The sequence below is a fragment of the Schistocerca piceifrons genome, chromosome X (assembly GCF_021461385.2).
Source record: "Schistocerca piceifrons isolate TAMUIC-IGC-003096 chromosome X, iqSchPice1.1, whole genome shotgun sequence".
Lineage (NCBI taxonomy): Eukaryota > Metazoa > Arthropoda > Insecta > Orthoptera > Acrididae > Schistocerca > Schistocerca piceifrons.
In genome coordinates this window covers 385989561-386061649 of record NC_060149.1, presented here as the reverse complement: position 1 = coordinate 386061649, position 72089 = coordinate 385989561, and the positions used below count along the sequence as shown (strand labels likewise).

Sequence of the window (72089 nt, the reverse complement as noted above, 5' to 3'; positions counted from 1 at the left end):
AATATTACAAGCAACGACATGTGTCAAAATGTGTTTCTCATATGGAGAACTATTCAGAAGTTGCATTAAGTAATTCAAAAAGTTATATGTTCCATAAATATTTCTTAAAATTCGTCTTTTATTGATCGCATGATGAGTGACGTCCTTTTCATTAAAACTTAAAATATCCTTTCAAGATGTTTCAGGGTGCAACACTCAATAGTATCACTAAACAAGTTCCAAATGGACAACTATATCCCTTCAAAAAAATAAAGATATAATAACATGTACGTGTAAAATAAAGGAAAGGCAGCCACTCGCCTATAGCAGATCAGTGCATGGAGCGCAATAACACATAACAGAAAACAGCATTCACACTAGTATTTGAGTACTAGCTTTTCCCAGCAATAGCACACACAACCACACAGACACACACACACACACTCCTATGGCCACAGAAAGACTAATTATTCATACTCAATTATTGATGCAGTTGCCTGAGCCGATGGAGGTGCAGAGGGTATACAGAAGGACGCAAGGAGGTAGTAGCAGTAAAGAGGCAGGTCTTCCAACACATGATTTCATGGGTACACAACAAGATGAAAAAAGTACAGAGGGTACAACAAGAGACGAAGGGGAAGAACTGCGGGGAAAAAAGGGGAGGAGGTATAAGGAGAGGACGATGCATAAGTAGAGAAAGATTAGGATGGTGAGGGTGAAAGGGGTAGGAGAGTGGGGGTTGAAAATGGGGGAGGGAAGGAGAGAGGCGGAGGGAGGGAGAGAGGGGGGGAGGGAGGGAGAGAGGGGGAGGGAGGGAGAGAGGGGGAAGGAGGGAGAGACAGGGAAGGAGGGAGAGGGAAGGAGGGAGAGTGGGGGGAGGATGTAGAGGGGAGGAGGGAGAGTGGGGGAGATATGGGAGGAGGGAGAGTGGGGGAGAGAGGGGAGGATGGAGGGGAGGAGGGAGAAAGGGGAGGAGGTAGAGAGGGCGAGGGAGAAAGGGGAGGAGGTAGAGAGGGCGAGGGAGAAAGGGGAGGAGGTAGAGAGGGCGAGGGAGAAAGGGGAGGAGGTAGAGAGGGCGAGGTAGAGGGGGGAGCAGGTAGAGAGGGGGGAGGAGGTAGAGAGGGGGAGGAAGGGAGAGAGGGGGAGGGAGGGAATGGGGAGATCGAGAGAGGGGGAGGGAGAGAGGGGGGAGAGAGAAATGGGGGAAGGGAGGTACAGAGAGAGAGAGAGAGAGAGAGAGAGAGAGAGAGAGAGAGAGAGAGAGAGAGAGAGAGAGAGGGGGGGGGGGGGGGGGGGAAATGCCGACATCACATGGGAAGGGGGGAAGAACAAGAGAAAAGGGAAAGGCAAGGTGAGGCAGTGGTAACAGGTTAAGGCCTTGTCCAAAGGAAGCTTCAGAAGTGACCAACAGCAAGCAACATCTGGATACGGGACACTTCAGCAACAGGCAGCAGCATTGGGAAATACGCTAGGGTGTACTGTGTGTGAGCAACAATCTCCTACTACAAGATGGCTACAAGAACTGACCAGCTGTTTTATAGAAACAGCCATCCTAAATTTGAGAATTTTGTAACTCAAGAGTAAGGCAACAAAATTAGCTTTACTTAGGAAAATAAGGTGATAAAGGAGTGCTGTGCATGAAACTTATGAATGGAGGAATCTTCATGGAGACTTTCATAATTTATATCAACTACATAGATCACCCGACAAATTCTTCAAATATATGTAGATGAGTAGAGAGACGTTCAATTATCTCATCAATAAGTAAAGATGAATGATTGTTACATGAACAAGAAAACTGAACATGTGATAAGTGCAGAAGAGTAACTAACTGATGTAAGTAAGAAAGAACGAGTTGCTTTCGGCAGGTCATGTCTGTAGCATAGCGGCGCTCGTGCATAAGAGACCAACAGCACGCTACAGCTTCAGATCACAAAATGTTTCTCTTTTTGATTTTATTTCTTTCAGACAAATCATTTCACAAAATATTTGACAGATTTATTTTATTTTCAAGTTTTATGCAGAAAGCATGATTATACCGACACCTAATTTGTCTCTCTAGCATCTTGGGTTCTCGAAATTCCTAAATTTGGTACTCAATTTGAAGGAAGCCTTATTGACAGTTAAATAGCACACCAATGTATCTTTTTAAGGGCAAGATAGCAAGGCTTTGAAGATATGAACTTTTTCTAACATTTCATTTACATAGCTAGCAACAACTATTTCTGGAATATTTCAATTGTTCTTCAAATCAGTAATTAAGTTTTCCTTCAGTACACTGGTAATTATCAAGCAATCAAACATTTTCTTGCAATTCTAGGCCTCACACCGGTCACTTTGGTATCACATTTGCCCACTTCTCACTCTTTGGCTACGAAAATTCGGACAGAAACTCATTGCGTAATTTATATGGAGTCTTGGTTTCACTCCACGCAAAACATTTGAATAAAACATTTCAAGTGTTAATCGTATGACAAAATACTTCCTTTCTGCATCCTGTCATTGCCAAAAAACCTCTTTTTTATATCTTGAACGGTTTATGAAACACAGCGATTTTTACGACCCATTGATTCCCGATGCACAGGAAATGATACAGGTGAGCCACAAGCAAACCGTCCATGGATACAACAATCAATATCGCAAGAATGACGAGAGATGATATTCTGCTCTCAACTATAAATACAATTTTCATATGTTGGCTTAAGTTCATATGGAATAATGTATGGCCTCAAATGAACTCTGCACAAAGGCTGTGCAGTGTGATTTTACCTCTGCAAACTCTTAAATATTTCATGCAGTCATTTACTTAGTTTCGTGCAGCACAATAAGTATAAGGAATAACAAAAATAAATTCAGTCCCTCATGAGCTAGATATCAAGCCCTAAGATGCGGAAGTATCAATTTTTTTCACAAAAGAGTCTTTTTTAAATCGAATGATTAGCATTTCAGACCAGTCGATGTGTACTCCAGAGCTTTGCAGAGAAGACTCATAGGTGTCACACTTGCTGCAGTGACAAGATTCAAACATGATTGAATTCAAATGTCGAAAGTCGGAGCAGAGGACAGGCAGCACCACAGACGTCACTCACTTACAACACTTCTGTAACTATACCTGTACATAACAGAGGTTTAGGCCAGGGGTTCTGCAAGAGCGCACGATGTGCTCCCTCTTCCTATGTCTCTTGTACCCTCTGTACTTTTTTTGCCTTGTTGTACAGCCGCGAAATCATCTGTCAAAAGACGACTCTTTTCCGCTATCCCACTCCCCTCATCCATCAGCTCAGGAAACCTTTTTCAGTAACTGAGTATCAGTTCTTGCTGTGGCCATGTCTGCATGGTTGGAAGTGAATGTCTATATCAGTAAAGAAGAGCAAGAGCTTGACAGCTAGTACGAATAGTGTTTCTTGTTATGTGCTTCTATGCCCACACATCAATCCGTTCTACGTGATCTTATGCCTTTCCAGTATTTTATAGATAGCTCCATTTAGAAATCGCATATGTATAAAATGCTGGGATGTAAAATGATCAATTAAAACACAATAATGAATAATAAATGAGAGACTATTTTATTTTAAAGCCTTTTGCGGTACAACACTGTACAATATAGGAAAAATATGGCAGTATTACAAAAAATCACAGAGTGCCCTAGTCAGGTATTCATGACAGTTGTAAAACAGGAAATAACAGGTGAAAACAGGCATGGACACACACTCACATCCAATAAAAATGCTACAAATACAATTTCAGATGACTGTGAACAAAAATTATTTGTGTGTGTGTACCAGCAACCCTGATATTGTGCTTATTCATTTATTCTGACTAGATATTTACAAAAATCGCACAAGATCATTTCTGTTTTACTTTGTTATCCTTTTTTGTGCATAAAAGATCTCACTTTGATTCAACAACACACTTTTGTGTCAATATACAGGAAATAACAGCATACTAATAATTCACAACACACATCCACCTCATATTTTCATGCACTTATGTTTTCAAAAGTGCATGATGGTACACTGAATGAGTGAACACTTCATGATATATTCACACTTACATAACCATATCCATTCCTCTCACACATCAACATCCAAATAGCATAAATTATAACAAAGTGATAAATATTAACCACTACCTTTGTAAGGAAAGAAAGGATAGCCTTCAATGACAATTACAAACAGCAACTGTTTTAAAAATAAATTTTAAATTTCATGATGAAAATAGTATCAGAAGCAGCAGCAGCAGCAGCAGCAGCAGCAGCAGTAGTAGTACTACTAATAGTAGTAGTAGTAGTAGTAGTAGTAGTTCAGTTTCGTCAATAGCTTCAACACACAAGACCCGCAACAGGTAATGTCTAAGATTTACACTACTTCACAATGGTAATGAGCACAACCAAAACAATATCCAATTAGTTCTGTTTGCTGTTTGAATTATTTTTCCATGTTTCCAGAGTATAATATACACTCATGTATAGCCATAAAATATTTAAATGACACTTGTGTACTATTAACAGCCAATGAACATTTCATTAATCATCACATAAAACACAGTTCTACAGTTTAAGTGATGTATATTATTTTCAGTTAATTTGGCAGTATACTTATCTCTGTCCATCAGATATTAGCATTAAAAATTATAGTAGCTTGTCATAGTACAAACTTTGGAGAAGTTTCTACATTACTTATTGCTCTCTCTCTGTACTAACAACTGACAGGTGCATTATCTGAGGTTTGTAACAGAAAACACTTGCTATCATACATTTTGCAAGTGGAAGTGCATACAGAATTTCAGATGTGCATGTGCACATGTAACCCCCCTCACAAGTGAGTGCCCCCCCCCCCCCCTCACACATACACAAGCACACCTCATAAAATAAACTACTGACTGCACGAATGCTCCACTGAATAATATGGTTAGTGAAAGCCACACTATACTTTCATACCTGAAGACGTGGGTTACTCCACACAATAAATTTCATTTGCCATCACTCTTACCAATGAAGTTAAACCAGAGAACTTAACATTACCAGATTCACACAGTCCCATTTATAAGTGAAAAAGGTGATAAACATGTCTAGGATAATACACAATTATTGTACCAAACCTTATATATTTGCAAGTCACTGAATTACTGTAAACATTATAAAGTTATGGCAGCAAACTGAATGACTAAATGAAAGACTAAAACCAGAGATATCAACATTTGCAAGGTAAATTAAAAAAAAAAAAAAACAACTTGTTTTTTATGGATTTGTTCCACTGTCGTAGCTTCTTATTAAAGATGAAGGGATTTGGAAATCAGAACAGTTCCAATGTTACCTGCTGAAAACACATTGTCAAAAAATGAAATATACATTTTAGAAACAAAGTATATAATGAAATAATTAGTCTGAGTCCCCACTGAACTGTGACTTTCACCTTTTATAACTAGTTATAAAAGTTGATGAAATTATATAAATTTTGAAAACTCCTGATATATTTTACACCATTTTTCTTAACAAGTCACTAACATCTTTGTCATCCACACATTTTCTCTAGACTGCCAACTTAAAAGACAGTTCACTTAATTTCACTGGCTAAAGAACTGGTATTGTTTTTTTGCTTTCATTCAGTTTGCAAACTTACATTTTTATATCTTATTGAAAGTAGTACCATTTTTGTTCCAAACTAGCACTCCCTTTGAATTTATTTTTAAACTACAATAAATGTTCTGATACCCTTCACAATGCACCTTTTCAATGAATATATTCAGCTTCAAAATTATAACAGTAAGTCTTTCTGTTAGTTAACAATTTGTTTGATGTCAACTGACAACCTAATAATAGTTTCCTTTTAAATACTACACAAGAAACCTAAAACTGATTGCTGCAGAACAAAAAACTGAATACAACCACAAAATCTCAAATGCAGATAATATAAGCCAATCATAATAACAACACAATGTGATCTTTTTGTATGTATAAATATTGACAACTGCTTCTATTCAATTCATTGCTTTCCACAGCCCAGCACAAAAGCACTGCATGAAAATACGCAAAGATTACTACATAGAAAAATCTTTTATTCAACATTGTATGTACTCACTCATTCCCAGGATGCATTATCCCTTGTCCTTTCATATTCCTCCTCTCAAAGACATGATTAAGAGGTAAGCTCACACACATGCATCCACACCCTCCCTCCCTCCCCTCCCCCCTCTCTCACACTCACTCACTCACTCTCTCTCTCTCTCTCTCTCTCTCTCTCTCTCTCTCACACACACACACACACACACACACACACACAGTACCACTGTACCTCCCTGAGGTTTTCAGATCCCTAAACTGGCATAAGGACTGAACATGCCTGTAGTACTTTTCTTCTGCTGATTATACCCTACTGTATGTCTCTAGTACAGATAAACTTCAAACAAAAACCTTAATAGAACAAGTTTGAAAGTACGCTCAAAATTCAATTACAATAAGTTTCAAGTAATGTTTCATCAACACATAAAAAAGAAAAGAAAACAAAGAAACAATGACATCAAAGAACAATCCAGTGAATTTTTGTGCTTTGGTCAGTTGAAGAGATGGAAATAGAAATAAATCAAATGGAAGACCATAACTGGCATAAGGGTGCTAAACTAGACAGATATCTCCCTGGAATGGAAAATCTACAATAGTTGTATAGCAGTAATTTTGACTTAATGCAATAAGACATGGCTTTCAATGCAAAAACCATTAAAAACTTACTGTTCCCCACTGAGCAACAGAAATGCAAGATGAGAAATGCTAGAAGAGACATGAAACATGGAGCAGGGAAAAAGAAACTGGGTGGGATAACATGACTTCACTCAAAATAAAATTGGAGTGGGCATGGCACACATCCATCTGATTCAAGGAAATAATTTGTAAGATGCCACAAAATATAAAAGACAGTGTTAACAACCTATTAGAAGGTGACTAGACATTACTATAAACCAAGTGAGAATAATATGGTTGTAGGCCAAAATGTATGGAGAAGTCTAGAGGAAGCCTTTATCCAACAGTGCATGACACATGGCTGCTGCTGCTGCCCAAGTTGTATTTTTTAATTTTATTTTTTTATTTCAGTATCACTGCTATTCTGTATTCAAGTAATGGCTTCTGACTATGATTTGATTTTCGTAATGCAATAGACCTCTCCTAGCATTTGCTCTGATGCACTAATATGAGGCTATTCACAAGAGCTACTTCTGTTTGTGAAAAACGCATTTTGGAGTGAGTACTGTCAACGACAAAAATTAAATCAGGGCTGGAAGCTACAGGAAGGAGGCAAATTATTTCTCCAGTAATTAAAATATATTTGTACCACCTGCAACATCAGCCAAAGTAAATGTTGCAGTTTTCCTCTGTTTATGTTAGCTCAATAGTAGCAATATCTAGATCAAATTGTATTGATTCATTGATTCAGACAAAACTCATGGTCAGAATAACTTGTATGGAATTCTGCGTCTTACTCCTTTCCCCTTTCATCATTTTAATTGACACTATTTGAAAAGAATGATGTGGAAAAGTTTCAAAAACATACAGCTAACCAATGAACTTACTTCTCTTACACAATTCCCACAACAGAAGACAAGGAACTGACCTTTGTGATGGTAAAAATTTAATTAACCAATAGCTCAACATTATTCTAATTACCAAAGTTGATAAAGATTTTAAGCTAAAAAACATTATATCCAATATCCATTTTGTCAACCCCTACTTCACATAATATCTTGTTTATAATTTGATTTTTCCTGGCTCTTTTCTCAATTACTTGTCAACAAGGGAATACCTGAGAAATACAACTAACTGTACACATTTACAAACTGTACATTTGAGGACTAAGCCTCTCATCTATAGTTACATTAGAATTTTTTGTTTGCATTATTGGCAACCAGACATTAGTTTGTTTTCTAGAATGAATCATATAGTGCATTCAAAGGGACATTAAGAAATTGCCTCTGCTATCATAAATCAACCTCAAGTAAACAAGTCAAAGTTGCTAAAAAAGTTGCTTACAACATCTTTGTTTGAACAATTCTTGAGTACTGTTTATTGGTTTTGGACACTTACTAAGTTGAACTGATGGATGAGATAGAGAGGATTCAAAGAGGAACAGTGCAAGTTTACTGAGGGCTCATTTCATAAGCCAAGAGCATCACAGGAATTTTTACGCAAAACCCAGTGGGAGGCACTATAATAACTTCATTGCACATTGCAGGAAGCCTTACTTTCAAAACTCCAATTGCAAATGGGAAACATACTTCCTTCAACATACATATCACACAATGATCAAAACAGGATAAACAGGGAAATGCCTAAACAAATGGTACAGGAAGGGTGCACTATGTGCACACAACCACAAACAATGCAGTAGCTTACTGAAAAATACTTATGAAGCTGTAAAACTTGTTTATTTTTATGCCTGTTTTACTACCTGATTTGACATTCTAAAATGTATGACAGAGTACTTCAAAATCCCCATTTGCTCCTCACCAATCATCTTAAAAAAACACTGTGGTCTATTTTGAGATGATGAAATGGGTACCAAAATAAATCATGGATAAGTACATGACTGTATGCATTAACTTTTATTTTTAATTCAATCTAAAACAACTGCAGGCTTTAAAGTCAGTCATATCAGCCAGGCCCTGCTTGCAATCTGCATCCATATTACTGTCATTTAGACAACCTCCTCTCTGCTACAACAAACAAGATAAACAAACCACTAACATTCCAACAGATAATATTTTCATGTTATAGGATACATCTCCTTTGTAAAAAGAGCTATCTTTTCTGCTGTAGTTATGAAAAACAAGGTAAAAAGACAACATCCAACAAAATTTTTTTAAAAATGTTGTTGCCATTTACAAGCCACTACCCATACTGCAACCTCAATAAAAAGATGCAGCTAGTTCAACTCAAAGTTACATTGTCGAGAGAGTTAATAAATCAATCATGGGTAAGGAAGTAAAAATTAATAAACTGAATTACAAAGTCCTTAGTACGTCATAGTGTATTTTATGGTGAGGGCACAGCCACATACATTTCTGAGCAAATGTGGTAAAGACTATAAAGCTTATACTGCAATGCTACATTTATCATTTATATATGATCTGACATTAACTCAAAATGTTGAACACTACACGTACACTAAAATTATCACCACCAGAGAGAGAGAGAGAGAGAGAGAGAGAGAGAGAGAGAGAGAGAGAGAGAGACTTTCAAATTTGCAAGATACAAAGCTATTTATATGTGGTATTCCTGAGTCCTGGTGTTCTCAGAATATAAATAATAAGACAATACCATTCTGTTACAGTCATATATTACACTGGCCATATGTAAATACAGGAAAATAAAAACACAGTTATCAGTAAACAAAATTACATGACTAGCAAATAAATTAAATAGCTACTTTTATGATAGGCAGTAGCATACAAATCATACTATCAATCTGTTATCTCTTTGAAATAAAAGATCTGCAGTTATTAACTATTCTTTCAGTCTTAATTGTAGTATCTCTGTCATTTTAAATGACATTTAATATTGGCAAGAGGAAGGAAAACAAATTACAGTGAATGAACACACTGTCTCCAAACTAATGAGCTTCTCATTTGGTGGTTAATTTTCATAAATCCGACAACCTGTAAAATACAGGTCAGCTTGTGCCTCATACATCACAAAATATATCACAGCAATACCCACTGACGTGTTCTGCTTATAAAGTACGAAACAGCTACTTATAAATGCTCCCTGAAAGTAACTACACATTTTCTGCTTCTCACTACATTCAGTTCACAGATTTTACATCGCACAAACTTATATACAAAGTACATTTATTCTTACTGCCATATGCTATAATATGCAGTATGGGCAACAACGTTGCAATGGCAGTTATTATAATTCCACAATTCTACTTAAAAGTCAAGTTATGAACCAATCCATACAAAACAAATGTTTTGTTGTGGCAATCACAATATTATCATTTGAGTCAGGTGTTAACCATTCAAAAGATCATTCCACAAATATGTGTGGCAAGACACAGTGAAATAATTAACATGCTTGTTAATACCTCTTCTTCAAAATTTCCAAGCCTAATGAAGTTACTGATTTCAAATCATTGCACTTATCAACAAACAGCCTTGCATCTGAATGGTTCATTTCCAGAATTCTAATAATCTGATGATTCCCTAAATATTTCAAACCATCAACCAATCACACTGAGAAAGTTTCAAAAGTATTCTTAAATGTGTATGTATTAAATAATCTGGCCTTGCTTTGGTAGTTGGTATGGATCAAACCTACTACTGCCAATGATAAAGGCAAGGATAATTTGCACAATGAGAATGGCTGTCTTGTTATATTTTAAAAAAGAAACAAGTTTCAATGGCACTGATAGCACTCTTGCAAGTGAGCTAGATGTTAACTAGCACAAAAAATTTGCAACAAGCTATGACATCATTCCATATACAAAATTATAAATTCCAAAACTATGTCAACAAATAACAACATTAATAAACAGATTTAAAGACCTGGTGATTCTACTGTTGCATGTGACTTCCTCCTATACTTAATCACTTAAAAATTTACTGACTGAGATCATCATTTTTGCTGGTGAAACTAGATAATGTCTAACAGAAGTCATTTAGTAGGCCATTGCTCTAAGAATGGACATTCCTTTACATAAGAAACATTTCTTTCAAGGTAGGTACAAATTTTGACATTGGTCCAGCATACAGTGGGTGCAGAACTGAGTCCTTCATAAATAGATTCTTATTTTAACAATATGAGTAATGGATATAAACAGTACAGGGACTATCTTACGATTACAACATTAACATTTATAATTTACTGATATTCACTCACAATGTCTCTATTTTTGAGTTGTTATAAAAAGATATAAATACAATTACTGAACTGTCATGAAAACACAGGAAGTGATACAAAAAATTTCAATGAAGACCATAAAATTTACCGAGGCAAAGTAATAACAAAGCAGACTTCACAAAAATAATCAGCATAAATTAATCCTACACATTTGAGGTGCCTGACTAATCAATATTATTATGCACATTTATACAGCATACTCTAACTTTTCAGATGGATACATGTACAACTATCATTTACACAGGTTTGTGTGCGTCATGCATGACTGACTCCACAAAGAACTGGGTAAAAATGACAACTACTACCACACGATTACTTCACTATTCATGAAGACTTTTTATTTTTGAAAAGATTATCTGTCCACCAAAATGTAGACTTACTTTTAGAGCCAATGCTTCATGTTTTCTCTGCTGCAAGTACAACAGATATGAAGTAACAACAAATGAAAGAACTGAAATGAAAGAAATTAAACTGTCAATGAAAACGGTGAGAAATGGAAATACAGTTTAAGGAGTAACTTCAAACATAACCATCATGGTGATGCAAAACCAGAACTATGAGTCCTCAATAAAATTTATTAGAAAATCACCTATAAAACAGAAAAAAAATTCATTGAATATTAATGTAAATGTACTTTTACATTTAGCTCAATGGAGATAATACGGACAAAATAATTTAACTATAAAAACTGTCATGCATGATGTGCAAAGGCTGCACATTTTCCGGGACAATATTCTGGAACACAGAGAAATACTGCAATTCAAGAAGGGTTACCCACAACAGCTCTATGAATGGAAGAATGTAGGTAGGTTACAGTTTAACATTCTATCAACACTGACATCATCAGAAACTGACTACTAGCTCGACTGCACAAGGATAATGAAGGAAATCAGTCATGTAGTTCATGAAAAAGCACTCTAGTGTTCAACTGCAGTAATTTAGGCAAACAACAGAAAATATACACCAGGATGGTCAGGAATCTGAATCCTGCTGCTTTAAAATATGAGTACATGAGTCCAACTGGTTTGTTATTACCCGACATCACAACAGAATGTGGACTGTTCACAACTACTACACACATCTATATCTAGAACACTGCAAATGGTACTGTTAAAGTGGAACTTCAACACAAAATTTATGTGCCACATGTCTGTAAGTTGGCAGGAAGAACCAGCTTTCATTTCCTGTCATGATGTGAGATTTCATTTCCTGTCATGATGTGAGATTTCATTTCCTGTCATGATGTGAGACTACGCTTTTGTCAAAAACTTGCTGATAAAACAGATGTGATAAATTCAGGTGGATGTAATGAGTTCCAAGGGGAGGTGATGAATTCAGGGGCACGGAATGATTATGTAAACATACATTTGCATTTCTCGTCCACTATTTCTCTTCCAATCTGTGGATTCCTTATTTCCAAAGTTAATGTTGCACATAATATTTCCAAAACAGATCAGAATACATTTTAAGCTGAGACAGTTAAGTGTAAGAAAACTGGACCTAACTACGAAGTGAAATGATTTGTGATGCCTGCAGGACTGTTAGTTCATAAATTTACTCAACAAGACACTAAATTATCCACAGGAGACGAGAAAATGTGCCTAGCACAGTCTTTTGAACAATAGGTGGGAAAGCTAAAATCAAAAGGAACAGATCTCTTGAACTTCTGAGACCTGGTAATAAACCAACAATGGTAATAAACTAACAAAGTGAACAAATACATCTAAGTTACCGTTAAGTCAAGAGGGAGCATCCTTCACTAATAATCAAAACGTCCCCAAGCTTTGAACTTAGCCAATGCTTCAGTTTTGAATAAAAATCAGTTGTAAGTGACCAAAGACTTTCAGCATAAGAAGTCACCCTCATTCTGCCAATGGCCTTGTCAAATTCAGCATGTAAAGTGAGATAATAATCTAATAGCCATGTGGGATTGGAATGTGATTGCAGGAGAAGTAGTAGAAGAAAAGAGTTACAGGAGAACATGGACTTGGTGGTAGCAAGGAGAGGGGAGAAAGATCAGTTGAGGTCTGCAATAAATTTCAGTTAGTAATAGTGAATACCCTGTTCAACAATTACAAGAGGAAGAGGTTTACTTGGAAGAGGCCTGGAGACATTGGAAGATTCCAGATGGATTACATCATGGTCAGAGAAAGATTCCGAAATCAGATATTGGATTGTAAGGCATATCCAAGAGCAGATATAAATTCACAACACAATTTAGTAAAGATGAAGAGTAAATTGAAGTTTACGAGAATCATCTGGAAGAATCAGAGTGGAAGAAATTGGGATACTAACTTACAGAGGAATAATGAAATGAGTCTGAAGTTCACTAAACACATGGATAATGCAATACCGAAAACCAAAGCAGGCATGAACTGAAGAGGAGTGGACAACTCCGAGTGATCACAAAGGTTGGACAAACATAGATACCCAGAAGGTAACTGTGAAGAAATCTTGAGTAACAGAAGAAATACTTCAACTGATCAATGAAAGAGGGAAATATAAAAATATTCGGGGAAAGACAGGAACACAGAAATACAAATCAATTAGGAATTAAATAAATAGGAAGTGCACAGAAGCCAAGGTGAAACGGCTGCAGCAAAAGTGTGAAGAAATCGAAAAAGAAATGGTCATTGGAAGAACTGATGCAGCATATAGAGAAGTCAAAACAGCCTTTGGTGAAATAAAAAGCAAGGGTGGCAATATTAAGAGTACAATGGGAGCACCACTGTTAAGTGCAGAGGAGAGTCAATAGATTGAAAGAATACACTAAAGGCCTATATGGCAGTGGCATTGTCTGACGATATCATAGAATATATGGAAGGAATAGGGGATTCAGTATTAGAGCCCGAATTTAAAAGAGCTGTGGAAGACTTAAGATCAAATACAGCAGGAGAGATAGCCAATATTACATTGCAATTTCCAAAATCACTGGGGAAGCAGCAACCAAACAACTATTCAAGTTAGTGTGAAGAGTTTATGAGACAGATGATATACCATCAGACAATTTCATCCACACAATTCCATTGATAGCAAGAGCAGGTGTGAGTGTGAATTATCGCTGTCAGCTCATGAATCCCAAGTTGCTGACAAGAATAATATGCAGAAGAATGGATAAGAGAAAATCGAGGATCTGTTAGACAATGATCAGTTTGGCTTTAGGAAAGGTAAAGACACAAGAGAAGCAGTCCTGCCATTGCAATTGATAACGAAAGCAAGACAGAAGAAAAATCAAGACAGGATCATAGGATCTGTTGAAATGGAAAAGTGTTTCACAATGTAAAATGGTGCAAGACGTTCAAAATTCTGAAAAAATACGGGTAAGGTATAGGGAACACTGGGTAATATACACTCTGTACAGGAACCAAGATAAGACAATAAGATTACAAAACTAAGAACAAAGTGCTCAGATTAAAGGTATGCAGTCTTTCATCCCTACTGTTTAGTCTATGTACAGAAAAAGCAGTGCTGGAAATAAAAAGAAAGTTTCAACAGTAAGATTAAAATTCAGGGTTAAAGGATATGGATGATAAGATTCACTGACTGATATCAGTGATAAAATTTACTGACATCATTGCTATCCTCAGTGAAGGTGAAGAAGATTTACAGAATCGTACACAATAAGGATTATGAGTAAATTGAAGAAAGTAACGAGATGTAGCAGAGAAATAAAAACAGTGAGAAGCTTAACATCAAAACTGGTCTCGCCAAGTAGACAAAGCTATATTGGAAGCGAAATAATCCATGATGGGCAAAGCAAAGTAGACATAGAATACAAACTAACACATGCAAAGAGGAGGTTGATGGCTAAAAAATGTCTGTTAGCATCAACATACACATTTATTTGAGGAAGGAATTTCTGAGAATGTACGTTTGGAGCAGGTAATGAATCATGGACTGTGAAAAACTGGAACACAAATGAATTGAAGCATATTGGGTATGGAGCTACAGAAGAATGTTGAACATTAGGTGACCTTATAGATAAGGAATAAGAATGTTCTCCATAGAAATGACAAAGAAAGGAATATATGGAAAATACTGAAAAGAAGACAGAACAGGATGATAGAACTTGTGTTAAAGACATCAGGGATAAACTTCCATTGTACTAGTGGGAGCTGTAGATGGTAAAAACTGTAGGGGAAGACAGGAACTGGAATAAATCCAATGAATTATTGAGGACATTGGATACAAGAGCTACTCTGAGATTAGGAGGTTGGCAAGGAGAGGAATTTGTGGCAGGCCGTAACGAACTAGTCAAAAGACAGATGACTTAAACACATACATTTCCCCTACAATGAAAAATGACACAAAGAGCAATATTTTGGAGAAGTTAAGTGCAAGATCCTCAAGAAAATAATGCAGCAAGAGCTAAAATATGCATTTTCAGGAAGATTAACATCCAGGCAGTCAACCAAATATAAAATTTTCAAGAATATCATTAGCAACATATTTTTTTCTTGGAGAAGCCACAGCCTCAGTAAGATTATCTGTACCATGTGGCATATCAGCTGGAAATAATTTTTTGGGAGGAAATCATTCACAGAAGTTCTTCCAAAACAAATTTTAAGAACCACTTACACCCAGCAGTGTACTGTAACCAGCAAGTAAATGAGGCCATTACCAAAACAGCACCAAAAATAACCATGTTGAGGCAACAAAAAACTGCAAAGAAGCAGATGTTTATAAAAACAAGCACCATTCTGCACATCACTGCAGTTATAACAGAAACTGGAGGGTGATATTAACTATAACTCACCCCAATGAGAACAAACATTACAATCTACCACCTAAATAAGTGGAAAAATTGAATGCATCTTTGTTGCTTAAATACTGAGCATCACACTCTGGAATTCTAAAACTAGAACCACTAAAATACAAGAACAACTATATTTTCTATATAGATACAGATCTTGCCCTCTGGAAGACCTATATATGCATCACTCAGCATTCTAGGATTTCTAGTCATGTTTAGTGCAATATGTTGTGTAGATAACTTAACTCTATGTCTTTGTTAATCCTTCAATGCCACAAATGAGCTTGTTTAACAGATTTACAGAGGGAATCCGTAACTATTATAGACATTGTCAATATGCTGCGCATTCTGCCACAAAACAAATACTATCATCTTGGCACTATTTGCTATAACAAGGCGACACTGAATATGGAAGACATACATAATATACTGCACTCTGGATAATCATTGGCAGCCAATAATACTCAGTCATATCTGCAGAACGCAACACTCATCATCCACTATCCTGCACTGAAGTTGTATTTGTGCATCTAGATGACAGTCTGCACACACGCACACAAACAAACAAAAACAATAAAAGGTTAATCAATACAGAAGACATTTTGATGCAAACATCTCATTACATAATATCCACTTCAGTTAACTTCAGATTAGAGTTAAGGAAAATCTTCCCAGAGATGAGTATTCATGTATCCTGAAATCACCTTCTCTATGAAGCTTCTGATACAGTTTAAAAGTAACACCCTGTGAACTCTGAGTGAAAATAAAGAAAAATGTGAAATAAAATGAGTGCATCAATACGTAACTACTTTTAATCAGACAGTAAACCTATTGTTTGTTCATCAGATTTTTTGATATGGCGTCCTGTTAAGAGAAAGCTGTTAAAATAACTTACACAAAGTGACACTACACTACAACACTACACAGTGACAAAACATGCTGCAGTTCAATCTATTCACTTACGAGACTTCCTGGCAGATTCATACTGTGTGTCAGATTGTAAGTTGAACACAGAGTCTCAGCTTTCAGAGGCAATGAGGTACCTAGGTACATGACCTATCTCCAATCTACCAGTACTTCTTAGCTGCTTCAAATGAAAACACTATCTTTACAAACATATAGTGGAAATAGCAGTGGTTTCCAAACAACATACTGGAGTATTACAAACACAATTAATTAAAGTTCAGATATGAATTTTACAATGCAGTTAGTCTTACATACACATTAAATCTGCTGATACTTGAAGACAAAAAAATGACAAACAACCAATCTAAAATGTTGTATTTTATGAATGCATTTCTTATTAATAACACTGAACAACTGGTTGTATCTTTGAAGGTGGACATTTGTCCCACCTACTTGTGGCATTGATACACTGGGAATTAAGGGCCTTCACTATGTCTCTTAATAGTACTCCAACTCTTTCTTTCAACCAAATTCTGTTCAACTGATAACTCAAATATAATTGGAGGTGCTATAGATGATCTGCAGTCTTCACATTAAAATCCTGAAGTCCACATCAAACTGCTACACAGACTGCATGTTCCATATACTAAAAACCTGCAATAAAAGAAGGGGGATTTTTTTTGTAATAAATGAAAAATGGTGAAACTAACTTAACATTAATTGTGACACAGTTTTGAAAACTACACTGCTTTTTAAAAGCAGTGCCTTAAAAACAGATTAAGACAGTGCGCTGAACAAGGATTTGGACAATGGCCATTGCTTACGAACTGAGCCATCTAAAGATACTTCACAACTGGCTCAAAGTTTGACCTGCCTGTATGTGTGCTGATTTCACCCCCCCCCCCCCCCCCAAATGCATGTGCATAAATATTTGAGTTTACTTACTTGTTAAAATCCGAAAAAATTAGCTATCTGAAAATGAGACTGGCATATTGTTTCACTGTTAATGATTTATAACACACAACAGGTGACCCAGCACAATGTAAAGATCCCGAACACTTTAAAACAGAAAGTAAATTTAATTTTTCAAAATACAGTTGGAAGGGAATAGCATAATGTTGCCTTAATTCAATTGTGTGGGAGGGGGAGAGGGAGGCAGCGGGGTAGGGGGGGAGGGGGAGGGATTCAACAACAGACCACACATCTGTCCAAATTAGGTCACAAACAAATTAACAAAAGCAATTTAAAATTCTCTCGGCTGCATATGGTTTTTCACACTTAACATGACTGATTACTGTTTATACAGCACTCTACCAAATTTTGTTAGTTGCTAGTACATAGATCATTGAGTAACTAATATATGAAACATATTAACTGTATGTAGATGAATTTTGTATCAATTTTCATATAGTGGCAGTTCCATTTGAAACAATGGAGGAGGAAATCTGCATTAGATTCTTTATGATAAAACTGACTGTAGATACTCCATAAAGTTCATGGTACTTATTTAGGCACAGCTTGGGTGGTGGTGAATCCTTTTGCACTTACACCACATTTTTGATAGAGTAAAAGCAACTCTGTAAAGTGTGTCACATTCAGTCAAATATTAGCACATACACTGATGAGCGAAAATATTATGAGCGCCTGCCTCAAAGTGTGTTGTTCCACCTTCAGAATGTAATACAGCAGCGATTCTGCATGGCAGTGGGTTTTCCCATTTTCAGTCCATAGCTATGCTACAATGATTCCTCCAGTTATGTCTGCTCCACTACTATAGTTTCCTGATGGTTGGTTGGTTGGTTTGTGGGATTGACGGGACCAGACTGCTATGGTCATCGGTCCTTTTTTTCCAAAACTTCAAACACCCACACAGAATAAAAATGAACAATGGAGATGACAACAGACGACACAGGACAAGAAAGACGCAGACAGAGACCAGACAAAAGGAATTAAAAGCACACAGAGTGTGACAGTGGTTGGCCGACCATAGATACAAAAAAGGAAAAGCCAACCACCTAGAAACACGCTAAAAAAATAACCCAGTCTAAAATCGTAGGCCAAAGGCCAGACTCAAAACAAAAAAATTACAATCACTCATATTAAGTGATAAAAGCTCCCTGCCCAAATAAAACGCAAAACTAAGCCTGCCATGGCAGTGACATCTGTTAAAAGGGCAGGGAACACATCAGGCAGTGCAAATATCTGCCTGTGCACAGCTAAAAGGGGACAGGCCAACAAAATGTGAACCACTGTCAAAGCGGATCCGCAGCGACATAGAGATGGGTCCTCACAGGGCAATAAGTGGCTGTGCGTCATCCGGGTGTGCCCAATGCGCAGCCGGCACAGCACAACAGACTCCTTGCGAGAGACCCACAAGGAGGAGCACCACGCACCGGTAGCCTCCCTGATGGCCCGAAGTTTGTTTGGCGAAGGCAGGGTGCGCCATTCTTCACCCCAGGTGAGAAGTACATTCTGCCGCAAAACTGCCCTGAGGTCACTCTCTGAAAGCCCAATCGATGAGGCTGGTGCACCGACAGCCTGTTTGGCCAGCATGTCAACACGTTCATTGCCTGGGATGCAGACATTACCACGGGTCCACACAAAGACCACAGAGCGGCCGCAACGGGCAAGAATATGGAGGGACTCCTGGATAGCCATCACCAAATGAGATCAAGGGAAACACTGGTCGATAGCTCGTAAACCGCTCAGGGAGTTGCTACAGAAAACGAAGGACTCAGCTGAGTAGGAGCTGATATACTCTAGGGCACGAGAGATGGCGACCAGCTCAGCAGTGAAAACGCTGCAGCCAGCCGGCAATGAGTGTTGTTCACAATGGTCCCCTAGAGTGAGAGCATAGCCGACACGACCAGCAACCACCAAACCATCAGTGTAGACAACACCTGAGCCCTGATACGTGGCAAGGATGGAAAGAAAGCGGCAGCGGAAGGCCTAAGGAGGGACCGTGTCCTTCGGGCCCTGTGCCAATCGAGCCGAAGGCATGGGCAGGGCACACACCACGGGGGTGTACGCAGAGGGGCCCGGAAAAGAGGTGGAAGAGGGAAAACCCCAAGCCCGGAGACAAGCTCTCTGACGCGAACTGCGATTCTTGATGGTGTCATGTCCACAATGCCACCAGCTGCCATTCAAATTTGCTGTGAGCAGTATTCGTAAGTGTTTGCTCATCATTTAATGCTGGATGCTTAGTAAACAATTATCTGAAAAGATAATAATATCACACATACAAAGAGAGAAATTCCTCATAAAAGATCATAACCTTTATAGATTCACATTATGTGACCCAAAATACAGAAAGACACTAGTCATGTAAGTTACAAGCCAACATACTGAACCATCATTGTGTTCTCGTAGTAATCTACACTGAAAAGCAACACATACTTAAATTTTTTGTCCAGTATGTTGAGCATGATGTTTCAGGATGCCCAACTGTAGTGTGCATATACTAATGTATATGTACCACAGCTTCCACTAATGCCATTGCCACACCAGGAATCAAAACTATTACACCCAACCTGTCTTTGAAGACACAAATGTAAATAGTAACAACTTAAGCTGAAAGATCATTGTTATAAAAACAGAGGTGAATAGTGTGGTCTTTTCAAAGTAGCTGCATTTATGTTTATGCATGTAATTCCAATACATATGAATGTGAGCCGATTATCACTAGCCCTAGCTGACTGTTTGTATACTTTATAGAAGTACCATGTTTCTACACATTTGTCAATAGCTTCACTCACTGCATATCCCTGGGGCTCTCCTGCATTATGGGTTTATGTAACAAAAATGTGAGTAAGCTGACGAGTATTGCCAAATGATGGCATAATATCTCTGTATGCCTGTGCCGGATACACTCTACACACGTTAAGTACCACCTGCAGTAAACTCATACTATATAACCATGTCACTGTGTCACACTGTTGCCTTGGCACCTTTTAGCATATACATTATCAACTTGCCTCATGTTGTTTAACAAATTTTGAAGATCCCTTAACTTACTGACAGGAGTGTATTTGTGGTGCTACACACATAATCCACATCACAAGGCACTAAGTTTGCAACCCTCTGAACTAATGTATGAAATCTCAAGATTTCACACAACATTCCAGCAGAATTGCAGAACTGCTTAATTCTCAAATTTCAAGCTGGCATTACTGCTCAGCAAACCAGACTAGCATCCCTGGGTAGGATATGGCACACAGAATAACCTGACTCAAGATTAATATTTTTAGTTTAGGGGTATATTACTCAACTATCTTGTTAATAACAGCACTCTGCTAGAAAAAATTCAAATGGCTCTGAGTACTATGGGACTTAACATCTGAGGTCATCAGTCCCTTAGAACTTAGAACTACTTAAACCTAACTAATCTAATGACCTCACACACATCAATGCCCGAGGCAGGATTCGGACCTGCGACCGTAGCGGTCGCATGATTCCAGACTGAAGCACCCAGAACCGCTCGGCATTCTGCTAGAAGCTTTAAATATTTATACATTGAAGTCAATCCACATGCATTTATCTGCATGGATATGCACATACCAAAACAGACTTCATCGACTGAAAGTTATCGTAAAATTTAAAGAATCATCAAACAACATATCCAAGTAGCCTAGACAGGTGAGTGGTAAATGCTGATGGTAGGTAATATGTTGAAAACCACATGAGGTCACGCATCACACTAGCCAGCACGGCACCATTCAGGCTGATAGGTGACGTAGTCTCTTCAAGGGGATGTTTGTGTAACCATGAATGAGGTTCCTGAAATGTCTGCCATTCCCTCTCACAGATAAATAAATACACATTTACTGTCAAATGTCGTGCATCAGTGACACTGCCTAGAGGTACCTCCAGGTCACCTGCATCTCCATGAATAAAATGCTCCAACCCTTCACTCCCCAACTCAGTTAGATGAAAACTCAAGGGGCACAAATGAGTCTCCCCCTCCCAAAGTCACCACACCTCAATCCAACTGGGCACACATGAATTACCATTGAGTGAGTGTACTCAACTTTCAACAATCTCCAAGAACTGAGAATGGCAGCAGTCACAGATCAAGATTGCTCCCTGGCACTTTCCAGTATCTCATGGAGTGCATGATATGATGTATCCAGGGTGTATATGTGGACAAGAACACACAAACAGGGAAAGTTAATAGTTTAAATTAATATACATTGTGTTGCTACAAGAAAAACAAAGCTTTCACATATAATATTGGTCACTAAGGTTAATAAGCTGCAAGAGAAGCTAAGCTTTCACATATAACATTGATCTTTTTTGCGCATGTTACACTTTAAGATATATCACACAAATGTGCCAGTAAAGTTTTTAAAAATAATGACATAAATGTCTGATCTTCAGGGTTCGAAATTCTTCTAAATGGCTCATCATCAAAGAATTTATTTTTAAATGAGAGTCAAACGTTCTGTGATTTACGAAATACATGGTACATTTTCGCACATAGTTCAACTTACGTAAAAGGATATTTACTTTGAAAGTAACATTTTTCAAATCACCATTCACAATATTTTCCTGCAACCTGTTAGAAATAGGTTCGTTTTAGCAGTTGCCAGAGAGCGCATATAACAGGCGACACCGCAATTGCGCAGCTACCATGATGCAGGAAGCCCATATGTACATATGTGTAAAACATGAAAAGATCATACATTATGTCATAAAAGAAACAAGACATCAGAGGATACTCAAAGAGCATCAGAATTTCGTGAGCCATACTAAAATGTGCACATTTAAAGTGCATACTTAAAGTGCACACGTGTATGCCCAGATTCCCAATAACATAGACCTCAACCTGATATTAAGCTTTTCAGTGTGGTTTTCAGGATGTAAATTGTCTTGGAGCACCAGTACTGTATTGCCTCATATTTGGTACTTTATTATGGCATAATGCCATACGTGCTAGAAAATGAAAATGTGCACTTGGAATGCAACGAACAGTTGAAACTAGGCAGTACTGTGGAATTAAATATTTTGTTTCAAATACATTTACTGCCTCTGAAGAAAAGGTTAATAAAAGTCAAATTTCTTTAGCAAACAGACAAAAATAACTTCATTGTTCTGCAAGGTGATTAATGATTGACTGTCAGAAAGGTGGAAATAAAATAAAATCTAAAATTAATAACATATTTTAGCCTTCCATAATCATGTGAATGTATTTTAATTCACTTGGTAGCTCCCGGCCACAGATATTCGTTTTGTTTTCATTTGATGTGAGAGTAAACGAAGGGGAAGACTGCTCTGCACATCAGCCCCGGATATACGATATTTGCGAAACAGGTCAATACTAAAAAACTAGAATTTTCAAAAATATGTTCATCTTGTAACGCACATCTTTCTGAAAAGTCAGAAACATAAAACATATGTGTTCGAGGAAATGTAGGATATGTTATTTGGTCTTAAGTGTGCCAAAGTGCAGTGCCACACCTCTTCATACAGCATTCTTCTATCGTACATCACTGTATTTCGCTCTGTGGAATTGAAACGCGATTATTTTATAATTGATGCCATCAAACTATATTCAGCACAGTGGAAATTGAAAAGTCCTGTGGTGCCTCTCCTGCTCCCAGTCGGCTGGTTTGAGAGCCTGACCCTCTTTTAAAAAAAATTTCACAATTAATAGCGGATGGGTTTATTTGTAACTGGGAGAACAAGAACTCTTCAGAAAATTTGCATTATTTATGGCCTATTAGTTAATAACTTGCTGTTTTGTGAGACATAAAATTAAATGTAGGATACCTAAAATAAATAAAGACAAGAGACAAACAAGAGAGTACACATTTCTTCAATCCATAGCTCCTAGCATTTTTTCCTCTCTAATCTTGCTACAGCTTTACATGGCATGCTTTCCTTTCTGCGAAAGAATCTATTATCTCATCAAAGTTCATAAAATGTTTTGCTACATGAAAAACTGAAACGTTGTTATCTAATACTGAAAAAGCAGTTAATACACATGATACCCATGACTGGAGTGGTTTCTCGATCTGATTACGTCTATTTTGTCACTGTCTGCTAGATAAAACGAAATAGGCCTTTCTAATATTGCAGCAATTTTGTAACACACACCAAATAAACGAGACAAATGGTCATTTTTATGACTTGACAGAATATAATTCACGAAGTACGATCAAATACCTATTAGGCCTACAGCAAGCGAAAAGCTTTATGTTAGGAAATAGTTTCACATTTCACTCATACGCACCAATTTGTCAAGCATGAGATCGAAAAGTAGTATTATGAAATTTTTATATAAATTTGGAATTGTCTTATTCTTCCATAATTTGTGTGATGTCCCCATTTCTTTTCCTTCCTCGTTCTAACAAACAATCTTTTCATCATCAATTCCTGCCATTGTCAAAATTTGTTTGCCAATTAACTTCACTAATCCTGCCAGGTTTAGTTATCCCACAATCATTCTCCGGTTAGGCGTTGTTACATGTTCTTACAACACATTTCCTATGTTGAACAGAACTTAAGTGGCTGCTAGCCGGGGACAGTAGAACTGCTCCTTACCAGTGTAGTGATCTGGCCAAAAATTTTCTGTCAAAATTTCATTATCTTAGATACACTGAGAAGATAATAAGTAATCTTTCTTACTTGTTATCCCTGTTAGTTGCTTATTTCCATTCTGGTAGTCTGAATCTATGGATTTTGCTAGTAATTATAACGTTGATCATTCACAAACCCAATCAACCACATAATCAGACAGCAATTGGCATTCATCCGTTCAGATTTACTCTGCTCAGCTTGTATAGCCCCATCCCCTTTTGTCTGCAGAAAGTTTGTTTTTAGAGACGACGAGGATTCTCCTGACAGAGACATCACGTACACTATGCACGCATTCAAAAATTAACTTATGATTCATTCAGAAATCAAATTACAATGTGTTCAAAAATGTTCAAAAACCAACAGTGATGCATTTCAAAATCATATGAACAATCGATAGACCAACATGCGCTGGATGCTAGGCGCTTTGTGAAACAAGTTTTTTTTCTCCTCAAGAATATGAATTTGGCGCCCCCTTTTCCCAGTAGCATCTAGCTGCTTGTTGCGATTGCTTGTACAGCCAACAGCCACGTTTCTGTATCCAACTGCATATGCGCATGAGCCCACTCGTAACTGCTAAAACGAATCTAATGTAAACAGTTGTGACTTCATGCTCATCGGAGGCAATTTGTTGTTACGAAGCATTGCGTAGTCTTCCTAAGCCTTTGACACATTTTGCTGTTGGCAGATGCTTGTATGAGCACTGTGTGTCATCATTGTATATGGCGCATTTCCTTTGCAATTTAAGTTATTTTCATTTTTTTCTCTCGTTTATGTTTTAAAGGATTTCTGCAGTAGTGGGATACAGTAATATCCTTTGTTAGAATATCGGTTCTTACCAGTCAAAATTACAAAAATGTAACTGAAAACTAAAACAATGGCAAATTCCCAGAATTCTAAAAAAATTCCCAGAATTCTAAAAAAATTCCCAGGTTTTTCCCGGATTTCTCCCGCATGGAAAAATTCACGGGTTTTTCCCGGATCTCCAGGTTGTCCTGGGTTGTACACCCTGTGTATCGGTACTATAAACAGGGCAAAAATGGGGTGTAGTAAAACTACTCATGAGCTAGCTTAGTTGCTCATGAGTGAATCCAGAAAATTTTACTGTGGGAGTGAAGGAGTGTCTGTAATCCACTAACATACAATTATTTCAAGAGAAGCAGTATTACTCACCAAAAGAAATGTTGGAGCAGCACACATGGAAAGCATGGAATTCAAGAAGAATAAACCTTTTTCCATATTTGATGTAGGCAAGATTTGTCATCAAAGAGGCTCTTCACCATAACAACCTGAAAAAATAATAACAAAATTTAACACAATTACATTAAATTTTTACAAAACTGGAAGACACAATATTTGTACCTAACAATAAAAGTAGTAACCATTTCACCCTACACAGTACACTTCAATTACAGTTGTATGATGCAATAACAGATCAAATTTACGGATAACAAAGTCAAAAAAGCTGTTTAGCCATCTAGAAGGCTAAAGCTTCATGCCATTTCAATAACAGGATTGTCAGAGCTGGATAGTGGCCATGGCTCAAAATTTAAGAGAAGTTGCTAAGGAAGTACAGAAAAAAGCTTAAAGCACGGCAGCTGAAATAGAACTTTTAGCTCTACTTCTGAATAATCTAACCTAACCTATTTGACTTCAGCAGCTTAACTATTGTGCCACTTCACTAAGCCTCCATAGAAAGTTGTTTATAGCAAAATCTGCCATATTTTTAAAGATTACATGGGTAAGAAATGCACAGAAACAGCACCAATATGTGTTTTAAGTAGGTAACACACACGATTGTTGCTAATCAATAGTCTTGAGTTCCTGTGTTTCTGCATGTACTCTCATATTTGAAACATGTAGAGGTCTTAAGTACCCTCTTAATCGTGACTGTTTGCTAATGACACTGTTATGTACAGGAAAGCGTCCTAGATGAATAACTGTAGGAGGATACAGGATGACTTGGTCAACCTGGATTTAGTCACAGATTTCTAGGAAAGTGTCGCTGCCTATAAAGGACATACAGAATGCTTTGTGTGACCTATCCTTGAGCACTGCTAGAATGTTTGCAGACCTCACCATAGGAAACAGGCATAAGCCATACATTCGTTAAGCCTAATTTAAAATTTGCCTGTCTTTCATGATGTAAAATGCGTCTCAGGTCTTATCTTATGTAAGCCTTGATTTGTTGTTGACTTTAGTTAGACACTGAGTTCCAGTTGATTTCCATATCTCTAAGAGTACTTGCAAAACATATTTAAAATAGACCAGAATTATAAGTTATTAAACTTGTTTTGAAATGCTTTTCTTGGGAACTTTAGGTTACTTTACAGAATATATTACATTTTCCTCTGCCGCCAGTTGGGTTGTGTAAATCAATACATTTCGTTTCACATTTATTATTGTTTTTATTATCTTTATTTTTATTCATTAGTCTTATTGTTTAACTGCAATCTTTAGACCTACACAATTTACTTGATGTTTCTATAGAGATACTGTGAATAGCAGCGCTACTGATTACACGACCTCTTATCATACATTGTATGGAAGAATATTAGATTATACGAAATGACAAGGGCTTGAGTATAACTGTATAATAGATTCCCGCTGAACATTTAAAATTAAAATGTCCTCTTAACATTACAGTAGGTACGTATGTCATTCTGCTTAGAAGTTAAGAACTTTACTACTGCGTATAATTATTTCATAAATAACACCAAAATCATAAGATTGTACCCACTGTATCGTGACTACTTCTACGAACTTCCCATCACTTTTACTTCTGTAGTGCAAGCTTCAAAATGCTCATCATTGCAAAATTGGAGGGCGTATTTTGTGTTACTTCTTAATACAAATGGAATCTTCCGCTTCCACATCATTTCTCGGAGTAGTCTGTGGTCCATGGTTAACAAGAAATTCGAACATAAATAAAACTGCACGACCCCACTTGATAAATAGAGAAATTGAGTCACAGCCATGTTGCCACACACTGCTGCTAACCAGCCACGCAGTCATACTGCAAGCACAATTCAACAGTGATCAGCGACCAACTACTGCAATCTGCCTACACACCAGCAAGCTACAAAGATATCGGTCACTCATGAGACATATTGCTGGGATCCGTTGCTTGTCTGCGGAGCCCTTTAGAAATGTAAATAGTTGTGATTTCATGCTCATCAAAACACAGCCCACCAGAAATACATGTCGAAAGCAGTTCGTTGTTATGTGCATAGTCCTTGAGACATTTCGCAGTGTCTAACTAAAGTCAACAACAAATCAAGGCTTACATAAGATAAGACCTGAGACGCATTTTACATCATGAAAGACAGGCAAATTTTAAATTAGGCTTAATGAATGTATGGCTTATGCCTGTTTCCTATGGTGAGGTCTGCAAGGTCCATCCAATTCATTCTACATAGCTGTAAAATTGTCCACTATTAATAGAAGTTATATGTTTTTCATTTTATCCTATGACTATGGCGCATTATTGTGCTGTGTCCTCACTAATTTAAAACTTACCTGTCTTTCATGATATAACTGTGTCTCAGGTCTTATCTTATGTAAGCCTCGATTAGTTGTCAACTTTAGTTAGCAGGTTTTAAACTGACCCCACTTTTAATATGTCTTTTTAGTGCTATTGCGGCTAGCTATTAACTGGCATATTACTTTCTGACAGTGTGGACTGTAAGGCTTCGCTACTCTCCCTTTTGGTCAGTAACAAGATACATGTAAATAGGAGTGACACGCGTGTATGTTCTTTTAACTGATGACTGTGGTGCGTTGTAACTGTGTATTTCTTACATAATTTTTTCTTTTGTTTTCTTCATTTTAAATGTAACCACTAATTAAAATTGTGAACAGCTGGGCTAGGGGTCCCGCGTTCTTCTCCTCATCAACAGATGGCATCACTTTTCCACTCTGGTTTACTGGTTCACTTCCTCTTTTGCATCCGCTCATCCACTACTCCATGCTCTGTGCTCGTACGTGGCGCACTGCGCTTTGTACACGTCAACCAAGGCACTCAGGGATCACAGCACCAAGTGTAAGTGTCCTGGTATTCTTTGTATATTTCTCTACCCAGGCAGTCGTCCGTAGTACTGCCTGGTGTCACTTTCGGATTGACATAGGTCTCAAAGCAACTAGCCCGACCTGCAGTTCTGAAATGTTTTTAAAAAGTTTTGTGATTTATTTTTTTTTTGTTTTTATGTGTATTGCTGCATGTAAAAAATTATCTCATCTCTGGCTATTTCAGTACGACACCTGGAGATGGGCATATAAGAGCCCGACACTAGCAGTGTGATAATAAACGAACTTTACAACTGAAGCGGTATTTTCAACCTCTGGTATAATGCTCTGTTGTGGATGTTCCTCCAACAGGATCCCTGCTGATTTGTAGACAGAAGCTTTTCTGTCTCAAGGAAATGTATTATATTCAGACTGAAAACATGTTCACAAATTCTGCAGTAAACTGACATTAAGGAGATGGACTTGTAATTTTGCGGATACATTCTTTTACCCGTCTTACACTCAGGACTCGGCTGCACTTTCTTTCAGTTGCTTGGGACTTTCTGCTGGGCTACATATTCAAAATAAATGGAAGCTAAGCAAGGGACCAATGCTGTAGAGTACTCTCTGAAGCCAACATACAATGAAGTTTTGGTTCATTTCCATGACTATGCGAATAATATATGGTTGCTACATATTTCTGTATCTGTAATACCTACGATATAAAAAATTGTGTCTGAAACCAGTAGAGAACCATTTTAACGTGGTGAAATGGTGTTTGTAGTTAAGGTTTTGGGGTAAAACACATTTAGATGTGACATAAGAAAGGAGGTCCACAAACAGAATATCTATTTCTATGAAAGAGAAATGCCACAAAGTAGGTCATCATTCAAACGCATTGTGAATAGTTCTTAAAAGTCATCTTTTAACTATGAAACATCGTAGAAATTTCACTGTCTTCATTCTCTTCTTGTGTTACACCAAAATAATTGTGTGGTTATAAAAACTCTGGACATTCAGTAAACATTATGCATAATACTTCAAAGTTGTAACATACTAAATTTTTAATGAATATAACCACTGTTGTGTTTGTTATAACCTTCCTTTTCTACTGTCATGGTTTGTACACTAACAATTCCAGTATATTCTTATAATAAACAAAATCAGATGTGATTGGCATCAATACATCAGCTTGTTTTATTTGTTGAATATCTTTGAAGCAAATGTTGGGTATTAAAGAGTTTCTATTCTCAGCATGTTTTTTTTCCTAGGGGGGAAAAAAATGCCACAGGATCTATAAAGAGTGTAACTCATAAGTTGACCTTTCTGTGCTTACTCTCACTGAAATCAATTTCTTGTCACTGAATGGGAAACAATGTTATCCTTCCTTTATTTAGAAAAAGCATCAAGATAGAAAATGGCACAAACTATACATTACAATAAAACATGTGATGTAGCTTCATCACTAACAGACTGATTGTTATATGAGGGATTTGTACTTCTTTTCTGATAGTTCCACGGAACTGCCCCTAGAAGGAAAATTTGGACCACAGTCAAATCATTCTGATACAACTAAGTGAGGGAGTACTCCAATAATAAATAAAATAAGACATCATCAACATTATTTTTCGCCCTTAGATTCGATATTTGAATTTTATGCACTGTCGATTAGGTGAACAATACATAACACATTTATTATGAACAGTCACCATATCTCTCATTCATCTAAACACTGATTTATGCCAATCAAAACTGTCCCATCCTCATCTAAGTTTAAATTTTCTCTTTTGTGTATTTGTAAAAATTCTGTTTGTGAAAATTGTGTGATTAATAACTCTCTTAAGATAGAAATATTGACAAAGGCAGTACTAACATATAAAAACAATGGAAAATATATCAAAGTGGCTATACAGTTGTGATAATTACAACCGTTCCAGAGTAATTCTAAATGAACATTTGTATAATTAGTAACATATTGATATACAGCTTTAAATGTATTTTATCACTTTACACACAAATGCAACTGTAAGGTGATCAGAAAATTTATTTGTGCAATAGAAAATGTACACTACTGAAACATTTATAACTGCATATACATACCTGAATAAATCCAACCACAAGCATTACAATAATCTGTATAACAGACCAAACATTTACACGAACATAATTGCTCTCTGCTACATTTCGATCCCTTGCTTCAAATGCACGAGTTTGTTCTTGGAGATGCTGCACCTTCTTTAGATTTGAGCGAACTCTGAGTATTATTTCCTATAAACACGCAAAATAATATGTCAAGGTTTAGAACTGAAGTGGAATTTTGTTTCTTTAACATTGTTACTCTATGTTTAAAATTATGTTTTACATAAATGTATTATGTAATTCTCCATAATTACCCCCCCCCTCCCTCTCGCTCTCTCTCCCCCCCCCCCTCCCAACCCCTACCTGAACACCAGAGAATCTGACTCAGAAAAGTGAAATTATCTGTAAACAATCTTTACCACAACTACATCATTAGTATGAGAATTTTGAAAATAATTTTCTTCACATCACTTGCAGTTAGGTTCCACTGTTTGTTACAGCTTAACCACAACATCTTCATTTAGTTTTTGCCTTGAAAATGGCAGTGTTCACCTATTGAAATATTGGTTGTTGTCAAAGGCATCATCTGGCTGCATTACCTTTGTCTGAACATTTTAACAACTGTTCTGAGCATTAAGAAATGTTAAGACATATCTCGGTGTTTAACTTTCAGTTAATCGGTAGTTAGCGACCGATGCAACATGTGTCGTCATTAAGTTTAGCACAAACAGAACATTCTCTGGTATCCAGCTCATGGATGTTAAGAGACATATCTCACTGTTTAACTTTCAGTTAATCGGTAGTTACCGACAGATGCAACATGTGTCATCATTAAGTTTAGCACAAACAGAACATTCTCTGGTATCCAGCTCATGGATGGTCTCGGATGTTCTTTTAGTACTCTGACGTCCTCTTTCAACATACAGCTTTCAATTTACATGTCCATAATGTTTCTTCCCGTAATCTTTCTCTCTTGATAATAAGACTGTGTTCCTCTCCAACTACATCATTCTTCTACATCTGAAACTCTGCATTATTACATGTTGTGCTTAATAAAACTACTGATTTTGATTGATGTATATTTTTGAGTGTGGTTTCAGTTGCCTGAGACTGCAGTCGTGTGTGTGTGTGTGTGTGTGTGTGTGTGTGTGTGTGTAACATTTTATGTTCAACTCCAATGTGAAAGCAATTTCATTAATGTCACAACACTGATGGATCTATTCTCTTATTTAGCTACAATGCCACTGCCTTTCCCTCACTTGGTCAAGTATTTTCTCTACTTCGATAAAAACTTTACTGCAGCCATTACATAGTTTTTCTTCAATTACTTAGCTGTCATGGTTATTTACTGAAATACGTATACTATGGAATGAAGACTTCAGCACTACTGTGACCTGTCAATTTTATTTCAACTTTTTAGCATTATTTCTTGTAACTGAGTCCCCCCTCCCCCCAAAAAATCAGCACTTTACATTCAATTCTTCTCCACCTTTAATAATTTTCAATTATTCTGTAATTAAGTTCCACATTACTGAACCCTCTTCTTAGTTCTCAATGTGTCTTGAAGTGAGTAAGTATACAGCCCATTTATAATAATCATACAATGTACAAGTTTAAGAACAACTACGTAAACAAAATTGTTGAAGCTTTTGTGGCCAATTGGGATCTTCAGCTGATGTTTAACACTTGCTAAACAAATGTTGGTGAAAGAACTTGAGACAAAAGTCAACAGGAAGCTGTCAAGTATGCAAACAAGCAAAATGTAGCTGTATAAAAATTTGAGCTGATATACTGATGTGTTTCATATTATAATGAATTGTCACGTGCATGAACCATGAGAAACAACCAACTAAATTATTTTTGTCTAGCTCCTGGGAGGCATCTGTCCTTTCCTATCTCTTTTAAATTCTTTTCTACTTTTTCCTTAATAATAAATTTTTGCATGGAACACTTCCTATCGTCACATATTCGTCTAACACTTACGAAACAGGTTTACCTCTCACAAATTCAGGCCAGCTACTATACAGAATTGCAGAATTATTGGCATTATGACAATTTTTTAAGTGATGTCTCTTGTCTCAAATAGTGTCAAATATGTTTCAAAACTTGCCACTATCACACAAGAACAAACAGCATGGCTCTGCATCACATGAGCAATTTCTCACAAACTCAAGAACCATAAGCAGTGGCCATTAAGATAGATAGCAGTGCTGCATTATTAAGCAATAGTCCAGATGAGTTCTATTACATGGCAGGTCAATGCTTCATTAACATACAACTGGCATGGATAATATGCAGATGTGAAACAATGATAATGTAGGGTGGAGTACCTATTTCATTTTTGTGGAAAAGCAGCCCATCGAACGGGTGGAAACTGTTAGAAATAATACCTCACAAGCATATGTGGACTTTTGCACCCATTGTATACACTATATGATCAAAAGTATCTGGATACCTAGCTGAAAATAACTTACAAGTTCGTGGCACTCTCCATCGGCAATGCTGCAATTCAATATGGTGTTGGCCCACCCTTAGCCTTGATGACATCTTCCACTCTCACAGGCATACGTTCAATCAGGTGTTGGAAGGTTTCTTGGGGAATGGCAGCCCATTCTTCACGGACTGTTGCACTGAGGAGAGGTATTGATGTCGGTCGGTGAGGCCTGGTACAAAGTTGGAGTTCCAAGACATCCCAAAGGTGCTCTGTAGGATTCAGGACAGGAGTCTCTGCAGGCCAGTCCATTACAGCGATGTTATTGTCGTGTAACCACTCTGCCACAGGCCGTGCATTATGAACAGTGCTCAATCATGTTAAAACATGATCACACCATATCACCACCGCCTCTGAATTTTACTGTTGGCACTACACATGCTGGCACATGACGTTCACCAGGCATTCGCCATACCCACACCCTGCCATCGGATCACCACATTGTGTACCGTGATTCATCACTCCACACAACGTTTCTCCGCTGTCCAGCCGTCCAATGTTTACGCTCCTTACACCAAGTGAGGCATCGTTTGGCATTTACCGGTGTGAGTTGTGGCTTATGAGCAGCCGCTCGACCATGAAATCCAAGTTTTCTCTCCTACCGCTGAACTGTCATAGTACTTGCAGTGGATCCTGACGCAGTTTGCAATTCCTGTGTGATGGTCTGGATAGATGTCTGCCTAATACACATTACGATCCTATTCAACTGTCGGCTGTCTCTATCAGTCAACAGACGAGGTCGGCCTGTGCTTTTTTGTATTGTACATGTACCTTCACGTTTCCACTTTAGTATCACACCAGAAACAGTGGACCTAGGGATGTTTAGGAGTGTGAAAATCTCATGTACACACGCATGACACAAGTGACACCCAATCACCTGACCACGTTCGAAGTCCATGAGTTCCGAGGAGTGCCCCATCCAGCTCTCTCACGATGGCTAATGACTAATGAGGTCACTGATATGGAGTACCTGGCAGTATGTGGCGGCACAATGCACCTAATATGAAAAACATTTGTTTTTGGGGGTGTCTGGATACTTTTGATCACATAGTGTATGTAGGGTAAGAAGGAAACAGAGGAAGGGAGTGCTTAACATTCCATCAATGACACAGTATAGTGTATGTAGGGTAAGAAGGAAACAGAGGAAGGGAGTGCTTAACATTCCATCAATGACACAGTCGTTAGAAACAGAACACAAACTCTGATAGAGCAAGAATTGGGAAGCACGGAAGCCATATCCTTTTCACAGGAATTATTTTGGCACTCACCAACAACTCACGGAACCCACAGAAAACCTAAATCAAGATGGCTGACAAGATAAAGATTTCAACCCCACAAAAATGAATGCAAATCCTGAATTTTAAGCACAGCAGTTTGGGACTTGAAAGGCACTCCCAAGGGCACAACATGCCAGGCAATAGAGGTGGATGGTACAGCTGATGGAAGCTGTCAGTGCAGAGTCACAGTATCACGTGCTGGCCATGTAGAGGCAAGAGGCAGCAAAGTTTTAGTACATCTGGAACTTGTGCCATACTGGTCATCTGAGTACATGTGGCACTAGTATTTGTACCATGTTAACTATCTCATTGTGTCATGGCAATTATACAACGTACAGACAAGCAAGATAAATCATTTCAAAGAATGTGATGTACTGAACATTTTGATGCCGTATATGTATCAGAATGATACGAATTTATTGAGTTTCATCAGGGTGAAGAAATTTGTATGTCAAAAACCTTGAAAATTGTTGATTAACTAAGGTTGATACAGTAACAATCAATGTTATACTAAAGAGTATTGTGGAACACATCTTTTGAGGTACCTACTGTTGCTGACATCATAATATTGTGTTGATAAGATATGCTTTTATTTAATTAAAAGTTTGATTTCTGATCAATGAAGACAGTTACATCTAGTAACAATGTGGCATATGCTAGGATACAATCATACACACCACACACTATTTGTGAAATATACGTTTTAAATAATTTATTAGGTTATTTTAAGTCCATTAAGGATTTAATTGCCCTTAATTTAAATTCAAAAAAGTGACAAATAACTGACAGCACTCGCAGAATGGGCAAGTAATTTTTCATTAGAATGATGCGTCACTTTGGTAGTCAGTGTTAAATTTTAGCACTATTATAAGCTAGTCAAATTATGCATTCATGCTAACTATATTTTTTATTGATTTTAGATTAACTATCTACCACTCAACTTCCTGCTATCCCTTCATTTAATCAGCACGACAGCATGCATGAGCAATTTCATCTCATATCCTACAGATCAAGAGTGAATGCGTCACATCATTATTTCAAAGTTTTCTGAAAATATATATATAGTTGAAGTTCCACAAGACACCTCTCGAAAAATAAAATATTTGTGAAAACATTGTAATGAAAGAGAAACAAAAATAATTGTAATAAAAAACTACAAGCAATAGAGATCTGAAATTATTTTTAATAAAATCGTTGTCCACTGTACCATCAGACATGATTAACACATACACACTTCTCAGCTTCTTTCATCTTTAATTTGGAAAAATAAACTACGAAAATTTGTAACTTTTAGCAAACTTTAAAATTATGTTTTGAAAATATGAATAGTCACAGGATGTTAACTGTCTTGAGAAAGACTGTTAATTGTCAGCTATGACTAATGCCCAAAATTCTTACACTATCAAAATATTTCTACATAAAGATGAGAGAATCTGAAATTTTTTGAGTAGTTATAAATTATTCTCTCTAAAATCCCCATCCGGAATATCCTAAAAATTGCATGGTACGTCAGCTGGTCATTGTACTTATGGAAGGTACAGTCAACATTGGGCAATACTTTACAGTGCAAAAATTTGAGAAATTTGTACATTAAATCTAGTTACTTTCAAGGTCAAAAAATCCTGGACATTTCAAAATTTTAATTGCTTGCTGATGTTCAGTAAATGTAATGTGAAACTGGTATATCTTAATCAAAATAATTATTTTACAGCCTTATAAGAGTGCGGGAAAACAACTGTTTATAAAAACATTAGATATAGAAAATAGCTTTGTATACACGCTTTTCTGTTTCTGATATTATTTACAAATTTTAAAGTCTTCCATCATGATTTTAGTTCTTTATGACATTCCATTAATTAAAAACTTCCTCCACTGTAACAATCAACACTGCACGTTGAAGAGTTTTTTTTATTATCTGCTCCTCACTGAACTTAATATAGCCGAGATGAATTTGCACATGGGCAAGGATGATCCAACAAGAGCAGTACACAGGAAATGGGAACTGTACACTGATCTGTTGATGAGGTGTCATAAAGGAGACGGTTACATTCTGCAGCTCATGAGAGAAGCTAATTATTTGTCCCACCCACCAAATTTTTCAGTCTTCTAAATTATACTGAGGTCTCTGCATTTCACACACACTAACAGTGAATTTTGTGGAGAACTGTTCTTGCAATATATATGCCACTCTGGAATGCAACCCAGCAGTGACTTGATTGAATTCTTACCACTGGCTTAATAGCAGAGCACTCTATCTTTTTTTAAATGGAATTCCTTTAATGTACTTCCACTTCTGTAAGACTGTCATGTTTTGTAGTAATTTTGATATGGTCTGTAAAAATCCAACAGCATCTCTTATAGCATCAACAGTGTCATATTGGAGATTAAATCTTGTTGCAATATGTTTCTGCACACCTCCTACCCCATCACATGCACTTTTTCCATGACTTGTTACTGAAAATATCCATCTTATGACTCAATTCCTGTACAGTGTTTTCCAAGTTCCTAAATCTGAAAGCAATTTTTAAAATGAGGTACTGCTACATCAGTCACATACACATGTTTAGGAAATGTATGCCATATCATCTATTATCATGCTGACAGTATATCATAGCATGCACGTGCACTGTCATGAATGAGATCAACACTGACAACAGCAAAACAGTGTGATGTTCCAAAGAAATGTGCAACACATGTGAATATTGACACTTGTGATTTGTGCCAGTGATAACTTTGAATTTCGTTCTGAAAAGCACCAAACCAGTTCTCAGGAAAGTCAAAATCAAGAACTAATGTGTCAGTACTCTGGGATGTGGCTGATTTTACTTCTGCTATGGCCTGTCTCTAAATCCTGTGGATGTGAAGATGAGCTACTCCTTTCATGACCCAATGCCTAACCTCTGTAAAAGTTCCCTAGGTCCACTATCTTCTTCACCAACTCTCCTCTCCCCCACAATGCATAGGTTATGTCACTGTCAGCATCCTGAAGGTGTAATGCTTCAATGGTCACCCATTCAGAACAACAAGGACACAATGCACACTCCTGCAACCAGCATTTTTCTTATGGTTCTTGACACATAACAAAAGCATCAGGTCCATCTCTGACTGCTTCTTCCCTGTGACACTACTTACGGTGAAACAAGTAAGTTTGAAATTAGTGCAGGAAATAAATGTGCATACTTCCTTCACTGGCTGGCATTTTACCCATTTTGGTTGTAAGGAGTAGAACTGGGAGAGAGAAATTTTTAAATTTGGGTTCTCCTTTTTCTTTTCATTAGGAGATATGCTTCTCTTACTGATCTTTTCATATATCTTTTTACCCTTTTCACAATTTTCACTGAAAGAGATAACATCAGGCTGATTAGGACTTTGCCTGCTGCAATCTTTGTCATCACTTAGGTAACCTTCCAAAGCACCATTAAGTGTATCATCTTGCAATGACTGCCCGCAGTAGGAATCTAGGCATGCCCAAATATCTTTTTCATTCTTTATTTTACTACCTTTTAAAATTAAATAATGTGTAGAAGTGGGAATGTATTTCTGTATCTGATGCTTGGAGTAGCTATCTGGTATCAGTGTCAGTAATTGTATCTTTTAGTATAGGTGGCTGCCAAGATAGAAATGTTTAGGTTTTGAAACCACGTATCACAGTGGGTGCACATGTCACTATCTTCAGGTTCTGCACTAAGTGCATCTATGTTACACACTTTACAAAGTTTCCAGGATGTTGCTTGTGTAAAACTTGTTTCACCTTCTTCCACTTTTCTTCGTACATACTATTTTCTTCTTGTTGTCTTATCTTGCCTGGGAATTTAAGAGGGGATATATATTATGGGCTACAACAGAAATGCTAACATTCAATGCATCAACAACTTCACACCCAGGAATATAAACATCTGCACTGTCTTCTTTAGTTTCACATTCCGGTGACAGTGATCGTTCAAGCTGATTATCACTAAATATCTTTATGTAACAAGTACAGCTATTCCCGCACAATGGATGTGATAGTAACACAGTTACTTGAGGACCAAGATATTTCTGCAATATGGCTGACAGATTTCCAACAACTGTGAAGTGTTTTTCACTTTTCTCAAATACCACCTCTGTGTGTCTTTTTTGATAATCCACAAACCTCATCCTTTCACTACTGTATTTCCTCACTGACATTATATCTAACAAAAAGTTCAAATCAAACACAAAACTCTATGTAGAATGAGTCATGTGCAAGTTCTCACTCATTTGTTATAAACAGAAGAGAGCTGGAAACAGTGTTGCCAACATGCATATTTTACACTAGAAATTCAATGATGTGAAATATACAGAATATTGAAAAATTCCTAACACTTTACAGAGAGAAATACTGCCCACTTTGATTGCAGTAACTACTAACACATTAACCAAACAATATATTGTGCAGTTTTCACAAGTTTTGTGATGGGGGTCTTTGAGTAAATAATCCGGAAAAACTCAAAAAATGTAATTTTTTAAATTTTTAGTGATAAATATTTACATAATATAGATAGCTGGAGTACAGAAGATGATGTTTACTGTTAAATCAGTCGCATCTAGGACATTTAAAAAAAAAAAAACTTTTTTCAGTAGAAAAATTAAACCTTTTGTATTTTTTTCTTAAATTTGTAACTTACAAGAAACCCCATAAAAGAGAAAGAGGGGAAGAGGGAGGGGGATGGGTGGGGGGGTGGAGAGAGAGAGAGAGAGAGAGAGAGAGAGAGAGAGAGAGAGAGAGAGTGAGTGTGTGTGTGTGTGTGTGTGTGTGTGTGTGTGTGTAAGAGAGAGACAACTAAATTTGTACATATAAAGAGGGAGCTTTAAAGCAACACATCTGCCAACCTTTATTTCTTAACACATGTGATATAGAGGTCTGCCATATATTTTTTCCAGAGAAATTCATCATGAATTGACAGGTCCTGTATGATTTGAGATGAAACTGTCTGCATTATCTTGTGTATTTAGACTCACACTAGCATTCAGGACATAGAAATTGCACATTTGTACTGACAGAAATTGTGAACCTGAGACAGACAGTTATGGAAAATACAACTTGAGGGTTTTTAAGTGCCAGCTTGATGCTGGACGATGGACTAAGTTATCAGCCATGTCAGATGCAGCAAGACTGAGAAGAGAACCACTTGTAAGGGTCTACATGGTGACCTATCAGTTTAGGAAGCTGAGTTAAAATAGGTTCGAATTCCTGATCCATATTTCATCAAACAATTTTGAGGGTTCAAAATGAGTTGTGCAGCCAATTTTGCCTCATGCCTCATGATTAATATAAATACAAAAAGAAATACTACTGTTTGAGTTTTCTTGCATTTTAGAGATAGTCTGAAGCTTGTATCTGTATTTCTCATAAATTAAAAATAACAAACATTATTTATGCTTACTGCTACATTTTGAAGTCTTGTAAACATCCAGCATCCTAGCAATACATAAACAGTTATCTTGATTTGCGACTCATGTTACATAATCAGTTACACATTAAATATGAGATGATTATTTCTTATTCAAAGTTTCAGTTGAAATCCTTCCTGCTATCCACAAAAGCAACTGAAACTTGTGGAACTACATAAATAATGGGTAACAAATCTGTGCCACACTTTGCATGGCAGTAAAGAAGTACTAGTTCTTCATGTAAAGTCAATGGAGATGAAGTCCTTGCTCTTAATAATAGTTTCAATTTAGCACTTTGTATGTCCCATCAAACTGGTATTGACTGACAACAATTTTACTAAATGACAAATTATGTACGATTCTGCAACAACTAGTGAACTATGAATGACTATCCTAGAAAATTGCTGAACTGCATCAAAGTAGGGGTTAAGTACGATCCAATATGAGCTATTAAGAATGACTTTTCCTGTTAAACATTCATTTTCATACGCTTCTGCAATGGCCACTATTATTCAAGGTTGCCACAAGTGCAGAAGTGCATAATTCTAATAAGGGGGGGGAATAACAAACAAACAATGGAAAATCCAGGTTGGGTGTCTCAGCAGCCAGAGACTCTCTGTGTGTGTGTGTGTGTGTGTGTGTGTGTTTTCTGGTTTGAATGAAGGCCTTTTTGGTCGAAAGTTTACTTGTTTGACAATCTTTTTGTTGTGCCTATCTGCAACTCGGCGTCTCCACTATATGGTGAGTATTAATATGCAAAAAAGTTACAGTTATGCAGTTAGAGAGTTTGAGATAATTGTAAAGTTGAAATAACAAAATTAACTGAAAGATTTTCAAGCTTATAATTCATAGCCAATGCCTTAAGAACAGACAGTGACACTCAAGAATAAAAATGAGAAACTGCAATCAAAGCAGAACTGAAGTAAAGTTACTCAGTATGAAAGTGATAAGTCATGCACATGGAAGGAAGTGACACTTATAGGTAGGACTTTAGCTGCAAAACAGGCAAGAAACTTACAAAACATGGTACATTTATGGATAAAAACAAATACAGTATAACCCTGGCTTTACGTTGACGGAATTAACGTTTTCCCGCCATTTACGACATTTTTTTATCGGTCCCGTCTAATTTCCTATGCCCACAATGTTAATCTGCACTTGATTTTGCATCAAAATATTTACAATTTTCCCGTGATTTACGCATTATGAAAAAATGTTTGTGGAGAAAAAATGACACTGGCATGATATTGGCCATCCAATAGCATTTACAAATATCACGGGGTTAAGTTTCTTGACACCAGGGCACTCTACTCAACGGATCTGAAGTGATAAATGTGTAAAAGTTGGAACAATTTGTGCCTTATCTGCCGCCGCTGCCAAGCTCTACATTGCGTGGTGGCTGATATGAGTAACTAGGTTCGTTCGAATGAAGATATCATGACCAATCACAACCATTTGCAAACTATCTCTACTGCGCAAATGCAGTTTTGTGACTGTTCTGATGGTGTGTGTTGTTTTCTACATAACTGATGAGGCACAGTACCTGATAACCTGAAAAAGACAACTACAGTGCAAGAGATGAAGAACAACACATATTCAACCACCATACAAAATATTTATTTACATATTTGCACTTGACAATGAGAAAAAAGTCTCAAAAAGCGTCATACTAAACATGAAAAATACGTAACTAGTGCAGTATTTCATTATTTAAATAATGAACGACAGGTGCAAGTTTTCAAAAACATTGATGATGACGTATGAAATTGAGTCGAATGTTCATACTTCCCAGATAGTTACCAGTTCCAGTTACATCAGCGGTTTTTATTCGATAATAAACCTTCATTAGATGATAAACAAGTCCCTGACATGTCTTTTGATGGCTGTTACGTACATATAACATACATAATGTGCAAGGGGGGTATCCTATACGTAACTTTTACAGCTGAAAACATTATTTCCCACATTTTACATCATTTTTTGAAGTCCCTTGAAAAGTGTAAAAGCAGGGTTTCCCTCTATGGTGTTTTGCAAACAAGTGACTGTGATAAAGACTGTGCAAATGACTGAGAAACTGCAATCAATAAGTTGAAAGTTGTCATTTTGGGAAAAAAGTAAATAAAATAACAAAGGTGATTATTCATTTTTTTTAATAGACAACTAAGGCAGGAAACTATCTAGCACGTTCTGCGAGATAAATCAAGACATAGCAGTGACTAACGTGGTGAACCTTGGACTGGGAACAAAATGTGTACATTTTGCAGTCAAAAAATAATAATACAAGAAAATGACTACAACTGGTACAATGGGATTTAGTGGCACTGCAAAAAATGAAGCAGACATTTGGGTGAGAGCTCTGCAGAATTTTCAAGAAGAGAATAAATCAACAAATTAAGTAGTTACTGCAGTGTCTCATGGGCATGACCTAATCTACAGTTCATGTGTAAATAAAGACATTAAAAAAAATTAAATAAAGAAACTACATTCTGAACACACAAACTGCACTGTAGTGGATATGAGTAAGCTGCATCATGAGCTACACTCTAATCCTGGGATACACTTAAACTATAATGGGAAAAAGTTAGTTTGTGATCTTATCAACAAAATTATTAACCCAGATAGCCCCGAATATTTTTTATATTTATATTTTTTTAACAGAGTTATAAATTATCTCCATTCTTTAATAAGATTGTGAGGAAGAAAGAAAAAAAAATTTTTAAGTATGTATTGATTTTAGTATTTACAGAAATGGACATCCTCCCAAAAAGACTTCTGGACAATAGGGGAACTTTTTGTGAAGTTTATGATTTGGAACAGTTAACTTGTTTAGATATCATTATTTTCAAATAAACGTAAATAAATTTTACTTCTGAAGTTAAACAATTAATAAATACACTAAATAAACAAAATAATCTTAAAAAAATGTTTTATGAAATTGTATAATAAGATAAAAAGCAACAAACATGAAGGATTCACTATAATTTAAGCATATTGTAATAGTCTTTTTGTGATAGTTTTGACGTTTCAGTTACTACTACTTTTCTGTTTTCTCATCCATTGGTAATTCAGCAACATAATGTTCCTTTCCATTGAATTGAGAGTCTTGTTTTGCCCTCTTACTAGGACACCCTGTGTTGGTAGTCTCTCTGCTGTTACTTTCAAGTACTGCAGTGACAATTTGGTAACGAAATGTCAGATGATCTATGGTTTCTTCATTGTGCTTGTACAGGTACCAGGTATTTTGCCCTGCAATGTCTACGAAATGTGCAATGATGGGGAAATACCACTTTTTCCTTCTTATAGAGCATCTATATAGGGATACATTTTGATCAGCTCGATCTATGACCCTCATATGAGCAAACTCTAACCATGAAAAATACTCCCATACTGTAACGCTACCACCTCCACACTTCACTATTGACAGGTAACGTTCTCCAGGCATTTGCCAAACCCTAACTCAGACCCCTTTGTTGGATTGCAACAGGGTATACTGTGACATACCATTCCAAATTACTCATTTCCAGTCATCTACTTTCCAGTGACTTCATATCACTTAAGTGTAACTTAGCACTAGCTACAGGATCTGTTTGAACATCACACCCCATTGTTTTCTACTCCATACGCACAGTCATTGTGCTAGATGGACTGCCGGTAGCTCTTTGGAGCTTGAGCAATTCCCTCTACTGATTCCATGCCTCTTTTTTTCTCTTCAAACCACTCTTTTTAATGCTCAATGGCCTCTGTTCGTCAGTACATGACGTCTGCCTGGTCTTGGTTTAGCTGTCATTATTCCTTCACGTTTCTGCTTCACAATGACATCAGCAGCAACAGTCAACGTTGGTGTTTTTAGAAGGGTTGAAATGTTGCCTACGGATCTGTTACTCGAGTAATATCCAATGACTGGTCAACATTTGAAGTCACTAAGTTCTCCTGACTGATCCATTCTGCTGGTTCCTGCTTCTCTACTAACACCACCATATGCCTCACCTCCTTTGATAATGGCAGGTCCACCTCTCATGAAATGTAGTGGTTTAGTTCAGCATGATGTAGGGGTTTCTGGATACTTTTGAGCTGATAAATGTGTGTATGATGTCTTGTTGGTGGAGCTCTAAGAGATTATCAACCACTTATTTTAACATTCAGCTGTGAACAATAGTCTAAGTCAGACATATCAATCAACAGTAATTCTAGTGTTACATGGATAAAAAAGATATATTACTTTATTTATTGACAGATTAACTGGGACTTTGTTCTGAACACAGAATGTGGGAAGGGCACGGTTGAAACAGTTCTTAACCATTTTTTGAAAAAGCTCACTGAGCTGTGTTACTCCCGTTCACCATTAATCAGAAGTTCCCCTACGCATAAACAGAAGAATAAAAGGTGAAAACAGTACACAGATGAGCTGGTCCTCATTAGAGAGGAGATACTCACATGTGCAGAATATATAAGCATGCTTGAAAACAAGGGACTGAGCGGGATGACAAAGCCCAACCTACCCTGGCCAGAAAGCTTGCTAGATAACGTTACACAGAACTTGCTACTGATAAATGTAAAGCAATATGGTACATAATTTAAAAAATTCCAAAACCTACACATAAAGACACTTTGCTGGATCAAGCAGTAGTAAATGATTACTTCCTAACCTCAGAATGTGAGCTGAAAAACAAAATCAAGAAAAATAGTACATGTGCATTAGACCTGCTTGTGCTGAGCCACACTGTAGGGACTCCTCCCACTGGAATGTTGCCATCCTCAGGAATATTAGATAAGCTGTGACAAGATTCTCTAACTGAAGTAGTACGGAATGTTATGGCTTCTCAAAGTTTGCAATTAAAAGAAACAACATTACCCTAATCTGTGAACTTCTTTCTTTTGTTTGCAATATATTACAAATCTGGAGTTTTCCTTGATGCACTCTAAAACCACTAAAGTGATACCAATCTCTAAAAAAGGAGATATAAGCATCTGCTCCAATTACCAACCAATTTCTAAGCATCTGCTCCAATTACCAACAAAATATCTATGGTCCCAGTTTTCCCCAACATTTTTATGTCTCTAAGAGGTGTGGCTCATAATTAAAGGCTCTGAGGTGGAGTCACCCCAAAATATGTATTTAAAAAATTCTCAATAATGTATTACATAATTTAAATTATATTTTGCACATTTCCCACATAGATTTAATTAATGATGGTCAATGTTCTTGGAACTGTTGATATGTGTTATCAAGGGATCTTTTTTGAACAAGTAGTAGCAATTCGTAAGGCTGCACCTCGAAATGCCTATCTAGCAGAGTTTTGGGGGTGTGGCTTCCACGGAGTACAGCTCTTATGGGTGTCTAATAGAGATGGGGGATCCGCTCCTGAACTAATTCATAGAGTTGAATCTTTCAAAGGAGTGAACAATCAGTGATTCAGAAAGAAAGAACGGTAGCTCCAAACGTTTCCCACAGCAGAGAGAGAGAGAGAGAGAGAGAGAGAGAGAGAGAGAGAGAGAGAGAGAGAGTCGGAGCAGACCAGTGGGGCCTCTGCTGGTCAGAGCACACTGCACGCCACACAACACAGCCAGCGCCGGCCTCTGCCCTGCTTCTGCCTTGGCTGCCTGCATTGTGCAGTGCCCCATTGGATTTTGTGTTTCACACATGCCGTGCCGTCTCTGTGCTTCCTCTGCGGTGTGCAGTGTCTGGCGCACCTGAACTCCGTCAGCGATCGTTTCAGTCGCACGTCCTGCCCTCTGGGCAGTTGATGCGAGCAACAGGACAGAGAGCCTCCTAGCGGAGAACATAAGAACTACTTGCAACAACCTGCTCGCAAGAGAGCGGACGATTTGTCTCCGAGCGGGTGAGTGGTGGCCGTTCACCGCTCCCCCCACCCTCGGAACTCGCCCGCTCAACGCTCACCCCACCGTTCTCGACTCTGCCAGAGCGTTGAGCAAAGCAACTCAGGTGTCACTCTGGTCTCTGGGGTCTTAGCTCGCGCAGTAATACAGCTCGCGGGTCGACCTGCTTGACTCAGCGCCTCTGCATCGGAGTTCGTCTCTACTGGATAGTGTTCTTCGTAGTAATACCGTTATGTATATTACATAATTATGTTATGTATACATCATTTGTTTTTATTTTATTTTTATTTGTTTAAACTTATCAGATTAGGTTCCTGATGGCTCCTCTTACTATAGGATTTTTTATTATGGTCACTCGAATTTACACTTTAATTACGAGCGAACCGATAAACGTATAGCAAAAGTGATACACCAATTTTTCCTTGTTTTATTCTGCGGAAGGCTATATGCAGCACTTTGGTCTTACAGTCAAATTTATATATTTTTTTCTTATTGTAGTACGGATTTTGCGATTTTAGGCGTCTTTGGAAGGAAATGTTCACTTTAAAAATATATGGCTTGCGATGTATTTGTACGAGGTTAATGAAATTTTAATACATTATAGCCAAATATATTGTTAATGTAAATCTCAAGTTACAACATTTTCCGATCACCCAAAAAACCACGATAGTGCAAAATAAATCAATAATCAAAAACTTTGTCCTATCGTGGAAATTTCAATAAACAATACAAAATTCTTACTCATTATCTGTGTTACTTCAAAATAGGATCAAATAAGATCAAAATACAGGTATAGTCCTGGAATAAACCAAGTTTAAAGGGCAATGTGCCTTCCATTTATTTTCTGTTGTGAATGAGTGGTGAGTCATGAAAAAGAGCTAATTCATTTCAGGGAGTGAACAGTTCTGATCCGATCTCTGGAAAGAACAGTTTTGCCCATCTCTAGTGTCTAAGGCTCTGGTTTTTCAGTCTATGGACGTCCTACCAACCTACACCCAATTTTCACATTCCACTACTACCATTAAAAGGGAACAAGCAGTGTTGCTGAAACTTTGTTACAGAATCCATGTCTGTATATCTCTATTATGCTTAACTGCATCATTAATCTACATTTAATATTATTGCTTTTGGTGTTTTAGACCTTTTTTTTTTCTTCCTGTCATTGGCTATTCTATCCACCATTTGAATAAATTTGCAAATGTCTCGCCCGAGTGCACTAGAGTACATTAACGTAAGTATCATGAAACTAGTGTGAGTTTCACAATGATTAGAGGATAAAAGGTGCAAAATATGTCCTGTTACTTTAGTTTCTCTCCAAAAATGTGTCTTTCAGTACAATTTGTTGTGGTGAACTGTTGGGAAATGTGATGTGAGATAAATGAACTATCTATAGACTTTACTGTGCAGTTAGCTTTTGATGTTTTTTAATAGTTGATTATGCAATGGGAAGTAGATGCATTATGCAAAAATTTGGCTAGAGTGTGATATTGCCCCTCCCCCTTCCTGAAACCTTTGTTGTGGGTACAGATTGATCTGCAGCGTAGCCTGAGGGCTAGGTTAATTCCAATCAATAAATGTTACAGCTTTGCCCAGTATGAAAACTCCGAGGCACTCCTGGTCTCTAATATACATCCAGCTAACTAACTCTCTCGTATCTGTCCCAACTATCAACCAAGTTCAAAAGTCCCAGTTTTCTTCAACGTGTCAGTCTCTAAATTACACCCAGCTAAATAACTATTTCGGATAGCATAATCTCCTCTACAACAGACAGTTTGAATTTCAGCACATTAAAAATACTACTACTGCTATCAGTAAAGTTGTTAAAAAGCTGTTAACTGCATTTGAAACTAAGGATCTGGAATCTGTTGTACTTTATGGTGATGGCGAAGCCTTTGACTGCATGTCCTTTAACACCCTACTTATGAAACCGGACTTATATGACATAAACATCCCATCTATAGCTGAAATGAATTAAGAATGAATTGGTTTTCTTCTAATGAACTCATTTGTAATCCTGATAAAACACAGGAACTAATTCTGAGGTAAACTAAAGTTTTACAAAGCAAATCAGTAAAACTGTTAACTTTCATACACCAGGAGGAACATATTAGGTATAACTTGCATAAGAGTAGGAAGTGTGTGCCAGCTGACATGGAAATTGACAAATGCTTTTACAAATGAGTATCTGAAGATGGTATATTTTGACCTATTTCAGTCACACATTTCGTACCGCACAAAGATATAAGCATTCCCTGTTATGTCAGTGAAAGTCTGAAAATTAAAAAGAAAAGCAATCAGAATAAAGAGCAAAGTGAAACCGAAGTAACACTGTCAACCCCTCTTTATCAAGCCCTAGATACTGACACTTGTAAATTTATACATCTATACAGCATTGCCTTGTGTCAAAATCAACTTAAATGAGTTTGACATCAAAGCGAATATACATCTTCACAACACTAGAGGCAAACTGGACATCGATATACTGAGACATGGACTGACAAAGACTGCAAGCACACATCAAGTAACATGCTTATAACTTTTTAATAAACTTTTAATGTGTGTTCAGTCCTTGCCTTATAGTAGTTCCAAAGTTAAGATTCATTACTGGTTACTGAAAGACCCATTTTAAATGATAACAGTACTATTTGAAATAAACATGATTGACATTAGTTTTTGAGAATATTTCTGAAAGATGTGGAATTAAATTGTATGAACTTATCTGTAAAAATTTTTATTAAACAACTGCTTCACAAACACTGCAGTAATCCCTCTGAAAAAATGCCAGAACACAATCTTTTACAGCAACTGTGTAAGTCTACAAGTCAAAATGAAATAATGGTTTCAGTTAGTGTGACGTTCCTTGGGAATACCTTGGCTTACTGCTTGCCTCATGTAATTTTAGTACATCGAACACAATGCATTTTGTATAGAACAAAAATAAAGGAGGAACGATTAGGGTTTAACATCCTATCAATAATTCAGCCATTAGAGAATAAGCACAAACTCATATAGGACAAGGACAAGTGAGGAAATTGGTTATGTCCTTTCTAAAGGAACAACACTGACACTCACTTCAAGTGAATTAGAGAAGCTACAGAAAACCCGAATCTGGAATAATGGATATGGATTTGAAATCTGCTCCTCCTGAATATGGGTCCAATATCCAAACCAATTCCAGTCACTTCCACTCAATGTTTCACCATAATTCCTTCCACCACAATTCCTTCACACTTCACCTCTTTCTTTAGTGTTTGAAAAAGAAATAACTGTTCCAAAAATTAACAAAATATCAGTTATTTCATGTACTTCCCACCCACAAAACAGCATACACTCTGTAAATCTACATCTACATCTACATTGATACTCCGCAAGCCACCCAACGGTGTGTGGCGGAGGGCACTTTACGTGCCACTGTCATTACCTCCCTTTCCTGTTCCAGTCGCGTATGGTTCGCGGGAAGAACGACTGTCTGAAAGCCTCCGTGCGCGCTCTAATCTCTCTAATTTTACATTCGTGATCTCCTCGGGAGGTATAAGTAGGGGGAAGCAATATATTCGATACCTCATCCAGAAACGCACCCTCTCGAAACCTGGCGAGCAAGCTACACCGCGATGCAGAGCGCCTCTCTTGCAGAGTCTGCCACTTGAGTTTATTAAACATCTCCGTAACGCTATCACGGTTACAAAATAACCCAGTGACGAAACGCGCCGCTCTTCTTTGGATCTTCTCTATCTCCTCCGTCAACCCGACCTGGTACGGATCCCACACTGATGAGCAATACTCAAGTATAGGTCGAACGAGTGTTTTGTAAGCCACCTCCTTTGTTGATGGACTGCATTTTCTAAGCACTCTCCCAATGAATCTCAACCTGGTACCCGCCTTACCAACAATTAGCTTTATATGATCATTCCACTTCAAATCGTTCCGTACGCATACTCCCAGATATTTTACAGAAGTAACTGCTACCAGTGTTTGTTCCGCTATCGTATAATCATACAATAAAGGATCCTTCTTTCTATGTATTCGCAATACATTACATTTGTCTATGTTAAGGGTCAGTTGCCACTCCCTGCACCAAGTGCCTATCCGCTGCAGATCTTCCTGTATTTCGCTACAATTTTCTAATGCAGCAACTTCTCTGTATACTACAGCATCATCCGCGAAAAGCCGCATGGAACTTCCGACACTATCTACTAAGTCATTTATATATATTGTGAAAAGCAATGGTCCCATAACACTCCCCTGTGGCACGCCAGAGGTTACTTTAACGTCTGTAGACGTCTCTCCATTGATAACAACATGCTGTGTTCTGTTTGCTAAAAACTCTTCAATCCAGCCACACAGCTGGTCTGATATTCCGTAGGCTCTTACTTTGTTTATCAGGCGACAGTGCGGAACTGCATCGAACGCCTTCCGGAAGTCAAGAAAAATAGCATCTACCTGGGAGCCTGTATCTAATATTTTCTGGGTCTCATGAACAAATAAGGCGAGTTGGGTCTCACACGATCGCTGTTTCCGGAATCCATGTTGATTCCTACATAGTAGATTCTGGGTTTCCAGAAATGACATGATACGCGAGCAAAAAACATGTTCTAAAATTCTACAAGAGATCGACGTAAGAGATATAGGTCTATAGTTTTGCGCATCTGCTCGACGACCCTTCTTGAAGACTGGGACTATCTGTGCTCTTTTCCAGTCATTTGGAACCCTCCGTTCCTCTAGAGACTTGCGGTACACGGCTGTTAGAAGGGGGGCAAGTTCTTTCGCGTACTCTGTGTAGAATCGAATTGGTATCCCGTCAGGTCCAGTGGACTTTCCTCTATTGAGTGATTCCAGTTGCTTTTCTATTCCTTGGACACTTATTTCGATCTGCCTTTACGCTACCTGTACTCTTCAGTCGACGGAATACAAATAATGGTACAGAAAATGACAGTTCTACACATGACAATCCAAACTTACATGTACACTAATCGAACAGACATTCACATGAAGAATTATTCTTCACTTGATAAAAAGAAAGAAAGACACACTTTGAGAACAAAACAAAAAAGAGAATAATTACTGGCTCTTAAGTTTCTGCTATCAAGAATGTACCTCAAAGATTTTTTTTTTAATATTTATTTTATTTGGAAAATATGGTTAAGCTCTCACTGAGTGGTATTTCACCCAGTGACCAAGTACACTAACAGCTAGTGCATCAAAATTAATTTACACATTTGTTACAGATAAGGAGACACACAGCCATGACCTGGAGAAAACCAACATTCATGTGCTTTGGCATCCTTAGAAATAATAAATATACTACCAAACAGAACTTTTTCCTTTATAATCTTATTGCAAAATGTCTGTGATACTAGATAATGTCTCCAACATACCAATTTCCTTAATAATTCTATAAATAAAGCATTTTGTTGTCTTTTCACAAAGTATTTGGTGTTGCTTGACTTTTACCTCTTACGTCAGTTATCGTTCAAACAGAAGTCTGCTTGCCAAAAGATGCTCAATAAGCAAGACTTCACAGACAATTTGCACCCCTTTATGGATGTGGTAGCAGATCAAATGGTTGATATAAGAGAGGGGGGCTAGAGCATAAAATTTTCCCCAACTCAATTATCAATAAAATATTTTTAACCCATAATGTATAATGACAACATTCTGACTGATTTATTTGTACACAAGGAATTCTGTTACGTGAGTTTTGATTCCAAAACTCTGCTTTGATCAAACACAGATACTTCTAGTTTCTATGCTTGATAACTGGGATACATGTTACAAAATACCAGTTTTGTACAAGCATTAATGGATGGAAACTGTAATCAAACAAAATTAAACTGTTACTGTAACAATAAAAAGTGAAATATCCACAGATATATACGATTTCTCATTTACTGGCCATTCCACACTTTAGCACCTGGTCACACCAATGAAACCATTAAATCTTCATTACTTCTGAGAGAGTTATCAATTTTTATATGAAGATGGTGTCTGTTCTTTCAGACATCAATTTTTATTTTAGCCACGTGCAACAGGGCAAAAATTAGCTTGATTAAATTGTCAATAAAGTGTTTCTAGTGCAATCTGCTGTAGTATGTACCAGATGTAAATAACCCGCTATTCCCACAACACTATTTATTATGAAGAAATATTAATTACAAATGATAAAGACATAACACTATGTAATTCTGGGGTCTTTATCTTGAACATATTATTATTTCAAATTGCCAGTAAGGATGAGAATTCTGCAATTTCCTTTCGACAAGACTCCCATTTTAGTTCTGCTTGTAACTCTGAGACTGCTGATACCACACTGATGACTTTTGGAAAATAAAATTCAAAAGACAAATAAAAATCATTTAATTAAGATGACGCAAAACATAATTGTGTAGTTTTCTGTTACCAGTCAGTTAACATGATAGATTTCTGAGTATGGAAGTGCATCTTATTGTAAATAAGTATCACTGATAAAATCAACAATCGGTTAGCACACGCGTTTAGCTTCAGGGCAATGAAACATGCTATCCACCACAATTCAGTCACCAGTCACTAAAAATCAGCTGTTGGAAGAGAATCTCTCTCTCTCTCCCTCCTTTTTTTTAATTTTTTTTTTTTTATTGGCACAGTAGTCAAAGAGTACTGTGCCTTGGGTGCCAACCAAATGAAGTAGTGCATTTTAAAAGCACAAGATGCCAGACTCAGACTCAGAAGGACAGAGGTTCACGTTCTGTCCTGCCGTTATGATTTAGGATTTTCTAAATACTGTCAGACAAATTCCAGGGAGGTTCCTACAACAAGGTCAATGCCAACCACCTACTATCTCCATTAAACATACCTGTATGTATCTCTTTACATATGACATATGTTTTTTTTAATTGTATTATGCTTATAAATCCTATGTTATGTATTTCTGTAATGATCCCCGGATACATAAAGTACTGTGTTTGTTATACTATATTACAGAGAGAATGACTGCCGACATGCCCACAGTGCGGTCAACTGCTGCAAAAGTCTCAAAATATACAGTTGTTTATTGTGCAGCTGTGGTGGAATACGAAGTAAATCTGACTGTACCATTACTGGTGAACTATGATAATATTTTACTGTTTTCTATACACCCAGCAGATAGCACAGTACACATGTGGTTGTCAGTTTAATTTCAACAGTTTCAGAAAACCAGCACCAAACTTTGTAACTAGTTGTTTGGTTAGGGGTTAATAGACTGAAAAGTGAGGTCACCAGTCACACCAAACTGTGTAGCTTGCTGTAAACACAACAGATGGTGTTTCAATGTACAGTACACATCCACTGTAAACCTGACAGATGACCCATCAATGTACAGCCTGTAATTTCTGTCAATTTACTGTATTAATGTTAGAGACTACAGTACACAATGCAAATAAACTTTTAATTCTCCCAGCACCTGTCCAAAGTTGCAGGAAATAATAATAATAATAATAATAATAATAATAATAATAATAAGAGAGACTGCAAGCACATCGGAAGAATTCAGCAAACAGTACACAAAATGAAGCACAACAATGCAGCACCCAAGACACACCAGATGAGTCTTGTAATCTGGTGCCTATAACATCTAAATCTACATTTTTACTCAGCACAGTGAAGAGGATTCAACTTGTACTATCATCACTTTCCCCTTCTCCTACACTATTAGTGAATGGTAAACTGGGAGAATAATTTTTGAGAAACATCAGTACTTCATTGAATTTTCCTGGTTTTATTGCTATGGTGACCATGAGGTGTCTGGAAGGAAATATGTTAATTGACTCTCTTTGAAACAAGGGCTCCCAAAACTTAAGCAATAAGCCTCTCTGCTGTACACAATGTATCTCACTGTGAGATGTGGCACATTCCTAAAGGAGTGTGGTTCAAACCCCACATGACCATCCACATTAAGATTTCTGTGGTTTCTCTGAATCACTTAAAATGAATACTGTAGTGGTTCCTCTGAAAATGACACTGCTAGTTTCTTTCTCCATCCTTGTCCAATCTGTGTTTGTACTTTCTCAACTGATCTTATTGCTATGAATTTAAATCCTAATCTTCATTCCTGAATGTTTGTAAAGTGCCTCTTTAAGCATCTATTACTGGAGTTGAATGAATGTCTCTGTGACACTCATAATGGCTGAACACACAGCACAGATGGATTCAAACTGAGAGTCCCAGAAAAAATTAAAATAATACACAAATTAATTTGAAACATAAGCCATTCATCAACCATTCCATAAATTATCTGATTGTTTAAATTTAGCATTAGAGGGAATTCTGTTTAAAATAAAATTCATTTCTGCTGCTGTGGGGAAAAAGCATTGTAGATTAGATTCAGTTTTCATTCCAAAGACCAAAAATGGAATGATTCCTGTGGGTGTGGAACATGTCAGAAATTGTAACATAAAAAAAACATAAAACATCTGAATATAATCATTTGTCAGGAAATTGTCAAAACAGGTGAATACGTTACAGTAAAATGGAACTGCTAATATTTATGGAATTAATACACTATCAGAATGAAATATAGTAATGCAGTTTAATAAATGTATCGCACAAAAATACCTAATTTTGGCTGTTGTGACCAAGTGCTGTTGAAACTGAAACATAACAGACATTTTTATTTAAGCTGATCTAACAATCCCTGTTAAGGTATTCATCTTCCAATTTATTGAAAATGTGTGTTCCTGAATACTGGACACCGCTTTGGATAAAGGTAAGTAATTTTAGCATTTCAGGTCTTTATGTAGATTGTTCTTATTCCTAACATTGAAACTATGTATTGAGCTGTTGGTTGGAAATAGAGATATATTACTTGCAACAAATTTCAATAAGGAATGAACATACTGAGAAGCAGTGATTAGAATGCAGAGTTCCTTGAACAGGTTTGTGTATGATGTTCTTGAATTTACACCACAAATGAGTCTTATTGCACGCTATAAATGTTTGCTCTGTTTGATGAGTTACCCCAGATTATGATCTCATATAACATAATTCAACGGAAGTAAGCAAAATATGCAAGTTTTTTATATATTTATATCTCCTACATCTGGCATCATTCCCACTACAAATACAGACTCATGTAGGCACTCCAGCAATTCTGCGGTATGCCTTTCCAAACTGAATTTATTGTTGAGTTGTAATCCGAGAAATTTAACACTGTTAATCTCTTCAATCTGCATGTCTTCATATGTTATACACATGCTGAAAGGAAATCTCTTACAGATTCTAAAGTGCATATAGTGGGTCTTTTCAAAGTTTAATGACTGTGAATTAGGTTTAAAACATCTATTAAAGTCAGCAAAAATTTGATTAGCAGCCATTTCTAAATCTGCACTTGACCGCGTATGTGCAAACTTGACTTGTGCATATAGCTTAACAAGTTGCTCACTAGCTTGAGAGACAGGGACATTAGCCAGATCTGAACTGAATCTGTGGAGCAGATTAACAATCACTGGTCTAGTACACTGAACAGCTCAAGTGATGCTTTCAGACAGACATTTTTTCACAACCACTTAGGCACATGCCCACCAGTCTGAATAGCCGCATGGGTTAGCACACTGCTTTTAGAATCCACTACGCCCACAGCATTAACAGTGAGTGTCGGCATGCCTGCCAGCCCGGATGTGGCTTTTAGATGGTCCACCACATCCTACTGGGTGAATATTGAACTGGTACTCACATCCTGCCTTAATTACATGATTTGCAAACATATCAAACACATTCTCACACGTACACATGGCTAACACATGGTGGTTACAGGAAGGCCATTAGGCAACCTCTAGAGCACTAACATGACAAATAACAATTAACAGGCTGACCCTGTGTAGATAAAGGATAAGGGGAAAAGAAAAAGATGACTTAGACAAATGCTGGGATGGTCCCCAAATTCATCACAGAAAATATGATACATAAAAATTTGAAATATAGCAAACACAACAAAGTTAACACATTTCACAGACACATGAGACTTGTTTCCCTTAGGTAAACTGATGTTTGTGGCAACAGGACAACGATGAATACAGTGGACTATGTACAATTGGTTAAACAATAGGAAAGAGAGAGGCAACTATCAACTTATTATCACATTAGGTGCCATAATTCAAAACCTTCCATTAGAAAAACTACCTATTAGAAGTCAGGAAACTAATTTCTGGAGTAATGGGAGTCACTGCTCCAACACATTCTGTGAAAAAGGATGTGAATGAAAGCAAATTAATAAAATTAGTGAACATATTACCTCTATAGATTGAGCTTCGACATCATATACTTCTTCCGGACTCAAGCCTTCATAATTTTCCAATGCATCATTCCAAGGATCACTAGCTTGGCCTTCGTAATCAGCTAGAATTTCAAAGAAGACTGTTTTGCTACTAAATGTACTGAACTTGTTATCCCAACACATTCTGTAATCTCCAGCCTCTACAGCGACTATCCTGTCAACCGTCATATTGAACATGTGAAAATAATGTCTTTGTCTTCATTTCCAAATCATAGTTTAATTGTATACAGTATCTTCATTTCACTTACCTATGTGTATTATCCGCCTTCTTATAATCAGCCACTATAGTACGTCCTGTTGGGGCATATAAGCGAAAATTTATATCTAGATCTCCTTGACCTCCGTCTATAACCTGGAAAATATGAAAGGAATTCATACCAACATAGAATGTGATTTTGCTAAAAAAATTATATTAGGTCTACCACAATTAAGAAAAGAACCTTACATTAACAATTACAACATAAACCTAAATCATGATGGATAGATCAGGAACGTGGTGCACAATTTTGGAAATTGTTATACACACAGAGTCAAAAGTTATGATAAAATAATACAATAACTAGAAATTGTGGGTTAGAATATAAATGATGTGTCTACAGCACATCGGCTAAAGTGCACTTACGGTGTAGCAGTTGTTCTACTGTGTGCTGCTGTTGACTATTAGTTTCCATTGATTGTAGCCAAATCAGGTGATAGTATACGGTAGTAACTGTGAATCACTGCCTCTAATGAACTGGTTTGGTGGATGATACAAACTAATTACTTTTGTTTTCAATGTGAAGAACGTAAGATCGACGATTATTGATCTGGGTATTATAGAATATTGTAGTTCTTGGGTATTGTTTCACATTCCAGTGTCGCAATTTGGTTGTGAGTTAGTGACCCCATCATATGTGACTGTTGGAAAATTGGCTGTAGTGACAGACTAATTTGTAGCATAGCCTGAGGTTGAGATGAGATTGAAATGTCACACTTTAGCTGTGAGTTGGCAAAAGTAATGAATGTGAATGTTAGAACACTGGTTGTGTCATGAACTGATACGTAGCATTGCCTGATGATCATTTTGAGACACTTGCGGAGTATTCTAAGAAAGTCTCCATTTAAAAATTGGTGGTTAGGTAGTAACCTAAGAAAAGTTTAAAATTTACAGAACATTCAGTTTTATATGACAACATTCTGCATAATATATTCCATTATGCTGCCACCCAATTTCACATACTCCACATCCTGATGGCATCTTGTCTCACTAGTGATTCATCATGTTCACTTCCCACCAGTAACCACGTAAACCATTATCAACTACTGCACACACCAGAAAAGCTGCCTACATCTGAAGTGCACTTCTACTCAGCACATAGCACATCATTCACTGCATGGAGAAAACACTGAACAACAGATAGTCACATAATCAAGAAGCTGAACTAAGTAAACACACACACGCGCACACACACACACACACACACACACACACACACACACACACAGAGCACTTTTCCCTAGAGAAATAAATTATTGATATTCTGTTCAAAGAAAATGCACTTAATCAGTGTATTTTGCTTTTCTTACAAGAGTAAAATGTGCTCTACAATGAAGCAACATTCTGTCATGGAGTTATTGGTGAAGGGGGTAATAATAGTCACCTGGCATTCACAAATGGCTACAAAATGTGTAAGGATACGGTGCCAGTGACACAAGCAATGTGGTGAGGTGAGTGAAGAAGTCAGTATTAAAGACAACTGCTCAGTGAGAGACCAACTTTGACCAAAGTGATGAATTGTCAGTGAACGGACAAGTTGATTTACACAGACAGACGTCATAACTAATTAATTATTAATCTTGGCCACAAAAGCATACAGAAGATAGTGGACATATTGGGGTACCAGAAAGAGTATGGAATGAGTGCATTAGCAACCATCTTCTAGTTTGTGGTGGAAGTCTGCTTTAAATTTTTGAAGCTAGTGAAGAAGTTTTCTCTGGTCTCATGGTAGGAGATGAGGCATGAGTGTACCATTATGAGAGAAAACAAAATAATCAGCCCATGAAAAGGCATTACATTGTTATGTAAGGCCAAATAAGCTTAAGAGTTAGTGATCAACGTAAAAAGACATGGTGACTGGCAGCCACATCATTGATAGCAGACGAGATATTCACACATTTCAGAATTTATGATAAGGCATTAGGAAGGAGATACTGCACAAGTATATATGAGGGGTATGCAAAAGAAAAGCTACACAACAACACAACACTGTGAGTATAATTGAAGTCTTTATTCAAAAGTAATCACCAGACCTGAGCACACCTATCTCACTGTTTCAATAGCTGAAGGAGTCATTGTTCCCAGAATTCCTGTAGCTGTGACAAATGCCAGTCCTACACTGTGTCCTTCAGTTCGTCATCCAAGTTGAAGCACTTCCCTTTGAGATATTTTTTAGTGAACCAAAAACATGAAGACCCTGCGTGAAGTTTCTGGACTGTAGAGCAGAAGCTGAAGCTGCTACCACTGGAACTTTGTGTGACCTTGGAACCATGTGGACACACGTTATCATGGAACAGAATCACCCCTTCCATGAGCACCCCAGGCCATTTGCTCTTGACGGACTTATGTAGGCTATAGAGTGTCTCACAGTACATGTCACTGTTAATGGTTTTTCCATGCACGAGGAATTCGATGAGTACTGGACACTAAACATCAAGAAACACAGTTCACCTTGCCTTCTAAGGGCACAACTTTTAACTTCAGAGGTGGTGGCGATAGCATATTCGTGTCCCTAGATGTCTCACATTATCTCGAAGAAATATGCACAAATTTTGACTGGTTTGGTTGTTACAAAATTTCATACATTTTCACCTGAACATCCCTTATCAAGCAATCCAAATGCATTGAGGCAATAAGAAACAAATCAGGTACTAAGGAGAATGGGTTGCCTGTGGTTTTATTGTAAAATGTAGACCTAATGATGATCATTACCTCTCTCTCTCTCTCTCTCTCTCTCTCTCTCTCTCTCTCTCTCTCTCTCTCTCTCACACACTCACACACTCACACACACACACACACACACACACACACACACACACACACACAGAGAGAGAGAGAGAGAGAGAGAGAGAGAGAGAGAGAGAGATAAGGTGTGGTTTTGAATTCCCCCCCCCCCCCTTGGGTGAATTTGCATGATGCCACTCCATTGATTGCCTCTTCGTTTCTGGTGAAAAATGATAGAGCCACGTTTCATCACCCGTCACAATTCTTCCAAGAAATTCATCTCCACCATTCTCGTACAGTTCCAAAAGTTCGCTGCATACCGTTTTCTTTTGTTTCTTTGTGAGCCACTGTCAACATCCTGGGAACCCACATGGCACAAACCTTTTTTAACACCAACACCTTCAGTATTCTGCAAACACTTGCTTCCCCTATCCCAATGTAGTGTGACAATTCGTTCACTGTGATGCGTCTGTCAACAGTCACCAATTTGCTAACTCTCTGCACATTGTCTGGAGTGTGTGCAGTAGGAGGCCTGCCACTGCGAGGACAATCCTCAATATTGCCATGCCCTCCCGTAACCTGCTTGCCCACCGATTAACTGTACTGCAATCGACAGCAGCATCTTCATACACCTTTTTCAACCTCTTTTGGATGTTTCCCACTGTCTCATTTTCACAGCACAGGAATTCTACGACAGCATGTTGCTTCTGACGAACATCAAGTGTAGCAGCCATCTTGAAGACATGCTGTGACGGCGCCACTTACGGGGATAGGTTGAACTAAGTTTGAAAACAAGCGGTAAGAATGTATCCACACACTGTAAAACTTTCACACATGCAGAATGAAAACTGTATTTTTACAAAAATAGTGTGCATTTCTTTTGGAGTGACCCTCATAGATAACTCAATTAACCCAAGCAACAAAAGTTGTCCTGAAACTTACGACTCGTTTTCACATCACAATATTTCAGAGAGCACAAAGCTACTGGAGGTTGCTAATTTTTTGTCTCCTTTCAACATCTTGCCCAGACAGTTTAAAGGAATTTGGTGTGACACACAGTTCAACACAGAGACATTTAGAATTCTTTATGTAAACAAGATATTGTCAGATTTAAAGATCACACTAACTGTCAACGAAACTGTGCATCCACTGGAATTTAAGTGAAGTTATTATCAATTTGCAACCTTATACAATAATCAGATATATATAATACCCAAGTCAGACAGATATCTTAAGTTATCAGTAATTGTTGCCAGGGAAAAATTTTCCTCACATTATGAGAACAAATGCAACTTTCAGAAACATGTTTCATAATGAACGCTTAAAACTTTCAGATGGTAACTCCACTAATGGCAAGGGGTCACATATGAAAGATAAAAACTTTAAAGTACACCATGTTTATTGCTACTGATGTAATGGGTAGGGGTTATTATTTTTTTTAGCATGAAATAATTTCAACTTATCATGAACATACTCATTTGAAGAACAACTACACACATTCAGAAACATAAAATACACAAAGATCTTGAAATAGTCACCATTATTAGCAAAAATCTTTGCAGTTAATAAAACATAAATATGAACAAAATAAGACTGTAGCTGTGTTTTTGATTCTGTGCCTTTGAGAATATATAAACTTCAATCTTTTCATTTGTTTTCGGCTGGATCAATCCAAACAGACAAACATCAATCACATTAAACCTAGATTCATCACATTTGAAGTATATTAATTGGAGCTGAACATTTCTCCTGTTTACAGATGAAGCACATTTCTAAATAAATAAAACATGAAAGACACATGAGGTCTGCCCCTGTTGTCTGTTTAAAAGATTTACTAGCCATTTACTATCCATGTAAATAACTGGTAATATGCGCGTTAAAGATATTCTGGCTGGACTTTGATTCAAGCATATTGGGAATTTACTTTCAAAATTAACATCCAGTTTCCAAAATGAACTCAGAAGTCAGTTCTGAATCTGTCACACTGTATGTACACATTACACCATATGGATGTCATAGGCATCAACAATTAGTGCACCCATCTTCCGTATGTTAATCTGACACTGAAATATTAAGAAACGGTGTACTAGAAGCTGTCACGATGACAAACATTACATTTATTTATTTAATGTCATTTAAACTATACTGCAGTATGCTGTTATTGCTCTTACATACTGTGAAATATACCCAACTGTGAAAATTCCTGGCAAATTAAAAATGGGCACCAAACCAGCACTCAAACATGGAGATACTGGCGAAAGTAAAGTTTTACACAAAGGTACTGAGTTGTGCCTGGATAATTCAGTTGACAGAGCATGTGCCTGGCACAGATTCTAGGTTCGAGTCCCAGTCTGGCATGCAGTTTTAATCTGCCACAAAGTTTCAAATCAACACACGCTATGCTGCAGAGTGAAATTTCATTCTACATACCCGAACATTTGAAACAGGCTTTCTTACATAAATCACAACATAATTACATTATACAGATTTGAAGGTTATCACACTTAAATGCTAAATCTCTGTGGCATGGCCTACACTAAGGATTCGTCATAACACTTTAATGGTGATTACTATGGAGTAAAAGTATTGGACAGACACTGAATATCAAATTTGATTCCATTAGTACAGTTGTTCACAGCGACTGCAGAAGGTACATATTTCAAAAAAATGGAAAGGAATACGGCTATCAGTTGCAAATACAATCTGTATTTTATTGCAAATTTAGATTTCAGATACTCAATAGCCATAGCATCATCAATGACTCAGTTTACATGCACTGCAGATAGCTCTCCAATAACTGAAATCTGCATCTGAAATAAAATATGGATTGGATTTGTGACTGGTAACTGAATTCCGTTTCTTTTTTGGAAATGAATAAGTCATAACATTTAAGACATTACAAAAAATTGTATGATAATGGAATTTTATGTGAAGGCAGCACAATTTTATGTTCACGTTTGATCTGTTACATTAAGTATCCCTAAGGATACTTCTTTCCTGGTAAGTTGAACAAATTTAAAGCTGGAAACCACAGAGCTTTAGACTAATACTGTAGTACTGCACTGAAGTTACTGAGCAAATAAGCCCATCACAAATTGGGTAACCCTTCTTTAAAATTTTTCAACTTCTTTAAAAAAATAGTTTCGTAACAATACAGGTAGAGAAGCAGCACTACATAATATGTCTAACAAATGTCTTGCAATCTGTCTCCTCCATAAGGAAGATCCATGAAATATTTCCAATAAACATTTTTCTGGTTTTCACTATTGACACTGCAAAGCTTACATTGTTACTTCATTTTTTTAACATTCTCAGCAGACATACAGAGGTAGTTCAGTTATATCAATGACGAGTGATATACCACTGGTACTTCATTCATATAATGTATGATATATTTACACAATAAGGCTACAGTACGTACCTTGGTCATGACAATGACTAGTCACTGCACTGCAGATTTTCAGTGTAACTATAAACAATACGGACTTGTCGATGAAAGTAACAACATAGCTTGACTAACACATAATTTAAAAAAACTTTCCAGTATGTAGAAACTTTAAAAATTTTTCACTAAAACATGCGTGTGACAAATATTCACATGTAGAACATTTATAATCACGACAAGTAACTTCAACTTCGTGCCACGTGAGGAACACAGATTCTGAGTTATGAAAATCGAAAGAAAACAGATCTGTGACTGAATGTTTCACGGAGTCGCTTTGAAGTCGGTTTTCCATTTTGAATCTAGTTGCTAACCACAGTGACAAAAGTGGGAAGACACTTAGAACCACAACAAATGTTCTGATGAATAAACAAGGCTGCTAACTATTAACGAATTAATTCTATCCTTATAATGCATATTGCTGATTGTTTACCTGATAATCCACCTCCAACAGTTGACCGTCTTTAACATTCTCATAAAAGCATTCTTCCTTTCCAGCATCAATATTAACTGTCATTTCCTTTTCTAGAGCTTTTACAAGGCACGTATGTAAATTAGTAACCAAGATTACACACACAATAACCAAAAAATTGAAAACATACATTGTTGCCTCAATTTTGCGACCGTTTCTAGTTCTCACGTTTGTAAACTAAATGTCAGAGATAAGACGTATGTAAAAATCAAAGTTGAAGACAAAGGATACACTTCATACGCCAAGAGACTTAATGAGATGTGGATCTGAGTATCCACGCACACATTATTTTGGCGCCAGTTAATACATTAGCATACTGACTTCTTTGGTGTCATAACATACATACATGTCCTTTTCTTTCTTTTGTCCCTGGTGTTCTAGATTTATTATTTCTTCTGCCTTGAACGCATTCTAAATATAGTATTTTGTTCATAAAAAATTTCTTTCTTTTATTTTCGATTCTTTGATGTTTCCTTCTAGGTCTTTCACTCTTCTGTAATCTACACTATTGGTGACGTCTTCCTTTTTTTTTTTACAAAGAATAGTATAGAGGAATATTTGTTTCGTTAGATTTGTTTCTGAATGGGATCGGCCTTAGCAAACACAATGTTTTATTCTTTTACCCAAACGTATTTCGCTGAAGTTATAGCCTCGTCAATGTTTTTTATTTTTTTATATTTTCATTCTTGTTCCCACATGCTGTGTTTTCCATGTTTTGTGTTACAACTGCTTTTCTGTCTCAGAAAAAAACGACAGTCTATGAAGGAAAAAAAATTGTAATGCAAAACAGAAAACCACGAGAACCATAGCATGTAGTAACAACGAAAAAAATTTAAAAACCCATTGAAGATGCTGCAGCTTCAGCGAAGCGTATCAATGTAAGAAAAACTTGTGTTTGCCAAAGTTGGTTTCCATCCGAAAACAAGTTTCTCTCGAAGCAAACACGGACACAAGAACCTCAAGATGCGTATTTGTTTCCATAGCCTGTTCTCATTTATACAATAGAATTTCCGAATAAGATTAACCATAGCCTTTCCACCGCTTCAGCCATTATCTGTATATTTTCATAGATTCCTCATTACTTCCAATGTTTCAACCATGTGTAGTTTGTCTTTAACCAACTATTTTTCTAACAATTCGACTTTAAGGTATCTCTAATCTGTATAGCTCACAGTTCATCATTAAGCACGCAGAAGCATATGGACATTCTGGGCTGAAGTGTAGTGTTTCAGTTTTGTATGTGCTGCAAAATTTTTAGTCGAACTACACGCTCTTTCCTTTTAATTAACTCTTGCATATATCGTAAATTTTTCTAGTCTATTCCGAGGCATGATTTTTCCAATACATTTAAATGTACTAACTCATCCTATTTTACGTTCTGTGTTTCTTTGTATTTTGGCGCATTTTTTCATGTATAATGTTTCTTCAGCTGAGATTCTGCGACTAGTTCTATTGGCTATTCTTTCTGGAAGATTTATTTGAATGACTACTCGTCCCACATTTTCAGAAAGTATTGCAAAATCATCTACAAGTACCAGGGAACTTATTTGTTCAGTTTTGGTCCAGTGGCATCTTGTACAGATGTATGATAGGTCAATAAGAATACAGAGGAGATAAAGATTACATATGTATAATAACAATAATAGAATTTATCACAAGTAACTGCTTTGTATAAGCTTGAGTGTTACGTACATACAATAACAATAATAGATTTTTTCACAACTGTCTCCTCTGGACAATTCTGATGCAAAAGCAAATGACCACATTAATACAATACCATACATACCATTAATGTTATTTATCACACGCACGATTCTAGTTTTACATTATAAGATTTCATTTTAATCTATGAGGAATTCATATACAGAGTAGAATCTGTGGTCCAATAGAAATGACTTCGGTTGTTTTTTGAACAAGCTTTCTTCCTTTAATAATTTCACATTGTTAGAGATATGATCATTTAATTGCATGTCTCTATGAAGAACACTTTTCTGATAGGTTGATATCCAAGCATAGGAGACATGGACATTATTGCTGTTTCTTCTTCTATGGCTGTACAGAGCTATTTTGCTGATAGGCATTGGAGATTCCTATATATTCCCTTGTAAAGACTGTTGTTTCGAATATACAAGGTTCAGTATATTTAATGTAATCCAAAAAGGTTGATATGAATATTGTCTCTTTATGTTGAATATGATTCTGATACGTTGTTTTATGAGTTTCAGTATGGATCAACTACTACAAGGTGCATTCTCCCAGAATAATATTCCATATCTTATTGGTGACTGTAAATGTGTGTGATATGCTTGTATCATTGTTTCTCTGTTACAGCTTGTATTTAGTATCTACAACACATGACAGATTGATGACAGTTTAAATGGTTCTGAGCACTATGCGACTTAACTTCTGAGGTCATCAGTCGCCTAGAACTTAGAGCTATTTAAACCTAACTAACCTAAGGACATCACACACATCCATGCCCTAGGCAGGATTCGAACCTGTGACCGTAGCAGTCACGCGGTTCCAGACTGAAGCGCCTAGAACCGCACGGCCACACCGGCCGGCGATGACAGTTTAGTTGTATGAATTTTAATATGCGTGTTCCATTTTAGGTCGCTCTGTAGATAGATTTCTAGGAATTTAATATCAACAAATTTTAAACTTATGCTGTTCATGCTTGGATATCTTTCTGGTTTAAGCCTGTAATAGAAATACTGGTGTCATCACCAAATAAAGTTTTCTGTTTGGTGTGGAAATTTTTTCATTCATCCATGCCACATATATACAAAAGAAAGTGGACTGAACGTAATATTGACACTTGTGGCACACCATATTTCATTGTAGCTTTTTTCTGATGAGTATGTTGTTTTTAAAATACCTCCAGCTATATTGTCATGTTTAAGAACAACTTATTGTTGTCAGTTAGTAAAATGAGATCTAAGCCATTCATTTGGAATACCTCCAATTCCCTTTCTTTCCAACTTATCTTGGATGGATCCAAAAAAAAACCAGTAGATATTTCCTTTTCATCTATAGCTTTTAGGAGAGTACGCAGGAATCAATAGACTGCTGTGGTTGTTGATCTCGACTGCCTGAAATCATACATGTTTGGTACGTATTATAAGCACACTTGCACTGATCATACTACTCACAATGATTCATGTCACCCACAGACCCATAAAAAGGCATTTTTCATACTATGATTCATAGACTAGTAAGTCTCTTCCTAGAGAAAAACGAAATTGCCAAAGCACTAAGTATTCTTGGGCATGTAGCAGTGAATAATGCCTTTAGAGTGAAAATGGTTGACAGAATGTTTCCTGCTAAATTACATAGGTATAAAGTTGTTGATGAGATCATGTTGTAGAAAGAAGGAGTGTAAACTAAATATTAATACCTACCATACTTGTGTCTGAAAGAGTAACCAAATAATTTCAAAACACTAAAATGAGTATAGGCATTTGTACTGACAACACATTAGGCCAGACTATATGTAGAAACAATCAATATAATAAACCTTACACACAGTATAGTGTTTATAGAATTAAGTGTGGAGAGTGTAATAATTTTTATGTAGGTCAGACCGATAAAAGTTGTAGTACTAGTTTTAGGAAACATTGTAACACCAGGGAGAACTGTAAATCGTCCTTTGCTAACCATCTTCAAGTAACCAGACAAAAGGTAGGTGACATTGAGAACACATTAGATATTCTACATAGAGTTGGCAAAGCTAGGTAACTTAATTATTTAGGAGAGATTGAAATCTTTAAGAGGTTTACAGAACAGCCGGAATGCATTTCAAATGAACAGCTGGCCTTAAAATTAAGAGTTTTTTTTTTTTACTGCTTTGGGAACATCTTACGATTGGTCTTTGATAAGTTTATTCAACCTGAGTCGATTCTAGTAAGTATTCTGGGCCATGCTGCACTTGTTTCTAATCAGTGTTGCTTTTTTCTATAGTATTTTATATTTGTTCATTACTGGTATTTCATCACATTTTAGTCTTTTATTTTGTGCCCTTATATGAATATGAGTAACTGGTTTTATTTATTTTTAATGGAATTTTTACTTCGTTTATGGCTATGTTTTTGGGTGCCATTTTGTTGTGATTATGTGGTGACTTTAATATCTTTATCTTACAGTTTACCCACTCTTATCAGATGGCTTGTACTTATAGTACTTGTCACTTGCTTTTAACGAGAATGTTCACATTTGGTGTGTGTTCTGATGTTACACCATGTTTCACACATGCATACTTTGCATACATTTATTTTGACACTATTTTACATTATATCTTTGAATGTTGTTTCTTTTAGTTAGCAAACAACTTTAATATTACTGTTTGACATAACAGTCATGGTAGATACGTACATACCTAGGTGCTTAGGTTTCAGTTAATTTTAGTCATGTGTCAGCATTGTCTGTCACCTCTGTTTTATTTAATATTTTCGTCATTTCTGTTCCTTTCTGTGTAAATGTTCATAAATATATGATATTGACTCTGATTGACTAGTATCTCTGTGCTCTCAGGTTTATGCTTAATCTTTGTCACTTTTCTGCCATTTGTGTTTCTCCCATCACACTTATGACTTGTCTTATGTGTTTATTGTCCATGTAGTTTTTATCATTATGTGAAGTGTTTGTCACTTTTCAACCTGTGGGAACATGTGTTCTTGTGTGGTGTTCAGAAGAATGGTTGGATTTGTACCACCATGTTGATTTATAATGTGCGGTACCACATTGCCATACATGGGAACTTTATGTCATTAAGTGGGTACCATTTCCCCATATAAGTAATTCTACATTCTTATTTTTCCTTATAGTCTAATTTGGATACTTTGTGCTATTTTTGGGGGGACTGATTGCTTTGAGTCCACCTAATAACAAAATATCGAAATTGCAGCTGTGACATGTAAACAATAAAGATTTTTGGTACAGCCTAACTGGAATGACAAGTTTGAGTACATTAAAATTACTTACTTTACATTAGTTTTTAAGATGAGACAACTGATATTTCATAAATGTTCAAATGTGTTTGAATTCCTAAGGGACCAAACCGCTGAGGTCATCGGTCCTTAGACTTACGTACTACTTAAACTAACATATGCTCAGAATGAGACACACACCCATGCCTGAGGGAGGACTTGTACCTCCGGTGGAAGAAGTTGAACTGATATTTCAATAATCTCACAATCATAGTTATCAAACATAGTTTGTCTTACAATTAACCCGCAGATCTTCACAGCCTTTCCTCGCTTCTAGTTTCTCTTACAATTAACCCACAAACCTACAGAGACATCTCATAAACAGGCTGCAAAATCAGAATATTTTTAAGAAAATGTACAGAATATTGTGGATAATTCAAGTAAATTTATTTTTCAGAGCCACAGTAATGAAGGTGTTGTGAATGGTTCTCATATTTTGAAAGATCATTTCAGATGTGTCTATTTTGTTCATTGTTACATCCATAAGTTGAATCTGATTTTGGCCATAGGAATAAGCCAGTATATAGACGTCAGAATATTTTTTGCTGGCTTCAGTAAGATTACTAAATTTTTTATGATACTTCCTAGTAAGCAGTGATGCTAATTACCATATCAAATAGATTTTTTGTAGTTCTTCCCATCGAACACTTATGTCAATGGATATAGTGAACAGAAAAATCCCTCACAATTTACAAGATGAAAATAAATTTTAACCCATGAACTGTGCAAGTTACATACAAAACTGGAATTAATCTGTAGAATGGCTGGAGAAAGTTGAAGTTACGTTTCAGCAGATTTCTATAATTACTCAAGCAAGAGAACTTTGAAATTACTATTGCTGTCTTTATTTCATCTTATCACATCACATGTTGATTTATTGTTTGGTCTATTTCATAAACGAGCAGTTGGCTCATTGATTGTATGGTATGGGGCAGGACATTTCAAAAGTGCCATGCAGAAAATTCGAGGAACATCATCGATACTTTCCAAGTACATGGAGCTACTGCATATTGTGAAGAGACAAAAGCAGAAATGACATTCCAGAAACTGGTGTTACTGCAGAAGAAGTATGTGACAAAATTATGGCTTGTGGTGACATCACAGGGTGTTCTGCAGCTGAGAACGTGTTTAAGTCTGAAAAATATGTTATGCTTGCAAGTCAATTATTCCCACAAGCATTGCTGCATGGACCTTGATTAATAAATGACCCTTTTGAATTCAGTAAGCTGAGAACAGAACTTTATACACTCTATACAAGGATAAGAGTTTGGAACTCTCAGAGGTGGTGTCCCACATCTGCAATTCCTCCTCGAAAATAATTTGCAGAAGCCTTTTAGCAGGGCTATGGAACTTCTAAAAGTGATTGTTGTTATACATATGATCACAGCTGAAATGCAGTGATATTTCTCCATACCAGCCCAATGAGGTACTATAAGTGTGGTGTGGGTAACAGCACTGACAGTGCTCTCTGTAGTGAAAGACTATGCAAGCATTGCCATAGACTTCAATAAAAGCGTCAGTGTCACATTCTATGCTCTTGAGGAGAGGAGGATGGATTTTTCTTACATGAACACAGAATATAGCCATTATTATGTTACTGGTTTCTAGACCTTTCCAGCTAGCCAGTTGCATCTTCCAGTGTACCCCCTACAAAAACCTTCACAAACCAACATGGGTTTGAAGCATTGGCTTTGTTGACACTGAACTAGAGCCGGAGTCGCTGTCTCTCTTTCAGTGATGTCTTGGTGGGCATAGAAGTGTTTCTATCTGTAGGCAGCTGCAGTCCAAGAGGCATGGTGAGCTCTATTAGGAAAATTGCTTCGTGAAAGGAAGAAGAATCCGATGTTATTCGAAGAGGAATCAACTGCCAGATGGAAGAGACAACCCCAGAGGCAATCAAGAGCACAGGATGTAGGTAGTCGCAGGTCATGGCCCATGCGGTCACCAAAGATGCATGTCACAAAGGATCTCAGATTATTCTCAGCTCACTGTGGGATGAGACAGAAGTAATGAAGAAAGCTAACCTCACTTCTTGGATGTCAGACCAGCTGTGTCTCTGTAACATCATTCCAGGGGCAGTCCATGAATGTCTGCCTGGAAAAATGTGCAGAATCTAAACAAGAGTTTTTGTTAGTTATGTGGTGAGCTCAGGTGTGGATCTCTGTAGCGTAATGATGGGATTTTTAGCTGCTATGGGTAGAAAGAAGTCGCTAAAACAGACCACAGATCAAATCTGAAAACAATAGTAATAAACTACTAATAATAACTGTCGAAACATGTGCAACAGAGTTACAGGAGACATCCTTATCCAAGAAATTAGTTACCCTCACATAATTCCAACAATTAAGAGATGGCTAAAACTCGGAGAATAAAGGAGAGAAATTTTCAACAACACGTGAAAAGCATATCAGAGATATGGAATAGTTTCCCAGTGAAATGGAATTTCTGCAGCAAGAAGAAGAAGAAGAAATATTACGTCATATATCGAGTATGATAACTGATGTAGGTGGACATGTATCAATAATTACGTATGTCTAACAGTTGACAGAATTTTGAATTACATGTGAGAAGAACATTACTGGTTTCCCGGCTTCTTATAAATCGTTAAACAGATTCAGGAAATTATTCGAAAAGGAAGTCGCAAAATTAGTAAATTTATCACAAGTAAATATGTAGAGGAGACGTCATTAATAGGTAATAGGGCCCTACTACGACAGAGAAATTCGCAGCTGAAGTTAAAACGAAGCTTTTCGTTTTCTCTTAAAATGCTGTACCAATCAGTCAGGTTTCGTGCAAGAACTGCTTACAAACCACTCTTCATCATTTCGAGCGAAGAAAAGAGAGTCGCTTGTGCAGTTGATGAACGATATGACAGGTTCGTATACAACAATTCCAGTCATAAGTATCAATGAACTACTGTTTCTGCTGCTTTATATCTGTCTTCGAGAACATCAAGGCAAATTAGACAAAAAATTAAAAAAAAAAACGACCGACTGTCAGGTTGCAAAAATCTTGTAATCTACGCAGCAAAGTCTGTAAAAATGGGAGAGGATAATTTTCGATGTCACATCCGAAACGTCTTCTTTGCGGAAAATAATTCATTGCTTTTGTTGGACTCTTGGCCTGGACATAACGAGACCTGTGCATCTAGGAGGATGATGAAAGGACTGTTGATATAATACGGATTCCACCCAGTACTAATACCATGCTTTATCTTCTCGATAAATAATTTCAACAGTATAAAGAATTTTTCAGAAAAATTAAAAAAAAAAAAAAAATGGTTCAAATGGCTCTGAGCACTATGGGACTTAACATCTGAGGTCATCAGTCCCCTAGAACTTAGAACTACTTAAACCTAGCTAACCGAACGACATCACACACATCCATGCCCGAAGCAGGATTCGAACTTGCGACCGTAGCAGTCGTGCGGTTCCACATTGAAGCGCCTAGAACCGCTCGGCCACCCGGCCGGCTTTTCAGAAAATTGTTGGACAAGATAATTTCCGATATGTTAGTTTCGTGATAGATAATAGTATGTGAATCCCACGTGTCGTATGTATAAATTAATGATGTCACAGTGTATCCCGCGAAAAGGCGAGAAATAATAGTGTAACGGAAATAATTAATCGATATATCCTGCCATTTGTGTGTGACAGAGTGCCATATCGCGAAAGGCAGACTGTGCCACTGGCGTAATTGTGGAGAAAAATGTTTCCCCCTGTTTTAGTGTAGCACTGCTGTGTCGTATTTGTCGGTGTCAGAGTAGATTATTAAAGCCGAATGCAGTTACAATGTATTTAGTGGCTTACCGGTGTGCCAGTAGCCAAACAGCGGAAACGTTGTTAAACATCACACCGTGACTATTCTGTAAATTACTCGTTAATTATCACACATGGAAGTAACTGACACAGAGGAGAGTGGAACACATAGTAAACACAGTGTGATGGTATTAATACACTTAAGAAGTCTTGCACAGGATCAAAATACTCTATGTATCCTGTTTCGAGATATAAGATTCTGATGTACCATTTATTTGGATTCTGAGCTTTGTGCTGAGCTGGCAGTAACAGCATAACAATCCTTTTCAGAGTTTAAAAAGGATGAAATAACAGCTTCCAACTGTGACAAGGAAGATCTCCATAACAGACTGCTGTCATATTCCAGTGGGGAGCCTCCCTTCACACAGAAAAATGCCAATCTATGTGTGGTGTTATGTAGTTTGAATACTGGAGTAATAAGCCCCTAAAGAAGGATAATGTGTTATTTATACAAAAAAACAGAAATTTAGGACTTCAAAGTCAAGAAACGGAAACTGGACTATTTGGTGTAAACGACAGCTGAGTTGATGTGTTGTCTGTAAACAATACAAAAACAAGACCACCGCCTATCTTTAATATCCTTAGACATTAAAGAGATACACTCATGCTCAGAAAAAAACTGAACGCCTTGAACGACTAGAGATAGGACGTTCATGTTCACAGGAGATGAACGTTAATATGTTCTGCAGAAATGATTAGCATTTGAACCATGTCGGCCCGTAGCTTCAGGGCAAGACCACCTTTGGTAAAATGTGCCTGTGGCTCTCGTTGCTGCTAGAAACCGAAGGTAATGGATCAGTGTGACTTGAGCAGATGTGCGGGATGCCTTGCAGACTACATGCGAAACCATATCATCAAGTAAATTCGAAAGAGGGCGCATTATTGGCATGAGAGAATGTAATGC

At 37.1% G+C, this 72089-nt stretch overlaps 1 protein-coding gene across 1 annotated transcript; it reads right to left on the bottom strand.

The window, feature by feature from the left end:
- Positions 1-16884: 16884 nt before the first annotated feature.
- Positions 16885-62602, bottom strand: LOC124722307 (transmembrane emp24 domain-containing protein 1). The gene is made up of 6 exons (XM_047247489.1): positions 62344-62602; positions 55737-55840; positions 55447-55642; positions 30207-30374; positions 25275-25390; positions 16885-17180 (listed from the first exon to the last, which is right to left on the bottom strand). The coding sequence occupies exons 1-5, from the start codon at positions 62512-62514 to the stop codon at positions 25316-25318; spliced, it is 714 nt and encodes a 237-aa protein (XP_047103445.1). The 5' UTR covers positions 62515-62602; the 3' UTR covers positions 16885-17180; positions 25275-25315.
- Positions 62603-72089: the final 9487 nt, after the last annotated feature.

Coding starts and splice junctions, on each gene's coding strand:
- LOC124722307 (XM_047247489.1), bottom strand. CDS start 62,514: ATGTATGTTTTCAATTTTTTGGTTATTGTGTGTGTAATCTTGGTTACT. Junction 30,375..55,446: donor TCGAAGCTCAATCTATAGAG/GTAATATGTTCA, acceptor GCGTGTTTATAG/GAAATAATACTCAGAGTTCG. Junction 25,391..30,206: donor TTGTGGTTGGATTTATTCAG/GTATGTATATGC, acceptor TTATTTTTTCAG/GTTGTTATGGTGAAGAGCCT.